Consider the following 72,089-nt stretch of genomic DNA (forward strand, 5'->3'; position numbering starts at 1 on the left):
GTGTTAAGGACGTCACATGACCCCGTAATAAGGACTTGTGTGTTAAGGACATCACGTGTCCCTGTAATAAGGACTTGTGTGTTAAGCACGTCACGTGTCCCTGTTATAAGGACTTGTGTGTTAAGGACGTCACTTGTCCCTGTAATAAGGACATGTGTGTTAAGGACATCACGTGTCCCTGTAATAAGGACGTCACGTCACGTGTCCCTGTAATAAGGACTTGTGTGTTAAGGACGCCACATGTTCCTGTAAGAAGGACTTGTGTGTTAAGGACGCTCACGTTCCTGTAATAAGGACTTGTGTGTTAAGGACGCCACGTGTCCCTGTAATAAGGACTTGTGTGTTAAGGACGCCACGTGTCCCTGTAATAAGGACTTGTGTGTTAAGGACATCAGGTGTCCCTGTACTAAGGACTTGTGTGTTAAGGACGTCACGTGTCCCTGTCATATGGACTTGTGTGTTAAGGACGTCACATGGTGTTAAGGATTCCGTAGTAGGGGAGGTTGATGACTACGATGTTGTCAGCCACAAAGTCCAGTGACTCCTGAAAAAAAACAGGCAAATATAGGTGCGTTTTTTAATAGAAACAACAGCATCCTTAACACCATCAAAGCAACTGGCAAATCACCAACCAGCCAAAAACTACAACTACTGGGAAAGGCTTACCACGTCCCATGCGATTGTGGACAGGCCTATGTATGCGAAACATCAAGACCCCTCAAAACCCGCATCAGACGTCAGTATTAAACCTCCAGATCAGCCCTATCAGATCACATCAAAGACATTACCGACCACAGTATCCAGTGGGACATAGACCCTAAAAGAGGGTGGGTGGTCAGACTCGCTGACTTGGTTGACATGTCATGTCATCGTATCCCAGTTGCGTAGGTCGATGCTCATGCTGTTGATCACCGGATTATTTACAGACCGCCGCCATATAGCTCGAATATTGCTGAGGCGGCGTTAAACAACAAACCAACCAACCAATTATACACGCACGCACGCACGCACGCACGCACGCACGCACGCACGCACGCACGCACGCACGGAATCGAAGCCCGACCCCAACTACCGTCAGCAACACCCGTCATGGTTTTGCTTTTAATACGACCCTCCTACCTGTTTCTTTTTATAGTGTTAGTGAGACTCAATGGTATCTACATCCTTAATAATTTCAGTATTAAAGTTGTTATTTTTACGTCTGCTATCGGTTTTATGAAGCTAAGTCTAATTTCAAAATGGACATTCAAAAGTGTCATTTGTTCTACAATATCATCGCACACTAATTTGCATAAAGCCATGGTCTGCTCCAAATAAGTCTCCTCGGACTTTGAAAAAACCGCATTGCTCATTTCTGCACTAATATCTCCTCAGTAAAATCCTTTTTAACGTGTTCTATCTCCCTACCACTGAGACTGTTGTTAGGCCGAACTTAGTTCAACAGATATTTCACACTTTCACATATCTACTACCTAAATTGTAGATATAAATGGGAAAAACAGGGTTTTTCTATTTCCGACAGTACCTTCAGACTACTCCACGGCACCACCAACACCTGACACCATCACTCTTGTTAATGATGAAGAGCACCTGCTTATGATATGGATATCAACAGCTCTGTTTTAGCAAGGGATCCTGAAAATTTATGGAAATGGTTTGGTGGCTTCTATTTCAAATGATCATAACGTATTCAGCCCCGCCTTCGTTGCGTTAAAGGAGCACTGATTATGATTTTCAGTGTAGAAGAAATATGTGTACATGTGCCGATTTTACGCTAAAATTTTGACAACTATTTTGGCTAAATTTGAAATACTGTGTTTGATATTTCCATTGCTTACGAACACATGCGACCAGTTTCTTCTGATCTGCGACCCCTCTGATCAAACACATGCGACAAGTTGACCAGTTTTCCTCTGACCAATCAATGCATGTGACCATTTGCTCGCCACCGTCTGGAGAAATATGCAGTGTCCTTCCTTGTACCACCCTAGCAAAGAGTGGGTGAATTTAGTTTTACGCCGCACTCCACCAGTATTCATGCGACAAATTGCTTCCCATATGGCGGCGGTCTGTAAATAATGATCAACAGCATGAGCATTGATCTACGCAGTTGGGATACGATGCCATGAGTGGACCAGACAAACCAAGTCAGCGAGCCTGGCCACCCGATCCTGTTAGTCGCCTCTTACGACAAACATGGGTTACTGAAAATCAATTCTAACCCGGATCTTCAGGGGTCTGTGCCACCTTGTAAGTAAGGCATAAACTCCTCATACAATGAGATGATATTACAAGATCCGGGTTAGAAATGGTCTTCAGGAACCCATGCTCGTCGTGGTTGGGCTCGATGGCTTCGTTAATGCATGTATCCCAGTATCCCAGTTGCATAGATCGATGCTTATGACGTCAATCACTGGATTGTATGGTGCACGCTCAGTTATTTACAGACCGCCGTCATATAGCTGGCATATTGCTGAGTGCGGTGTTAAACAGCACATAAACCGTTGTGCCAGTCATTTGATCTTGTACTCGCGTGTTCGAATCGAGCTTCGGTCACATCATAAACTATGATTCATCAGCAAAATACACATTGCCTACCATGGTTCGCCGTCTCCAGTACTCGAGAGAATATTATGAAACAGTTTCCCACCCAAGTCAGTGATGTGGCAAGTATAGACAGCCTCAGCTCTGAAGTTAAGGATTGTTCTGGACTCCATTTGAATTTTACTTTTCATTTTAAAAATCTGAATGATTACGATGACATATAAACTCGATGAAAAGGGTTTCTGGTATGCAGCCCCATTTTGTCTGATATGACAGTCCTCATCAAGAGCTGTTTCATGTGCAGCGGGGCGGTGGGGTAGCCTAGTGGTTAAAACGTTCGCTCGTCACGCCGAAGAGCCGAGTTCGATTCCCCACATGGGTACAATGTGTGAAGCCCATTTCTGACGTCCCCTGACGTGATATTGCTGGAATATTGCTAAAAGCGGCGTAAACCTAAACTAACTCACTCACTCATGTGTAGCGTGCAGCACGGTGGCTGGACATGTCACTATCACACCACGTGTACACAGACAGTTGGAATACCATTGGAGTATACATGAATATCTACAAGGACCTGTTTCACAGAGGTAACACATAATAGATGTACAGGGCCGTAGTTAACTATTTTAATAAAGGGGCACTATCAATGTTAAAAGAGTGTTATATCAATAATTTGATGCATAAAAAGTAATCTGTAAAAATCTAGGGGAAGGGGCAGATATAGCTGCTCGCGTAACGGGGTGTGTTTTGGATGGAGATTGCCTGGGTAGAAGAGTGAGTATGTATGGTTTTACGCCACTTTCAGCGATATTCTAGCAATATCACAACCGAGGAGTCAGAAATAGACTTTACACATCGCATAGCCATGAGAGGAATCGAACCCGTCTTCTTCAGTATCCCTAGCAAACGCTTTAACTGTCAGGCTATATCGCCGCCCCTACGTCATGTGAGGAGGCTCCATTGACTTGTAGGGTTTAACATATTGTCTTCCTTTCTGCCAAGTCTTACCTGTAATGTAAAAGTCCCAAATGAAGCCGATGTAGACTTTACCCAGACTCGCTTGAGCTGCTTTTCAATTTATATAAAGTTATTTGTTTCAATCAAATATATATTCAAAGACTAATCGTTGTGTATTGTTGAGCTGGAACGGGCTGATTGCATTAAAGAACTCATTTACGATGACACGAGTCAACATAAGAGAGAGGGTGTTTTAACAACAATGTGTCACACCGTTAGTCTCTGGACAGGTATTCCTGGTTTGGCGTTGTCCCAGGAGTGAGTGAGTTGAGGATTATGCCGCTTTTAGCAATATTACAGCAATATCACGGTGGGGACACCAGAAATGGGCTTCCATGTGGGGAATCGAACCCGGGTCTTCAGCGTGACGAGCGAACGCTTTAACCACTGCCCAGGAGCCGATAAAGATGCAACTGAATGGGTCGCGTGTTCTGTGTCGATGCGGTGGTTCATGGGGTGTCGTCGTACACAAGCGATGTTGTCTACTCCGACGGCAGTGATCACTGCACAAGTGACAGTTAAAATAGAAGTTGCTTCTTTTCACCCAGCAGTGAATGGGTACCCGGTGGCTTTAGATGCCCAAATGAATGTTTAACCTTCCAGCTTCTCACAACTTTCATTTGAATGTATGGAAAACAGATAGGCTGTGAAACATCACGAAACTGTAGAATTGGGATGATGTTTTCATTTTAGGTGTGTATTTTCAGTGACACATAATTGTTTTATTCAATGTGTACACAGTCTTCTATTTTTCATGTCAAAGAACCAAATCTATTATAGGACCTTATTCATGTTTTACAAATTCTTTCACGTTTTTCTTTTGAAGCTGAGCATGACAGTGTCCCGTCTATCGAAAAACCCATCTGTTTAGAAAAGCGCTTTAAGGTTGTGAAACCTTGTACAACGTATATATGTGCTGAGTTTGCACGTTATAATCAGCAATTATCTTATGTTACACGTGTCGATTTCTCATGTGAATGTCACCAGCTGTCTTCACTGAGTGCAACTCGTGTATGTTAATGTCCTCACTGTCGGTGGTAATACTGCATTATAAAGAGGAATAATTTGGGAGGTTTGGAAGGAGTTACTTCCCTTAGAAGTGCAAAGCTGTGATATTTGGGACGGGGAGCTGACGTGTGATGCAAAATGTTGCGTAATGCATTCGCTTGCACGAGATATGTCAAACCGTATATCAAAAACATATCCAAGACTCGGCTCCTGGCACAAACTGAAAGAAATCCATTGTGCAGATTTTACAGTGGGAGCCACGGAACCGCTCGGCATAGTCTCCGCCTCGGTCCATCGAATCTGCGAGTCATTGGCAGGTGCGCGTTTGTTCTAGTGGGAACATGTATGGGGGTGAAGATGTGGTTGATCAGCGCCGGGTGCGAGGAGGCCGCTCACCCAGACTCTGCACAGACTGAATACAAGGGGGACACATCACAAACGCTGGAAGAGGCAATCGCCAAATCCAGGGATATTCTTCAAAGGGTCAAGGTGCGCTCTCAAGCCAGGATAAGTATCATGAGCCTCTTTATACCGCGTTTAAAGTTATTTTATGTTTCAAATTGATTTTGTTGTTTTTGAGTGAAAAAGTACAAAAGTAAAACAAATAATCTAATATATATTTTCATTTATGAAACACATTGATTTATGTTTATACAGATATATTTGGGAAAGGGGTGGGTGGGGTGGCCTAGTGGTTAAAGCATTCGCTCGTCACGATGAAGTCGTGGGGTTCGATTCCCCACATGGGTACAATCATGTGTGAAGCCCATTTCTGGCGTCCCCTTCATGATATAGCTTCGAATATTGCTAAAAGCAGCGTTAAACTAAACTCACTCACTCACTATTTGGGTAAGCATGATAATATTAATTACCAATTCCACACTTTAAATGAATTCCATTCGCGGTATGCATCAGTTATTAAACCTTCATGTAACTTTAGTTCATTCTGTGAATTCAGGTCAACCAATACAACAGCTGTAGCATTAACCGTGTATGCATGCTATTTTTTACCAATTCCACATTTATTAATTGCACTCCATTACAAATGTGTGTATAATGTTTCAAAGCGTACAACCAGCCAGTATTGTCGATTTGATGCCAGGCTGTTATAGTTTTACACAACAGTAAGTTTGATGACAGTAATGCAGCATAAAGGAAATCACATCTAGAGCGTCACCAACATCAAATATGTCAGCATCAGTCGGTACAAGTTTCATGATGACTTTCCAGTGTTTGTTGATGATGTTACCATGCATACCTGACTGAATATATTGAAAAGCGTATTCATCTTCAATTTTGCAACATTTTTCAACATTTGTATATATACATTTTATTTTGGCCTCTGTATTATATCCCTTCCAGACAAGGCCTAAAAATGTTGTGGTTCGATTACCCTACCAACCCTTGAATTCTTGTGTCAATCCCATTATTTTTATAGGTATGAATAAAATAAGCTTTCAGATGCCATTGTTTTTTCCTACCCGCCGGCCGTATCACATCGGCCATTCTGATAGAAAAGTCAATATTATCGCTACAAGTGTGCAATCTTAAACTTGATTGAATAAAGAATTACACATCGATAAATTTGCTATTAGTTTGTATTGACATTCTGTTGGAGCTAGCCTCATATTGACTAGTATGATCATCCAACAGGCAGTCATACCCCATTTCCCTTAGCCACATGTGTCGTACAGGCCAGGTGTCCTGTCGTGGCTATTGTTTATATCAATCAAAACCGGTTTTCTGTATCATATATTCCAAATGTGTTGGGTATAAATACTGCCCCACTTTGTGTATATATATGTATTTTTATATTTCCCATTGGCCCTTAAACTTAATGTGACTTTCACCTCACCTCAGGTGGGGCCCTATGTAAATCCTCTGATAGGAGGGGTGTGACGATTCTTTTGGGTTATCAAATTAAAAGTAATTTATGTTAATACTCTTTGGGATTGTGTGCTCATATATGCACATATGCTTTTGTACCAATATTGTATTTATTTGTCCTTTAATAATATCGTTTCCCCTAATAAGTATTGTCATCACATCCTATATATCAGTCGGATTATTGTTAATTCTCATAATTGTATCTGTACAATGGCTGTTTCTGCCTGCACTGTCGAGGTGACAACAAGCCATCTTGTTGTTTAGGTTTCACCTGGACTGTGCAGTCGGCACTTGCAACTCTATAACCAAGACTTTTATTTTAATACATATTATTACTGTCTTTTTGTGTTGTGTCATCTTTGACTGGAGCACTTCTCGTAGTAGACACACTTGCCCATCCCTTTTCCCGTGAGACTTAATTGTAGCTAAGATACATAGCGTTCATGTCAGTGAACGCTATGTATCTTAGCTAACGTAACTGTTACGCAACCACAGCAATTACCAAAGTCTTACATCTAGATTTACAAGCACCACTTGTTAAGTGGGTTTTGACTTGCATCACTTCAAGCTTTCCTTCGATATTTGGCTGTCTCAGTGGGACAAACTGGAAGATTGTTTGAAGTGGTTCATCACACAAGATCAGTGAGTGAGGTTCTACACAGCTTTTAGCAATATTCTAGCAATATCACGGCAGGGGGCATCACGGCAGGGGACACCAGAAATGGTCTTCACACATTGTACCCATGTATATCACTGTACCAGGGTCAATGTTAATAGCGGCGTATAGTGGATTGACAAGTGATTTTACATGTGCCATGCTTTAACACCCCTGCGGGTCGAACCAGGGTTTTGGCGAGATGAACGAATGCTTTAACCACTAGGCTACCCCACTGCCCCTTAGGGTTGTTGTATGAATCCTGTGTATCAGTGTTGATCACATGTTTCCTACATTCCAGGATGAGACTGGCAGTCCGGGCATCGTGGTGGGGGTCAGCGTGGATGGGAAGCAGGTGTGGAACCTAGGTGAGTCACGCGTGTCACACAGATCTTAGCCTCAAAACATACTACTCCAAAGTACTAAAGCCAGCATTTAAAATACCTGCCTGCCCGACAGGGGACGGGTTATTTTCAACACGGACTGCCAGATTCTCAAATTCACCTGCCCGACGGTCGGGTTAAAATTTAGACATGTACTAATATATGAAGATATTTTGTGGGCAGGTAAGTTTTGGTCAGGGCTGGCAAGTTTTACATCTAACCAGCCCTGTGGTCTGGCTGAAATGTTTAGGAGTTTCATACCCTGGTAAAGCAAGTTAAAATTTTCATTGTTAATCTAGCAAGGTTTTACAGTATGGTGCAGTTAAAACGGACTCACAGCTCTAATTTTGGTTTGTTAATCTGGCAAGGTTTTACAGTATGGTGCAGTTATAACGGACTCACAGCTCTAATTTTGGTTTGTTAATCTGGCAAGGTTTTACAGTATGGTGCCATTATAACGGACTCACAGCTCTAATTTTGGTTTGTTAATCTAGCAAGGTTTTACAGTATGGTGCAGTTATAACGGACTCACAGCTCTAACTTTGGTTTGTTAATCTAGCAAGGTTTTACAGTATGGTGCAGTTATAACGGACTCACAGCTCTAATTTTGGTTTGTTTAATATGGCAAGGTTTTACAGTATGGTGCAGTTATAGCGGACTCACAGCTCTAACTTTGGTTTGTTAATCTAGCAAGGTTTTACAGTATGGTGCTGTTATAACGGACTCACAGCTCTAACTTTGGTTTGTTAATCTAGCAAGGTTTTACAGTATGGTGCAGTTATAACGGACTCACAGCTCTAACTTTGGTTTGTTAATCTAGCAAGGTTTTACAGTATGGTGCAGTTAAAACGGACTCACAGCTCTAATTTTGGTTTGTTAATCTAGCAAGGTTTTACAGTATGGTGCCATTATAACGGACTCACAGCTCTAATTTTGGTTTGTTAATCTGGCAAGGTTTTACAGTATGGTGCTGTTATAGCGGACTCACAGCTCTAACTTTGGTTTGTTAATCTAGCAAGGTTTTACAGTATGGTGCAGTTATAGCGGACTCACAGCTCTAACTTTGGTTTGTTAATCTAGCAAGGTTTTACAGTATGGTGCAGTTATAAGGACTCACAGCTCTAACTTTGGTTTGTTAATCTAGCAAGGTTTTACAGTATGGTGCAGTTATAACGGACTCACAGCTCTAACTTTGGTTTGTTAATCTAGCAAGGTTTTACAGTATGGTGCCATTATAACGGACTCACAGCTCTAACTTTGGTTTGTTAATCTAGCAAGGTTTTACAGTATGGTGCCATTATAAGCGGACTCACAGCTCTAACTTTGGTTTTGTTAATCTAGCAAGGTTTTACAGTATGGTGCCATTATAGCGGACTCACAGCTCTAACTTTGGTTTGTTAATCTGGCAAGGTTTTACTGGTATGGTGCAGTTAAAGCGGACTCACAGCTCTAACTTTGGTTTGTTAATCTAGCAAGGTTTTACAGTATGGTGCAGTTATAACGGACTCACAGCTCTAACTTTGGTTTGTTAATCTAGCAAGGTTTTACAGTATGGTGCAGTTATAACGGACTCACAGCTCTAACTTTGGTTTGTTAATCTAGCAAGGTTTTACAGTATGGTGCCATTATAGCGGACTCACAGCTCTAACTTTGGTTTGTTAATCTAGCAAGGTTTTACAGTATGGTGCCATTATAGCGGACTCACAGCTCTAACTTTGGTTTGTTAATCTAGCAAGGTTTTACGGTATGGTGCAGTTAAAACGGACTCACAGCCCTAACTTTGGTTTGTTAATCTAGCAAGGTTTTACAGTATGGTGCAGTTAAAACGGACTCACAGCTCTAATTTTGGTTTGTTAATCTAGCAAGGTTTTACAGTATGGTGCCATTATAACGGACTCACAGCTCTAATTTTGGTTTGTTAATCTAGCAAGGTTTTACAGTATGGTGCCATTATAACGGACTCACAGCTCTAACTTTGGTTTGTTAATCTAGCAAGGTTTTACAGTATGGTGCAGTTATAACGGACTCACAGCTCTAATTTTGGTTTGTTTAATATGGCAAGGTTTTACAGTCTGTCGCCATTATAACGGACTCACAGCTCTAATTTGGGTTTGTTAATCTGGCAAGGTTTTACAGTATGGTGCAGTTATAACGGACTCACAGCTCTAAGTTTGGTTTGTTATTGATGGAGCTTGTTTCACGGCTGAAACAATTTGACTCAAAAGGAGACAATTAAGTGTCTGTGACCAAATGCCAGTTAATTGTCTGGTCTGTGATGCCATATGTTGAGTCGCGGCGTTAAACAATACTCAATCGTATTCTTCGACAGTAACAGTCTGTGATGTATGTTAATTACGGTCTGGTGATAGCATGTTGTTGACGTCTAAGTTTCTACGACAGGGTTGTAATTAGGTCTGTGATGTATGTTGACGTCTACGTTTCTTCGACAGGGTTGTAATTAGGTCTGTGATGCATGTTGACGTCTACGTTTCTGCGACAGGGTTGTAATTAGGTCTGTGATGCATGCTAACGTCTACGTTTCTGCGACAGGGCTCGGCTACCAAGATGTAGAGAACCGAGTCGCATGTACTCCAGACACAGTAATGAGGATCGCTAGCATCAGCAAACCCATCACCATGGCGGTTGCCGGCAAACTGAAGGAGATGGGTCTGCTGGATCTGGATAGGCCTGTCCAAGATTACGTCCCATACTTCCCGGAAAAGTTGGTGGATGGACGGAAGGTAAATCCATCAGTATACCAAAATGTGCCTTGGCACTGTTGAAAGTATGGCAACAGAAGTTTTTAGTTGTTCCTACTTAAAGCCTCAGATAATATTTCAGCAATATCAGGGGGACACCAGAAATGCGCTTCAGACATTCTACCCATGTGGGGAATCGAATCTGGGTCTTCGGGCATGACAGGCGAACGCTTTAACCACTAGGCTACCCCACCGTCCTCTTGTTGGATTCCATTTGGGGGTTGTCTTATTCATGGGGTCGGCTTATAGACGGTAATATACGGTATATTGCTTTGTTTGTCAAATGTACCACTGACTGACTGACTGAGTTTGGTTTCTGCCGCTTTTAGCAATATTCCAGCAACATCACGAGGGGACACCAGAAATGGGCTTCACACATTGTGCCCATGTGGGGATTGAACCCTGACCTTCGGTGGCGAGCTAGCGCTTTAACCATTAGGCTACCCCACCGCCCCAAATGTACCACCAAATGTCTGTCTAAAAAATTGTAAAAATTGAAGACAATGCTAAATATGGTCAAGAAAAGACTTCATGCTTGCAGAAAGCAGTTTAGACATTACAGATAATGTTACCAAGAATTGACATTGTGAATAGCTTTAAGGCCAGACCAATTTTTTTTTCTTGTTTTACCGATTTTTGTCCTCAGAAAAACTAAAGGCAGGAGGAAAAAAATAAAAATCACCAGTCAAAGTAATATTCCTTTAAATACTAAAAGTGTTTTACTTTGGCAGTTTGTGAAGTGTATATGGGGCAAGGGTTTAGGGTTTAGGTTAGGGACCTAATCCAATGTAGTAGGTACATGTCCGATTGTATAAACACGAGTAACATTTATTTTTCCTTATCCTGACTCATGCTCTTTTGGATGTCTTCTTTTCTTCTACGAACATAGTGGAACACTTGTATCTCCCTAATTGAAGCTCCCTTCAATGTAAAATCACTAATTAGTACTCACCACGAGTTGCCTCCCTCTTCCTTAGCTGGCGGGGAAAGGAGGGCCACCCTCTGGCCTCATGCTTCACTCTCCTTCTTAAGCCCAGTGAGCAGGATGAGAGAAGCCTGTGTCTCCCACACACTATATCCTTTGATTATTCTTAGTTAGATACCTCTTATAGTTTACTATAGAGGTGTAGCTAGTATCCTTCATCAATATGTATTGATAATTAATCGTATTTCTACTGTTTATTCACGGGACTCCGTGATTGTTCAACTAGTTTACGTTGATGAAAATCTGTACTATTTGTAGATTACGTTTTCTGCTGCTGATCCGCATTTAATATGCCCTAGCTGTACTCGCGCCTTATGCGTTTTCTTCCGCGATTGCAGTTACTGTATTAATCTATCTAATTCTACATTTAATAAATATCGTCTCGTCTTGGGGGCGTGCAGCAGATAGGTCACGCAAACAAGGTTTAGCCATGGCCGATACATCGGACCCTAGCCAGTCAGCTGCTGTCGGACTGACCCCTCCCGTCTGGTGTTCCGCTAGAGTTACCCTCGAGGCGTGGGATGCAGTCCGCCCGTCTCCAAGAAGCGTCCTGCATCCCCAGACATCCCGTCGTCGCCAGCCAAAGACTAAGAGGGCCACCGACATCTACTCGCGCCAGACTCCGTACCCCCAGGGCAGCGTCTACCTCCAAGGGGAAATCAGCGAAGTCTTCCAGAACCTTCTCAGCCGAGATTGTTCCGCCCGCTGAACTGGGCCTGTATGATGATCAGCAGATCATCATACCCGATCTACACAAGAAGCGACCGGTGTCGGCAGCAGTGGCGTCAGCACAGATCGCCATGCAGCCAGATGTGTCTACACTGATGTCTGAGGCGATCTTCCTGAGGGGCCCCGTCGCTACCATCGCAGAGAGGGCACTGACTACATCTTCACAGACCGTCCCAGATGACCTGATGCGGCAGATCATGAAGATGATGGAGGACCGTTACAGACTAGAGAGACAACCAGCCCAGAGCCTGAGCCTTCAAGAAGGCTCCAACTTAAACGACATCCCAGAGGGACCCCGTCACAGCGTAAGCGGCCACGACCCAAGCCACCTCAGCGAAGGAAGTCACAGACCAGCTCGACGAAGGACCCAGATGTACAGCCTTCGCGGAAGGCCTTCGCGAAGGGCTTCTAGATCATCACCTACCTCGGACTCTGATGATCAACACTCACATAAAAGGCTGGAGAAGGAAGATCACCTCATCCCTGGACTCTGACTTCGGACCCCAGACTTCACGAGCGAAGCCTTCGCTAAGGTCAAGTCGCGTGCAGCTCCCCAGGACCCGGACTCAGATGAAGCTTCGCTGAAGAGTCTTCCACGAAGAAGGGCACCAGTTACAGGCTCCAAGTCATCTTCGTCTAGAAGGTCATCCAGGGATTCCACAAGAAGCCCAGCGAAGCTATCAACGTTCACCACATAGATCTCATCGCAGTTGTCAACCTATAGACGCAGCTCGTCAGGCCGTTCACAAGACGATCTCCCTGGCTGTTCTCCATGCCGATCACCTGCTCGTTCACCTGATCCTCTTCGTAGATCACCACGTCAATCTCCTGCGCAGGTCACTGCACAAGTCTTCACGGAAGTCCCAAGTCAGGTCTCCTTTAGCGTCACCCTGTAACAGCGGTAGAAGCATATAGGTCACCATCAGAAGAGCATCAACCTCTTATCAGCGATCCCGTTATAGAAGATGATGGAGGCATCATTTTCTCAGGCGCTGAGATACGCTATTGGATGGTTAACAACCTAGACCTATCTTCACCTTCCAAGAATGGTAATTCGGTGCACACTTACCTGATGAGGGAGGACGATGCAGACACCATCACCCTACCTCCGATCGACCCGATTGCTCACGGTCCCACAGAATCTGGACACAGCCTTCCATAAAGCCACACTTACCGCAGTTTAACGCAAGGAAGTTCTCAACCCATAATATGGACCCTTCCTCAAGGCACAAAGAGATCAATGATAACTACAAAGTGATCAAGCGATGTCAAGAATAAGAACTATAAGATTTTTGGCTTAAGCTGGTTCAGATAGAAACCATGACAAAGGCTTAATGTTCTTCGACCTTAATAGATCTAGAACGATCAATGAGACTCTTATCACCAGATTTCGAGACCCGACATCTGAGGATGATAGAATGATCTACTCGGCCCTACTTATGCAGAAGAAGGACCAGCAGTTCCTAACGGATCATCTCACATCAGTCTCAGCAGCTAACTCTAGCTCGTCGTCAAGGCCTCCCTCGCTTCCTGCAGCTGGGGTGAGCAGTTTACAGCTCCACTCTACACAGCCCGTGGTCTTCACCATCCATCCATAGATAAAGTCTCCAAAGGAAGTCACTAAGGATTCTAGAGTAGTCCTTATGATAAAGTCGATGGACACGCTTAGCCAGCGTCATCGGGCAGACTTCACAAAGATATTCAGGGAAATCTAAATTCACTGGATTACAGAAAGCACGGGATAGGAAGATGGCCAGCTCCAGGGGAAAAGATTCTTTTAAATTCAGCCCATATGGCAACTACAGAGGAGGATCAGAAGAGGCAGGGCACCCAGAGGTTCCCCGCAACTATAAACGATGAAAGACAGGTTGAACAACTGGAGTCTTCCACCCCAGCCGTTCCAGTACAACCGTCCACAAGTGGGTGGACACCTTCAACTGCACTGGGAGAACTGGGGAATGTTACAAGACCCATATGTCTCCAACATTCTTCGCACGGATATCGAATCCAACTACAGGCCATGCCTCCGCTGACAGTCAACCCTCACAAGTTAGGCTTCCAGGCAGCAACAACTACCAAAGTTAAGAGAGGCTGTTACATCTCTCCTAACCAAGCAGGCCATAGAAGTACTAGATCAAGTAAACATCGAGACCAGGCTTCTGCTCCCCAGTTTTCCTAGTGCCCAAGAAAAACTCCAAGGGAGAAATACAGACTCATTTACAACATGAGCACATTCAACAGAGATTATCTATCCAAACCCGTAGCGTTTAGCATGATACATCTACCTCAATTCACGGCACCTAATTCGTCCCCATGGACTACATGGCCAGTATAGATCTGCAAGATGCGTATCTACACATCCCGTTACATCGAATCAGGAAATACCTACTGTTTACACTAGGACGGGCTGTATTACTAATGGAAAGTACTCCCATTTGGAATATCATCGGTCCCCTGGTTATTCATAAGAGTAGCGAAACCTATCGTCACCTACCTACATCGTCTAGGGCTCACGCGAGTGCGTTCTACCTCGACGACGGGATACAAAGTAGATCAAGATCCACAGCGTCTCAAACTACGGTTAAACTTCATCATCAAGCTACTAACACAGCTAGGATGGTTAGTAAATCTACTCAAGTCGGACCCTAGTACCGCACTTAAGATCTGCAATTTCTAGGCATTCGATTTATCCGACTCTGAACCGTATCGTCGTACCAGAAGACCGATGGCTCAAGATCCAACAGACCATTCCACTAGCCCTACTCTCTCCGCTACCACTCACGACATTGGCAGAGTCTGTTAGGTCTCCTCCGTCAGCCCAAGACATGACAGTCAGAGGCAGACTACAGTTACGTCCGTTACAGGTCTTCATCAATGCTCATCTCGGCGACCTACAACCATTCAGTCACGAAACACCTCAGACCTCATCTACTATGGTGGACCAGGAGGTCGAATGTCTCGCGAAGGCATTTATTTAACAGAGCGAATTCAAAACCAATCTCTATGTAGGGCGTAAGCTCCAAGGTTGGGGAGCTCATCTTCGCCAAGCGGACCGGCATCAAGGGTTATGGAATCAGCAAGAAAACAAGCTCCATATAAACATGTTAGAGATGAAAGCAGTAATCAGCGTCATACTTCATTGGAGCACCATTCTACAAAAGCATCTGATGATTCATACCCGACAACTCAACAGTGGCGTTTTATGTGAACAAACAAGGCTCAGCGAGATCACTGAACCTATTGACTTTTTGCTTTCAACTGTTCGATCTAATCGACGATCTCAACCTACATGTCAGAGCATGTCACATTCCCAGGAGCCAAGAATGTACTAGCAGATGCACTCTCTCGGCCACACCTACCGTCACCCGACAGAATCGATGCTCCATACAGAAATCTTTTGCACAGATTATCAAGCAAATAGGAGCTCCAGCTAGTAGATCTATTAAGCCACTTTCGCTTCAACAATCAGCTAACGACATTATTATCACCAGTCCCGGATCAACAAGCCTGGGCAGCGGGCTCTAAGCATATCCTGGGAAGGCCTCAGCGGCGTGCGGCGTTTCGCGCCAGCCAGCTAATCCCTCAAGTGTTACAGGAAAATCAGACAAACACAGAGCCTCAACTGATTTTGGTGCGGCCCATACTGGCCAGCGAAGCGTCGTTTCCCATTCTAATTCAAGAAATCGGACAACCAACACTAGAGCTACCAAAGCAGAATCTACTAATACATCCTCACACCAAACAGGTACGGCGAGCCAAAGCATTCCAACTTCATGTATGGACTGTATTAAAGTGTGTCTAAACAAGAGAGGTTATTCAGCCAGAAGCGGCCAGCAGTCATGCTTGCTTTACGGCTATTCTACCGCGTAACTTGTAATGTACGGCGACAAGTGGCACAGTTTGAAACTTACGCAGCAAAAGGGATTTACAGCGAGAAATGCTACACATCCACAGAAGTGGCTGATTATCTGTGTTACCTACATGCAAAATAAACATTAAAAGGTTAGTTCTGTGATAACTAGGAGAGCGAGTGTCAAGTTAACCAAGGCGCCAGAGTTACTGGCCTTACTACATGCATTCGATTGGAAGATCAGAAACAGAAGTTCCGCACTCCAGCTTGGGATCTAAATATAGTGCTCCAACACCTCACAAGTGAGGCTTATGAACCACTGGAATCAACAACTTTTGAATTTCTCACACAGAAAACATTGTTCCTGTTATCCCTAGCGGCGGCAGCCAGGATGTCAGAAATTCATGCACTAGATTATGAGAGGATACGTTTTGGCGACAATCAAAACACAGTGCACATGGGACTACTGATGGGATTTCATCGCCAAGAATCAATTGCCAGGTCAACCAGACAGATTATTCCATGTTCCTGCACTCTCCTCAATTCTCGGATCTAAAGATCGCTTGACCTATCTCTATGCCCAGTCAGAGTTCTCAAAATCTATCTACGACGTTCCAAAACGCGGTGACGACATCTCAAACGATTATTCATCCCTCTATCGACAGCGACTCAGACCGAAGTCTCTCGCACCACCATATCTATATGGATAAGAACTGTCATGCCAGCCTACAAGGCTGCTGGGACTCGACCCTCCAAGAGCATCTAATCCACATGAGATCAGAGCACTGGCCTCCACACTCGCTCTACATGGTAACTGCTCATTAAATACCATCATGGAGGGCTGCTTTTGGAAATCCGACATGGTGTTTGCTAATCACTATCTGAGAGATATCACCACCGAGGGCGTCTCAGGTATTCACCATTTAGGTCCCATGGTCCTCGCACAGCAGTTGACAGTCAGTTGAGGCGATAAGACATAGTCTTACGAGTTATTAGGCGTATAAGACAGTATCATCTAGCTTACAGCTCTCGGGTTTTGACTATTAGCGAGATTATTATGTATATATCATACCAGTATCATCTAGCTTATAACTCTCACGAGGGTTTTAGGGCTATTTATATACATAGCTTAAGTCTACTTAGTCTTAAGCCCAGTACTGATGTTTATGTACAGTTGGGTAGCTTCTCCATTTTGGAATTAAACTTTTTATACCTTTATTGCTATTATCATAGTATCTATTTATTGTAATACCCATCTATGGCAGCTGATAAACTTATGGTTTATAGTAGCAGGAATCCTAATTCAGTGCCATTATGAAGTTCCGTAAAGGGGTTATTACATATATATATTTAAATCACTAATTATTTAAATCCAAAGTATTCTGGTCTTTCCCACCTCTGTTTCCGTAGTAGGATTCTACAAACAAAGAGCATGAGTCAGGATAAGGAAAAATATGTAATTTTCTGAATAAAATTGATATTTTATACTTATCCTGACTCATGAGGTAAACCCTCCCATCCTCCCACATAACACTTTGGATTTCCCTGTAAATTCAAAGTGTTGGGCTCGCTATATAAGGAGAGAGTGAAGCATGAGGCCAGAGGGTGCAGCCACCTTTCCCGCACTAAGGAAGAGGGAGGCAACTTCGTGGTGAGTACTAATTAGTGATTTTACATTGAAGGGAGCTTCAATTAGGGAGATACAAGTGTTCCACTGTGTTCGTAAGAAGACAAGCAAAAGAGCATGAGTCAGGATAAAGTATAAAATATCATGTTGTTTTTCCTTTTGCAGTTTAATACTTTTTTTCACACAAAAACAGGAAACCAAAAACGTTGAAAGTACACTATGAAATGGTTTAATGTAGAAATTTTGGGCTAATGGAAATTGGCCTGGAATTTGCACTGAAGCCTCTTTCACACGCAACATTTGTTCAGTAATGATTCGAAGGCTAACTCACCCTCGTGCCGTCACTACACATGCTCATGTCTCCCTCGTTCCTTAGTGCGATCCACATTATCCTTACAGTGTTCCCTACATCACTTTTCTGTCACAAAATCTCTGATTTATATAAAAGCGTGTCATTCATGCACGCACCATCAAATCTACATCTGACGCCTGACGTCAACAACCCTTTTCAGTTTGAGGCATATCGGCTCATTCCACTCCACATGTTATCTTGTAGAATATGGAATGGGACGAGTGTGCCAAATGGCATCAGGTCCATTCGGCAATTGTCCGTAGATTAAAATCACGAGACACCAAGTCTACCCGTAACCTTCGTGAATTGTCCGCAGTGACTTATTCTACTCTTTTTCCGATTCATTTCCATTGTGCAACTCACAGGAATGACTTGATAAATTTAGCACATTGTGCAACAGTGTGGACCAGAAATAGCTTAACACATTGTGCCCATGGTTAGCTGTCAACAGTGTAACAGCTCAGTCGGGTAGCTGTCGAGCTAACAATCCGAAGGTCGCGGGTTCGCGTCCGACGGGTTCCCACAAACTGGTTGCTTGTCTTAATGACACGTGACCTACGGCAGAGATCGTCCTCACGAGAAGTTGTGGTGCTGTATTCTAAAGGTGCTCTTAAGAGGCGACTAACGGGATCGGGTGGTCAGGCTCGCTGACTTGGTTGACACATGTCAATGGTTCCCAATTGCGCAGATCGATGCACATGCTGTTGATCACTGGATTGTCTGGTCCAGACTCGATTATATACAGACCGCTGCCATAAAGCTGGAATATTGCTGAGCGTGGCGTAAAACTAAACTCACTCACTCACTCTTGGAACTGTTGGCATTTTATGAGTGCATCAATTTGGCCTATCCTTCAATCATCAGAAATACACTTTCGACATATGCTGCCATACACCCCTCTCTTCTTCGACCTGTGAAGATCTAGGTTAGATTTGATCTTCAGTAACACATGCTTGTCATAAGAGGCGTCTAACGGGATCAGGTGGTCAGACTCACTAACTTGGTTGACACATGTCATCCTATCCCAATTGCGTGGATCGATGCTCATGCTGTTGATGACTGGATTTTTTGGTCCAGACTCGATTATTTACAGACCACCATCATATAGCAGGAATATTGCTGAGTGCGGCATAAAACTAAACTCACACACTCACTGACCTCTCCTCTTCAAGAGATGAAAGCTTGATCACTGTGAAAACTTTCTTCAGAATTGAAAATGACTGCAATGTCACCAACACCAATGTCACGTACATCAGTTGCCAGGTGAAATTGTGTCTCAATCTGGTGCTTGCAAGACTAGATTCATGTATATAGTGATTAAGGATGTCACAATACAGGTCCTCACGATACACTACGTATCTCGATACTGAGGTCACGATACGATACGTATCAGGACACTACAATTCTGTCATTTTGTGAGCACCACGCATCCATTACTGCATGGATGGCAAGCTCATATCATAGTTCACCAGTTAAACTGTTTCGTCGAGATTACCAGAGAAGGGAAGACTGAGTATCAGCCAAGTATCCATCAACCAATCCATCCAAGTCTAGTCACTTCTGATGTTCTGTATAACAAGATTACCAGAGAAGGGAAGACTGAGTATCAGCCAAGTATCCATCAACCAATCCATCCAAGTCTAGTCACTTCTGATGTTCTGTATAACAAGATTACCAGAGAAGGGAAGACTAAGTATCAGCCAAGTATCCATCAACCAATCCATCCAAGTCTAGTCATTTCTGATGTTCTGTATAACAAGATTACCAGAGAAGGGAAGACTGAGTATCAGCCAAGTATCCATCAACCAATCCATCCAAGTCTAGTCATTTCTGATGTTCTGTATAACAAGATTACCAGAGAAGGGAAGACAAGTATCAGCCAAGTATCCATCAACCAATCCATCCAAGTCTAGTCATTTCTGATGTTCTGTATAACAAGATTACCAAGAGAAGGGAAGACAAGTATCAGCCAAGTATCCATCAACCAATCCATCCAAGTCTAGTCATTTCTGATGTTCTGTATAACAAGATTACCAGAGAAGGGAAGACAAGTATCAGCCAAGTATCCATCAACCAATCCATCCAAGTCTAGTCATTTCTGATGTTCTGTATAACAAGATTACCAGAGAAGGGAAGACAAGTATCAGCCAAGTATCCATCAACCAATCCATCCAAGTCTAGTCATTTCTGATGTTCTGTATAACAAGATTACCAGAGAAGGAAGACAAGTATCAGCCAAGTATCCATCAACCAATCCATCCAAGTCTAGTCATTTCTGATGTTCTGTATAACAAGATTACCAGAGAAGGAAGACAAGTATCAGCCAAGTATCCATCAACCAATCCATCCAAGTCTAGTCATTTCTGATGTTCTGTATAACAAGATTACCAGAGAAGGGAAGACTGAGTATCAAGCCAAGTATCCATCAACCAATCCATCCAAGTCTAGTCATTTCTGATGTTCTGTATAACAAGATTACCAGAGAAGGGAAGACAAGTATCAGCCAAGTATCCATCAACCAATCCATCCAAGTCTAGTCATTTCTGATGTTCTGTATAACAAGATTACCAGAGAAGGGAAGACAAGTATCAGCCAAGTATCCATCAACCAATCCATCCAAGTCTAGTCATTTCTGATGTTCTGTATAACAAGATTACCAGAGAAGGGAAGACAAGTATCAGCCAAGTATCCATCAACCAATCCATCCAAGTCTAGTCATTTCTGATGTTCTGTATAACAAGATTACCAGAGAAGGGAAGACAAGTATCAGCCAAGTATCCATCAACCAATCCATCCAAGTCTAGTCATTTCTGATGTTCTGTATAACAAGATTACCAGAGAAGGGAAGACAAGTATCAGCCAAGTATCCATCAACCAATCCATCCAAGTCTAGTCATTTCTGATGTTCTGTATAACAAGATTACCAGAGAAGGGAAGACTGAGTATCAGCCAAGTATCCATCAACCAATCCATCCAAGTCTAGTCATTTCTGATGTTCTGTATAACAAGATTACCAGAGAAGGGAAGACAAGTATCAGCCAAGTATCCATCAACCAATCCATCCAAGTCTAGTCATTTCTGATGTTCTGTATAACAAGATTACCAGAGAAGGGAAGACAAGTATCAGCCAAGTATCCATCAACCAATCCATCCAAGTCTAGTCATTTCTGATGTTCTGTATAACAAGATTACCAGAGAAGGGAAGACAAGTATCAGCCAAGTATCCATCAACCAATCCATCCAAGTCTAGTCATTTCTGATGTTCTGTATAACAAGATTACAAGAGAAGGGAAGACTGAGTATCAGCCAAGTATCCATCAACCAATCCATCCAAGTCTAGTCATTTCTGATGTTCTGTATAACAAGATTACCAGAGAAGGGAAGACAAGTATCAGCCAAGTATCCATCAACCAATCCATCCAAGTCTAGTCATTTCTGATGTTCTGTATAACAAGATTACCAGAGAAGGGAAGACTGAGTATCAGCCAAGTATCCATCAACCAATCCATCCAAGTCTAGTCATTTCTGATGTTCTGTATAACAAGATTACCAGAGAAGGGAAGACAAGTATCAGCCAAGTATCCATCAACCAATCCATCCAAGTCTAGTCATTTCTGATGTTCTGTATAACAAGATTACCAGAGAAGGGAAGACAAGTATCAGCCAAGTATCCATCAACCAATCCATCCAGTCTAGTCTAGTCATTTCTGATGTTCTGTATAACAAGATTACCAGAGAAGGGAAGACAAGTATCAGCCAAGTATCCATCAACCAATCCATCCAAGTCTAGTCATTTCTGATGTTCTGTATAACAAGATTACCAGAGAAGGGAAGACAAGTATCAGCCAAGTATCCATCAACCAATCCATCCAAGTCTAGTCATTTCTGATGTTCTGTATAACAAGATTACCAGAGAAGGGAAGACAAGTATCAGCCAAGTATCCATCAACCAATCCATCCAAGTCTAGTCATTTCTGATGTTCTGTATAACAAGATTACCAGAGAAGGGAAGACAAGTATCAGCCAAGTATCCATCAACCAATCCATCCAAGTCTAGTCATTTCTGATGTTCTGTATAACAAGATTACCAGAGAAGGGAAGACAAGTATCAGCCAAGTATCCATCAACCAATCCATCCAAGTCTAGTCATTTCTGATGTTCTGTATAACAAGATTACCAGAGAAGGGAAGACAAGTATCAGCCAAGTATCCATCAACCAATCCATCCAAGTCTAGTCATTTCTGATGTTCTGTATAACAAGATTACCAGAGAAGGGAAGACAAGTATCAGCCAAGTATCCATCAACCAATCCATCCAAGTCTAGTCATTTCTGATGTTCTGTATAACAAGATTACCAGAGAAGGGAAGACAAGTATCAGCCAAGTATCCATCAACCAATCCATCCAAGTCTAGTCATTTCTGATGTTCTGTATAACAAGATTACCAGAGAAGGGAAGACTGAGTATCAGCCAAGTATCCATCAACCAATCCATCCAAGTCTAGTCATTTCTGATGTTCTGTATAACAAGATTACCAGAGAAGGGAAGACAAGTATCAGCCAAGTATCCATCAACCAATCCATCCAAGTCTAGTCATTTCTGATGTTCTGTATAACAAGATTACCAGAGAAGGGAAGACAAGTATCAGCCAAGTATCCATCAACCAATCCATCCAAGTCTAGTCATTTCTGATGTTCTGTATAACAAGATTACCAGAGAAGGGAAGACAAGTATCAGCCAAGTATCCATCAACCAATCCATCCAAGTCTAGTCATTTCTGATGTTCTGTATAACAAGATTACCAGAGAAGGGAAGACAAGTATCAGCCAAGTATCCATCAACCAATCCATCCAAGTCTAGTCATTTCTGATGTTCTGTATAACAAGATTACCAGAGAAGGGAAGACAAGTATCAGCCAAGTATCCATCAACCAATCCATCCAAGTCTAGTCATTTCTGATGTTCTGTATAACAAGATTACCAGAGAAGGGAAGACAAGTATCAGCCAAGTATCCATCAACCAATCCATCCAAGTCTAGTCATTTCTGATGTTCTGTATAACAAGATTACCAGAGAAGGGAAGACAAGTATCAGCCAAGTATCCATCAACCAATCCATCCAAGTCTAGTCATTTCTGATGTTCTGTATAACAAGATTACCAGAGAAGGGAAGACAAGTATCAGCCAAGTATCCATCAACCAATCCATCCAAGTCTAGTCATTTCTGATGTTCTGTATAACAAGATTACCAGAGAAGGGAAGACAAGTATCAGCCAAGTATCCATCAACCAATCCATCCAAGTCTAGTCATTTCTGATGTTCTGTATAACAAGATTACCAGAGAAGGGAAGACAAGTATCAGCCAAGTATCCATCAACCAATCCATCCAAGTCTAGTCATTTCTGATGTTCTGTATAACAAGATTACCAGAGAAGGGAAGACAAGTATCAGCCAAGTATCCATCAACCAATCCATCCAAGTCTAGTCATTTCTGATGTTCTGTATAACAAGATTACCAGAGAAGGGAAGACAAGTATCAGCCAAGTATCCATCAACCAATCCATCCAAGTCTAGTCATTTCTGATGTTCTGTATAACAAGATTACCAGAGAAGGGAAGACAAGTATCAGCCAAGTATCCATCAACCAATCCATCCAAGTCTAGTCATTTCTGATGTTCTGTATAACAAGATTACCAGAGAAGGGAAGACAAGTATCAGCCAAGTATCCATCAACCAATCCATCCAAGTCTAGTCATTTCTGATGTTCTGTATAACAAGATTACCAGAGAAGGGAAGACAAGTATCAGCCAAGTATCCATCAACCAATCCATCCAAGTCTAGTCATTTCTGATGTTCTGTATAACAAGATTACCAGAGAAGGGAAGACAAGTATCAGCCAAGTATCCATCAACCAATCCATCCAAGTCTAGTCATTTCTGATGTTCTGTATAACAAGATTACCAGAGAAGGGAAGACAAGTATCAGCCAAGTATCCATCAACCAATCCATCCAAGTCTAGTCATTTCTGATGTTCTGTATAACAAGATTACCAGAGAAGGAAGAAGACAAGTATCAGCCAAGCATCCATCAACCAATCCATCCAAGTCTAGTCATTTCTGATGTTCTGTATAACAAGATTACCAGAGAAGGGAAGACAAGTATCAGCCAAGTATCCATCAACCAATCCATCCAAGTCTAGTCATTTCTGATGTTCTGTATAACAAGATTACCAGAGAAGGGAAGACTGAGTATCAGCCAAGTATCCATCAACCAATCCATCCAAGTCTAGTCATTTCTGATGTTCTGTATAACAAGATTACCAGAGAAGGGAAGGAAGACAGCCAAGTAGTCCATCACCAATCCATCCAAGTATCCATCAACTGAGTATCAGCCAAGTATCAATCCATCCAAGTCTAGTCATTTCTGATGTTCTGTATAACAAGATTACCAGAGAAGGGAAGACAAGTATCAGCCAAGTATCCATCAACCAATCCATCCAAGTCTAGTCATTTCTGATGTTCTGTATAACAAGATTACCAGAGAAGGGAAGACAAGTATCAGCCAAGTATCCATCAACCAATCCATCCAAGTCTAGTCATTTCTGATGTTCTGTATAACAAGATTACCAGAGAAGGGAAGACAAGTATCAGCCAAGTATCCATCAACCAATCCATCCAAGTCTAGTCATTTCTGATGTTCTGTATAACAAGATTACCAGAGAAGGGAAGACAAGTATCAGCCAAGTATCCATCAACCAAATCCAGTCCAAGTCTATGTGTCATGTCGATTTCGATGATGTTCTGTCAAAATGTGAATAGATATATGTCAAAATGTGAATCGATATGTCAAAATGTGAATCGATTTATGTCAAAATGTGAATCGATATTTCAAAATGTGAATCGATACTAAAACAAATGAGTTGTGTGTCGTATTGTACACAAATTACCTGCGATGCTCCGATGCATCAATGACATTAATTACAGTGATACTCTGCCTGACATTAGTTGTCCTAAAGGAAGTTTTGTTTGGTCACTAAGTTAATGAGTTACTCCATTGCATCAGAACTATTCTGACCAAATTGTCTTTAGCAACATTCCAAATGTGACTGACAATTGTTTTGTGTACATGTCTTCGTGACATGCCATGTCTCACACAATATTATGATTTCCCCTTTATATATAGTTCTCTTGTTGACTGGAATATTACCGACAACAATCACTCACTCACTCACATGGTTGTTTCAGGTTACCATAACAACAAGACAGCTGCTCTCCCACCTGGGAGGAATCAGGCATTATGGCAAGGAATACATGAAGGTCAGGGCCACACTCACTCACTCATACAACCACACCCACTCATCCAACCACACCCACTCCAACCACACCCACTCATCCAACCACACCCACTCAACCAACCACACCCACTCATCCAACTACACCCACTCATCCAACCCACTCATCCAACCACACCCACTCATCCAACCACACCTACTGATCCAACCACACCCACTCATCCAACCACACCCTCTCACTCATCCAACCACACCTACTCATCCAACCACACCCACTCATCCAACCACACCCACTCATCATTCCAACACCAACCCACTCATCCAACCACACCACCTACTCATCCAACCACACCCACTCATCCAACCCACTCATCCAACCACACCTACTCATCCAACCACACCTTTACTCATCCAACCACACCCACTCATCCAACCACACCTACTCACATCCAACCACACCTACTCATCCAACCACCCACTCATCCACATCCAACCACACCTACTCATCCAACCACACCCACTCATCCAACCACACCCACTCATCCAACCACACAACCACTCACTCATCCAACCACACCTACTCATCCAACCATCCAACCCACTCATCCAACCACACCCACTCATCATCCAACCACACCCACTCATCCAACCACACCCACTCATACAACCAACCACACCACTCTCACTCATCCAACCACCACCCACTCATCCAACCACACCCACTCATCCAACCACACCCACTCATCCAACCACACCCACTCATCCAACCACACCCACTCATCCAACCACACCCTCTCATCCAACCACACCCACTCATCCAACCACACCCACTCATCCAACCACACCCACTCATCCACACCCACTCATCCAACCACACCCACTCATACAACCACACCCACTCATACAACCACACCCACTCATACACCAACTCATCCAACCACACCCACTCATCCAACCACACCCACTCATCCAACACACCCACTCATCCAACCACACCCACTCATCCAACCACACCCACTCCCTCACCCATCCAACCACACCCACTCATACAACCACCCACCCACTCCAACCACACCCACTCATCCAACCACACCCACTCATACAACCCACTCATACAACCACACCCACTCATACAACCACACCCACTCATACAACCACACCCACTCATACACCAACTCATCCAACCATACCCACTCATACAACCACACCCAGTCATCCAACCACACCCACTCATCCAACCACACCCACTCATCCAACCACACCCACTCATCCAACCACACCCACTCATCCAACCACACCAACCACACCCACTCATCCAACCAACTCATCCAACCACACCCACTCATCCAACCACACCCACCCATCCAACCACACCCACTCATCCAACCACACCAACTCATCCAACCACACCCTCTCATCCAACCACACCCACTCATCCAACCACACCCACTCATCCAACCACACCCACTCATCCAACCACACCCACTCATCCAACCACACCCTCTCATCCAACCACACCCTCTCTGAAAAAAAACCCCACACCCACTCACTACACCACTTAAATGTTTGTTATAGAATATAGTTTTAATTTATTGAGTTAAAAGCCTACGCTATAACAAACATATATGTCCTCTGAGACCCACCAGTCTGCCACACCAACCAGAACACACGACTCGCCCAAAAGTATATACCCATTCCAAACGCACAATACCCAGCACAAAACACCACTCACCCAAACACTCACTCACCCAAACACTCTCACTCACTCACTCACTCACTCACCCACCCACTTAATCCCCTCAGTCACTGAGAATGTTAACTTGTGTGTGGCAGGACAAGGACAAAGCTGACAAGACGTCAATTGAGAACGCCTCCCCGGAGAAAGCGGAGATGGAACACCTGGAATATTACCTGAAGAAACACTTCAAATCTGTCAAGTCGAGCCTGGAGCTGTTCAAAGATGACCCTCTTGTCCACAAACCAGGTCAGCTTCCAGTGCTTCAGTTTAAATGGCTATGTAACATAGCTATGACTCCTTGTTGGATCTTACTATAGGTTGAACTTGCAAAATTGGGATAATTGTAGCCCATGATCTATATGGTACAGCTGAATTTGATCTTGTGAGAGTCTCTTCAGAGAATGGAAGGAGGGTGGATTAATCATCAGCCTGGTGATACACACAGCTGTTAACATGGAACTTCTTTAGCCCTCAGTGGTGTGGAGCAAACCTACACCAAACATGCGCACAGCACACATGCACATGCACACACCACACATGCTCCATACACACACTCCACACATGCGTGCGCTGCACATGCACGCAAACACACACACACACACACACACACACACGCACTCCACACATGCACACACACACACACACACACACACACACACACAGCCATTAAAATAGTACTTGTCTGTACCTCTCAGTGGTCTGGCGCACACACACACACACACACACACACACACACACACACACACACACACACACACACACACACACAAATTGCATGCACATATGCGCACGCACACACACTGGAGAGCCATCACACACATACCACACAATACACACACCACATGGGCACTTCACATGCACACTACACACAGTGTTGCCAAACAAGTATTTGTTACTTTAGAACAAGTGACATTATTTGGGGCTTCAATATTTTTAGGATGCCGCCAAACCTGTAAGCCAGGTTGCACTCGGTGCAGGTACTGAAAAAAACATGAAATCGCACCGTGAAAGTATTTCCGATTTGATCGCCACATCAGTCATTTAATTCTGAAGCAGAAGCAACTATTTCACTCAGCAACTCTTTCCTCAGCAACTATTTCACAGCAACTCACTCAGCAACTATTTCACTCAGCAACTATTTCACTCAACTATTTCACAACTATTTCACTCAGCAACTATTTCACTCAGCAACTATTTCACTCAGCAACTATTTCACTCAGCAACTATTTCACTCAGCAACTATTTCACTCAGCAACTATTTCACTCAGCAACTATTTCACTCAGCAACTATTTCACTCAGCAAGCTATTTTCAGCAACTATTTCAGCAACTATTTATTTCACTCAGCAACTATTTCACTCAGCAACTGTTTCAGCAGCTATTTCAATCAGCAACTATTTCACTCAGCAACTATTTCACTCAGCAACTATTTCACTCACTATTTCACTCAACTATTTCACTCAGCAACTATTTCACTCAGCAACTATTTCACTCAGCAACTATTTCACTCAGCAACTATTTCACTCAGCAACTATTTCACTCAGCAACTATTTCACTCAGCAACTATTTCACTCAGCAACTATTTCACTCAGCAACTATTTCACTCAGCAACTATTTCACTCAGCAACTATTTCACTCAGCAACTATTTCACTCAGTAACTTTCTATTTCACTCAGCAACTATTTCACTCAGCAACTATTTCACTCTGCAACTCTTTCACTCAGCTATTTCACTCAGCAACTATTTCACTCAGCAACTCTTTCACTCAGCAACTATTTCACTCAGCAACTATTTCACTCAGCAACTATTTCACTCAGCAACTATTTCACTCAGCAACTATTTCACTCAGCAACTCTTTCTTTCACTCAGCAACTATTTCACTCAGCAACTATTTCACTCAGCAACTGTTTCACTCAGCAACTATTTCACTCAGCAACTATTTCACTCAGCAACTATTTACTATTTCACTCAGCAACTATTTCACTCAGCAACTATTTCACTCAGCAACTATTTCACTCAGCAACTATTTCACTCAGCAGCTACTCAGCAGCTTTCACTCAGCAACTATTTCACTCAGCAACTATTTCACTCAGCAACTATTTCACTCAGCACTCTTTCACTCAGCAACTATTTCACTCAGCAACTCTTTCACTCAGCAACTGTTTCACTCAGCAACTATTTCACTCTGCAACTATTTCACTCAGCAACTATTTCACTCAGCAACTATTTCACTCAGCAACTATTTCACTCAGCAACTATTTCACTCAGCAACTATTTCACTCAGCAGCTATTTCACTCAGCAACTATTTCACTCAGCAACTATTTCACTCAGCAACTATTTCACTCAGCAACTATTTCACTCAGCAACTATTTCACTCAGCAACTATTTCACTCAGCAACTATTTCACTCAGCAACTATTTCACTCAGCAACTATTTCACTCAGCAACTATTTCACTCAGCAACTATTTCACTCAGCAACTATTTCACTCAGCAACTATTTCACTCTCAGCAACTATTTCACTCAGCAACTATTTCACTCAGCAACTATTTCACTCAGCAACTATTTCACTCAGCAACTATTTCACTCAGCAACTATTTCACTCAGCAACTATTTCACTCAGCAACTATTACACTCAGCAACTATTTCACTCAGCAACTATTTCACTCAGCAACTATTTCACTCAGCAACTATTTCACTCAGCAACTATTTCACTCAGCAACTATTCACTCAGCAACTATTTCACTCAGCAACTATTTCACTCAGCAACTATTTCACTCAGCAACTATTACACTCAGCAACTATTTCACTCTGTAACTATTTCACTCAGGAACTACATTGTATTTCACTCAGCAACTATTACACTCAGCAACTATTTCACATCGAACTACCGATAGATTGCAATTGTTGAGTCCCTGATAGCAATTAATTGATGGTGGAAACAAAAGCCTATCATTGCATTGAAAGTATGTGTCACTATCGATAGTTCAGTAATAAATGCGAAGCGCAAAATACAGGATGATAGGGTGCAGACTTACAGCTTCATGGAGTTTATGTTTTAACTGTTTACTTGATCTGGGTTTCAAGTTTCTTGTCAGTTATTAGACTGACTGACTGACTGAGTTTAGTTTTACGCCGCTTTTAGCAATATTCCAGCAATATCACGGAGGGGGACACCAGAAATGGGCTTAACACATTGTGCCCATGTGGGGAATCGGACCCGGGTCTTCGGCGTGACGAGCCAACGCTTTAACCACTAGGCTACCCCACCGCCCCATATGCTATTAGAAGAGACTGAAACTACTTCAACTTGTTTTTATTTCATATAAACTGTACATTCATTTGGGAAAAGGATTCAAATGAGACAATTCAAGGAGAGAAATACTATTGCAATAGTTAATAGTATGATTAAGATGAAGTTGTGTTTTACAAGTGAGTGAAATGTTACATGGTAGTTCATGTGTTTACCAGGCCGTGTGTGAAATGCTGCTTCTACAGCAACCTGTAATATCTCTGTCCTGTTAGTCACCATTTCTCTTCCATAGTGTGGTGATCCATGAAGATGCGGGTTAGAATGAATCTTCAGTAACCCATGCTTGTCGTAAGAGGGACTAACGGGATCGGGTGGTCAGGCTCACTGGCTTGGTTGACACATGTTTTCGGTTCCCTAATTGCGCAGATCGATGCTCATGCTGTTGACCACTGGATTGTCTGGTCCAGACTCGATTATTTACAGACCGCCGCCATATAGCTGGAATTGCTGAGTGTGGCGTAAAACTAAATTCACTTACTCGCTCCATAGTTTCAGGTCAATCAATTAGCCCTTTAGCAAGCACATAATGAGAAAAATATAAAATATTTATAGAAATTCATAGTTATTTTAGTATTGCATTTAATGCTGTCTCGCTTAGGAACAGGTCTCACGTGGTATAAATGTAATATTGCTGAACGTAACCAACAAACAATTCTCCAGTTTCCAATGACAAGATAACACCTGCACTGTGCTGGTCAAGATAACACCTGTGCTGTGCTGGTCAAGATAACACCTGCACTGTGCTGGTCAAGATAACACCTGTGCTGTGCTGGTCAAGATAACACCTGTGCTGTGCTGGTCAAGATAAGATAACACCTGGCAAGATAACACCTGCGCTGTGCTGGTCAAGATAACACCTGCGCTGTGCTGGTCAAGATAACACCTGCGCTGTGCTGGTCAAGATAACACCTGCGCTGTGCTGGTCAAGATAACACCTGCGCTGTGCTGGTCAAGATAACACCTGCGCTGTGCTGGTCAAGATAACACCTGCGCTGTGCTGGTCAAGATAACACCTGCACTGTGCTGGTCAAGATAACACCTGCGCTGTGCTGGTCAAGATAACACCTGCGCTGTGCTGGTCAAGATAACACCTGGCTGTGCTGGTCAAGATAACACCTGTGCGCTGTGCTGGTGATAACACCTGGTCAAGATACCTGCGCTGTGCTGGTCAAGATAACACCTGCTGTGCTGGTCAAGATAACACCTGCGCTCAAGATAACACCTGCTGTGCTGGTCAAGATAACACCTGCGCTGTGCTGGTCAAGATAACACCTGCGCTGTGCTGGTCAAGATAACACCTGTGCTGTGCTGGTCAAGATAACACCTGCGCTGTGCTGGTCAAGATAACACCTGCGCTGTGCTGGTATTGAAATACTGTTACTTGCTATGTGAAACCAGTGACCAAATAATAAAATGCTGTAAAAATATAATTATATAGTCTTTATATAGCTGCCATCATTGACCACGAACTTTATTTTCTAGGCAGCAAGTTCCTGTATACTACTCACGGTTACACGCTGGTCAGTGCTGTCCTAGAGGGCGCTAGTAAGAAGACGTTCAGGGAACTTCTTCTGGGACTTTTCAAAGACCTTGGACTGAAGCATACATATCTGGATGAAAATACTCCAGTTATCTATAATAGGTCAAGGTGAGTTTTGTAGGTCAAGGTCATTTCTTTGGATTTGTATTTTATGGGATGAAACATGTGTTTGAGTGACAATCAGAGGACAGATCAAGGTATTTTTTGTTCAAATCCCAAATTTTATAATTAATGCCAGAGTCATCCAAACAGAATGTCAAGTCATTGTCAGTCTCTGATAAAAACATGACTGTTCACTGAGAAATATATCTGTGGTGAATGAAATTGTATCTTTCTGACCAACAGATCTGAACAATATTGTTCCGTTCTGATATTTGTAAAACAAACAGATCTAAACAATATTGTTCCATACTGATATTTGTAAAACCAACAGATCTGAACAATATTGTTCCGTACTGATATTTGTAAAACCAACAAATCTAAACAATATTGTTCCGTACTGATATTTGTAAAACCAACAAATCTAAACAATATTGTTCTGTTCTGATATTTGTAAAACCAGCAAATCTAAACAGATATTGATATTTTAAAACCAAAACTAAACAATATTGTTTTCGTAAACAATATTTCTGATATTTTGTAAAACAATATTGAACAATATTGTTCCGTATTGATATTTGTAAAACCAACAGATCTGAACAATATTGTTCCGTACTGATATTTGTAAAACCAACAGATCTAAACAATATTGTTCCGTACTGATATTTGTAAAACCAACAAATCTAAACAATATTGTTCCGTTCTGATATTTGTAAAACCAACAGATCTAAACAATATTGTTCTGTTCTGATATTTGTAAAACCAACAAATCTAAACAATATTGTTCCGTACTGATATTTGTAAAACCAACAGATCTAAACAATATTGTAAAACCAACAAATCTCGTATTGTTCTGATATTTGTAAAACCAACAAATCTAAACAATATTGTTCCGTACTGATATTTGTAAAACCAACAGATCTAAACAATATTGTTCCGTACTGATATTTGTAAAACCAACAAATCTAAACAATATTGTTCCGTTCTGATATTTGTAAAACCAACAGATCTAAACAATATTGTTCCGTACTGATATTTGTAAAACCAACAGATCTAAACAATATTGTTCTGTTCTGATATTTGTAAAACCAACAAATCTAAACAATATTGTTCCGTACTGATATTTGTAAAACCAACAGATCTAAACAATATTGTTCCGTACTGATATTTGTAAAACCAACAGATCTAAACAATATTGTTCCGTACTGATATTTGTAAAACCAACAGATCTAAACAATATTGTTCTGTTCTGATATTTGTAAAACCAACAAATCTAAACAATATTGTTCAGATCTGAACAATATTGTTGATATTTGTAAACCAACAAATCTGATATTTGTAAAACCAACAGATCTAAACAATGTTCTGTACTGATATTGATATCTTAAAACCAACAGATCTAAACAATATTGTTCCGTATTGATATTTGTAAAACCAACAGATCTAAACAATATTGTTTCATGTATTGATATTTGTAAAACCAACAGATCTAAACAATATTGTTCTGTACTGATATTTGTAAAACCAACAGATCTAAACAATATTTGATATTTTAAAACCAACAGATCTAAACAATATTGTTCCGTATTGATATTTGTAAAACCAACAAATCTAAACAATATTGTTCCGTATTGATATTTGTAAAACCAACAGATCTAAACAATATTGTTCCGTATTGATATTTGTAAAACCAACAGATCTAAACAATATTGTTCCGTATTGATATTTGTAAAACCAACAAATCTAAACAATATTGTTCCGTATTGATATTATTCTTAAAACCAACAGATCTAAACAATATTGTTCTGTTATTGATATTTGTAAAACCAACAAATCTAAACAATATTGTTCCGTATTGATATTGTAAAACCAACAGATCTGAACAATATTGTTCCGTATCTGATATTTTTAAAACCAACAGATCTAAAACAATATTGTTCCAGATTGATATTTGTAAAACCAACAAATCTAAACAATATTGTTCCGTATTGATATTTGTAAAACCAACAAATCTAAACAATATTGTTCCGTACTGATATTTGTAAAACCAACAGATCTAAACAATATTGTTCCGTATTGATATTTGTAAAACCAACAGATCTAAACAATATTGTTCGTATTGATATTTGTAAAACCAACAGATCTAAACAATATTGTTCCGTACTGATATTTGTAAAACCAACAGATCTAAACAATATTGTTCCGTATTGATATTTGTAAAACCAACAGATCTAAACAATATTGTTCCGTATTGATATTTGTAAAACCAACAGATCTAAACAATATTGTTCCGTACTGATATTTGTAAAACCAACAAATCTAAACAATATTGTTCCGTACTGATATTTGTAAAACCAACAGATCTAAACAATATTGTTCCGTATTGATATTTGTAAAACCAACAAATCTAAACAATATTGTTCCGTATTGATATTTGTAAAACCAACAAATCTGTACAATATTGTTCCGTACTGATATTTGTAAAACCAACAGATCTAAACAATATTGTTCTGTTATTGATATTTTAAAACCAACAGATCTAAACAATATTGTTCCGTATTGATATTTGTAAAACCAACAAATCTAAACAATATTGTTCGTATTGATATTTTGTAAAACCAACAGATCTAAACAATATTGTTCCGTATTGATATTTGTAAAACCAACAAATCTAAACAATATTGTTCCGTATTGATATTTGTAAAACCAACAGATCTAAACAATATTGTTCCGTATTGATATTTGTAAAACCAACAGATCTAAACAATATTGTTCCGTATTGATATTTGTAAAACCAACAAATCTAAACAATATTGTTCTGTACTGATATTTGTAAAACCAACAGATCTGAACAATATTGTTCCGTATTGATATTTGTAAAAAAACCAACAAATCTAAACAATATTGTTCAATATTGTTCCGTATTGATATTTGTAAAACCAACAAATCTAAACAATATTGTTCCGTATTGATATTTGTAAAACCAACAGATCTAAACAATATTGTTCCGTATTGATATTTGTAAAACCAACAAATCTAAACAATATTGTTCCGTATTGATATTTGTAAAACCAACAAATCTAAACAATATTGTTCGTATTGATATTTGTAAAACCAACAGATCTAAACAATATTGTTCTGTATTGATATTTGTAAAACCAACAAATCTCTGAAAACAATATTGTTCGTATTGATATTTGTAAAACCAACAGATCTAAACAATATTGTTCTGTACTGATATTTGTAAAACCAACAGATCTAAACAATATTGTTCCGTACTGATATTTGTTAAAACCAACAGATCTAAACAATATTGTTCCGTACTGATATTTGTAAAACCAACAAATCTAAACAATATTGTTCCAACAGATCTGATATTGTTGTAAATATTTGTAAAACCACAAATCTAAACAATATTGTTCCGTACTGATATTTGTAAAACCAACAGATCTAAACAATATTGTTCCGTATTGATATTTGTAAAACCAACAGATCTAAACAATATTGTTCCGCATTGATATTTGTAAAACCAACAGATCTAAACAATATTGTTCCGTACTGATATTTGTAAAACCAACAGATCTAAACAATATTGTTCCGTATTGATATTTGTAAAACCAACAAATCTAAACAATATTGATATTTGTAAAACCAACAGATCTAAACAATATTGTTCCGTACTGATATTTGTAAAACCAACAAATCTAAACAATATTGTTCCGTACTGATATTTGTAAAACCAACAGATCTAAACAATATTGTTCCGTTCTGATATTTGTAAAACCAACAGATCTAAACAATATTGTTCTGTACTGATATTTGTAAAACCAACAGATCTAAACAATACTATTGATATTTGTAAAACAACAAATCTAAACAATATTGTTCTGTTCTGATATTTGTAAAACCAACAGATCTGAACAATATTGTTCCGTACTGATATTTGTTAAACCAACAAATCTAAACAATATTGTTCCGTATTGATATTTGTAAAACCAACAAATCTAAACAATATTGTTCCGTATTGATATTTGTAAAACCAACAAATCTAAACAATATTGTTCCGTACTGATATTTGTAAAACCAACAGATCTAAACAATATTGTTCCGTATTGATATTTGTAAAACCAACAAATCTAAACAATATTGTTCCGCATTGATATTTGTAAAACCAACAAATCTAAACAATATTGTTCCGTACTGATATTTGTAAAACCAACAGATCTAAACAATATTGTTCCGTACTGATATTTGTAAAACCAACAGATCTAAACAATATTGTTCTGTTCTGATATTTGTAAAACCAACAAATCTAAACAATATTGTTCCGTACTGATATTTGTAAAACCAACAGATCTAAACAATATTGTTCTGTACTGATATTTGTAAAACCAACAAATCTAAACAATATTGTTCCATTGATATTTGTAAAACCAACAAATCAAAACAATATTGTTCCGTATTGATATTTGTAAAACCAACAAATCTAAACAATATTGTTCCGTTACTGATATTTGTAAAACCAACAGATCTAAACAATATTGTTCCGTACTGATATTTGTAAAACCAACAGATCTAAACAATATTGTTCTGTTCTGATATTTGTAAAACCAACAAATCTAAACAATATTGTTCCGTACTGATATTTGTAAAACCAACAAATCTAAACAATATTGTTCCGTATTGATATTTGTAAAACCAACAAATCTAAACAATATTGTTCGTACTGATATTTGTAAAACCAACAAATCTAAACAATATTGTTCTGTTCTGATATTTGTAAAACCAACAGATCTAAACAATATTGTTCCGTACTGATATTTGTAAAACCAACAGATCTAAACAATATTGTTCTGTTCTGATATTTGTTAAACCAACAGATCTGAACAATATTGTTCCGTACTGATATTTGTTAAACCAACAGATCTAAACAATATTGTTCTGTTCTGATATTTGTTAAACCAACAGATCTAAACAATATTGTTCCATATCCATGCCATGAGATAACTGAGATGTGCTGTCTGAAGAGGAGACCTAGGTGGGGACACAAGAAATGAACTCCACACATTGTACCCATGTGGGGAATCAAACCCGGGTCTTCGGCGGGGACGGGGACGGGGACGCTTTAACCACTAGGCTACCCCACCGCCCCAGTGAGTGAGAGTAGTGAGTGAGTGAGTTTAGAAATCTGCTTCATACATAGTACCCATGTGCGGAACTGAACATGGGTCTTCAGAGTGACAAGCGAACGCTTTAACCATTAAGCTACCCCACCACCAAGTGAGTGGGAGTACTTGGTTTTTATACTGAGTATGGTTTAACACCACTTTCAGCAATATTTCAGCAATATCATATCAGGGGGACCAGAAATGGGCTTCACACATTGTACCCATGTGGAGAATCGAACCCGGATCTAACAAACACTTTGACCATGAGGCTACTGACTGCTCCCCATAGTTGAGAGATACCTACAATAAGGTTTATCCAGGAGTTGGAACTGAGAAGCCCTGGCGTTCAAAACGGGGAAAATCATTTTGGTCAAATTCAGGATTTTTGTAAAGTTCATATTTTTCTAATTTCTGAGGTGTTTTTAGGTCTCTTCTTCTATTGGTCCCTTTATTAGTGATACACAAGTCACATTTGAAAAAATCATGACATTTGTCAAACTTTATTAACATGAACTGGGAAATGTAAAATTACAAATTGTGAATTTAACTGACCGCTGCTACAGGCTTTGGGGAGAATATATCAAAGTATTTTGCCTTCGGTTTGGTATACCGTAATGCAATCCAAAAATTCATTTTTTTTTGTTTTCGTACCGTTATTTTCTCAACCTTTTTAAACCTTTCTAAAATGTCTAGAAATGGAATCATTTTGTCAAAATCTATGCATTCTATGCTAGATGACTGCTATTTTTACGGAAGTAAGTTCTCATGTACCGAACCGAAGGCCTTGTACCGTACTGTACCGTACCATGGTAAGAGCGTACTCTTTCACCCGATAATGAAATTATTGTCTCACTTGGCAGATATTACGTGAAGAACAACAAAGGTCGGCTGATCAACGCCCCATATGTTGACAACTCGTACAAATGGGCCGGAGGTGGTCTTCTGTCGACCGTGGCCGACCTGTGTAAGTTCGGCAATGTCATGCTGTACAGTTATCAACATCAGCTGCCGGAGAAGTCAGTTGTTGAAGACACCGACCCTAGATCTCAGTCAGACCTGGATACTTCTGCAAATGGGAAGCAAACTGAAGGCTCTGAGAAAAGATATTTGAATGGCTATCTGAAGCGAGAGACCGTCGGGGAAATGTGGCAACCTGTGGACAACACTGAGTGCTCCTGGGACAAAGATGGTGGATACGCGCTCGGCTGGGCCATCATTCCGGAGAAGCTGGATCACGGATGTTGTAGACACCAGAGACACTACGTTACTCACACAGGGGGCGCTATCGGAGCCAGTAGTGTGTTGGTGGTGGTGCCTCGGTCAGGGGTTGACAACCCACCTTCAGGGGTTGTCGTGGCAATCATGGTCAACATGATATCAATAGGGTTAAACAAGACCGCACTTTCAATTGCAGAAGAGTTTGAAAAAGTTGGGAAACTGAGGAGATGACGGTGACACCAAGCCATTTTGCTGTGCTCAAGGGAGGTAATCTGCTCAACAGAGAGACACTGTGAATCAGGGGAGGTAATACACTCCTTGGGGAGTAGACGCGCCAACAATATGTCAATGTACATGAAGGACATTGTTAGGATATTAATTTTTAAACTTTTTAAATATTTGGGGCAGTTATGTTCTACATTTGCTACAGTTGTTAGACTTGCTGTGAAAAATGCCCTGTTGAGTTTATATATCATGTATCGTAATATATATATCACAGTGTATGTTATGATAATGAATGCAGAATGTGGTATGTTCCTGTGTTAGAGTAGGTCCCCAACAAATCATGCTCATTGAGAGAGGCTACTGAGTGAAAAAAATTCTGGTGACAAGCGTGTCCTCGTACCCATTATTCTGACGGTATTGAGCACTGGATTGTCTGGTCCGCCTTCACCGAGTGATGCCAAACTAAAGTCTTTTCTCTACCCATCCATGTGCTCACTGTTGTAAGTCTAGGAAATCCTGCTTGCCCCTTTCGTGGTCTACAGGGTGGTGGAGTGGCTAGTAGTTAAGACGTTGTCTTGTAACGCTGAAGACAGGGGTTCGATTTCCCACATTGGTACAGTGTGTGAAGCCCATTTCTGGTCTACCCCGTCGTGACATTGCTGGAATATTGCTAAAAGTGGTGTAAAACTCACTCTTGGTCTGCACTGCACTTGGTCTCTGAATATATATAATTTTGATTTGATTCCATTGAAAAGGAGCCCCAGTTAGATGGCAAAACTCTAGACTTGCTTCATTTAGGGCTTCTGCATTGCAAGAGGGCTAGGCAGTCGGGGGAAAAATGTGGTTCAGGGACTGTGGGGACTAAAATGGGTGAAACAAAATAAATTAACTTGTTCAGGGACTGTGTGACAGACTATGCAAATGGGTGAACCCTTTGTTGTATTAACTTGTTATACACCAACCCTTTGTATCATTGGTAATGATATTAACTTGTTATACACCAACCCTTTGTTGTATTAACTTGTTATACACCAACCCTTTGTATCATTGGTATCATGAGTATTGTATTAACTTGTTATACACCAACCCTTTGTTGTATTAACTTGTTATACACCAACCCTTTGTATCATTGGTATCATGAGTATTGTATTTTGTATCATTGGTATCATGAGTATTGTATTAATCATGAGTATTGTATTTGTTATACACCAACCCTTTGTTGTATTAACTTGTTATACACCAACCCTTTGTATCATTGGTATCATGAGTATTGTATTAACTTGTTATACACCAACCCTTTGTTGTATTAACTTGTTATACACCAACCCTTTGTATCATTGGTATCATGAGTATTGTATTAACTTGTTATACACCAACCCTTTGTTGTATTAACTTGTTATACACCAACCCTTTGTATCATTGGTATCATGAGTATTGTATTAACTTGTTAGACACCAACCCTTTGTTCTAAAACAATGAAACACCAACCCTTTGTTGATACCCTTGTTGATACCCTAAAACAATGAAATATGAACAAGGGTTTCTTTGATCTAGTGCTTAGTGGTTGCTATATTCTGATTGGCTTGTCAAGTTTGCACACGTGACATTGAGTGATTGACAAGAGAGATGAGTCTGCTTGCAGGTAATGGAACTATGGAGTGACTAGTCTATATGAGCTATTTTATCACTTATGGTTTCTTAAAAATGAATCTAAGAAGTTTTGTGAAAAGAATTTTGCTTCTGGCTTTACCAACATAAAAAAATGTTCAACTGACATGCTGCATTTCTTGAAAAGAATTGTATGTTCTCCAAAGTCTTTGTAATACCATCTTACTGTGTATACTGTGATGTCAAACTGAGTGTCATACTGTGATGTCCTGAAGTGTGTATACTGATATTCTGATGGCACACAGTGTATGCTGTGATGTCATACAGTGTATATTGTGATGTCATACAGTGTATATTGTGATGTCTCACAGTGTATATTGTGATGTCATGCATTATATTGTGATGTCTCACAGTGTATATTGTGATGTCATGCATTATTATATTGTGATGTCTCACAGTGTATATTATGATGTCTCACAGTGTATATTGTGATGTCATGCATTATTATATTGTGATGTCTCACAGTGTATATTGTGATTTATTACTCACCCGTTGAAGATATCACTGTTTAATAATTTTACAATGTTACATTGTGTAATAACATCACGTGGTGCCATACGTATGACGTAAAACTGGTTTACAGTTATGACGTCACAATGCTAATACCTCTGCACAATAGTATTAGACCTTGCTTGACTCGCGGAAAGCTGAGAGTCATCACACTCGTTGAATTCTTTGGAAAGAAGTACTTTGCTCGATATTATTTTGCTAATGTTGGGTGAGTAATAAATAAAATACTAAACTATGTCCTGTGTAATACCATATTTATGAAACTCGTGAATGGTACTGGTATCTAACTCGCTTTCACTCATTAGATACCAAATCATTCACTCGTTTCATAAATATGGTATTACACGGGACATCGTTTAGTATTCTCTATGTCTCACAGTGTATATTGTGATGTCTCACAAGGTATATTGTGAGATCATGCAGTGTAAATTGTGATGTCACACAGTGTATATTATGATGTCCTATAGTGTATATTGTGATGTCATACATTATTATATTGTGATGTCTCAGTGTATATTCTGATGTCACACAGTGTATATTGTGATGTCTCACAAGGTATATTGTGATGTCATGCAGTGTATATTGTGATGTCATACAGTGTATATTGTGATGTCTCACAGTGTATATTGTAATGTCACACAGTGTATTTTATGATGTCCTATAGTGTATATTGTGATGTCATACAGTGTATACTGTGATGTCTCCCAGGGTATATTGTGATGTCATGCAGGGTATATTGTGATGTCTCACAGGGTATATTGTGATGTCATACGTTTTATATTGTGATGTCATACATTGTATATTGTGATGTAATACTCTGTATATTGTGATGTCATACAGTGTATATTGTGATGTCATACAGTGTATATTGTGATATGTTGTGGTAAACACTATTACAGAATCTTTGTAATACTACAGTAAAACTAGCCCAGAGTATGTGTGCTACTAGTCCAGAATATGTATACTGCTACAGTAAAACTACTTCAGAATATATACACTGCTACAGTAGCTAAAATGCAATACTACAGTAAAACAACCCAGAATTTATGTAGTACTACAGTCAAACGAGTCCAGAATATATATACTGCTACAGTAAAACTAGTCCAGAATATGTATACTGCTACAGTAAAACTACTTCAGAATATATACACTACTATAGTAGCTACTCCAGAATTTATGCAATACTACAGTAAAACAATCCAGAATTTATGTAGTAGTCAAACGTGTCCAGAATATATATACTGCTACAGTAAAACTAGTCCAGAATATATATACTACTACAGTAAAACTACTTCAGAATGTGTGTAGTACCACAAGGCAGGTATTCCATCACTTGATTGCCATGTCTAGACTTGATTACTTGTACACCAACTTCCTACCATATATATTTTGATAATGATTAAATATGCTAATCACATTAAATATTTGTCTGTCCTCTTTGCATACACCTGTACGAACACAGGAGCAGTTGAATACATGAAGGTTTATGGATAACAACTTTTATATTCTTTGCACAACGTTTCAAAGCTAATTCTTGCTCCTTCATCAGGTGAATGATGAGTCAGTACAAAGAGTGTTTGGCAGCTTGACTCCGGAGAGTTTCTAGGACTTGAGTCCTGCCCCACAACGAAGCACATGTGACACATGTGGTCTCACCTTAGGCAAGTGAGTTTGTTCAAAATTGTCTCTGTTCACCCAGCAGAAAATGGGTACCCGGTGGAAAAAAGTCATATGACTATAACCTTCTAGCGCCTAACAGGCAGCTTGGGTTATCCGGGGTAATAATGGCCTTGATTGTTAGCGCTATGAGCATACCTAGTGTGGAGTTTGGCGCTATATAAATGGACACATTATTATTATTATTATTATTAATATATATATAGATAGAAACATGTTTAGACAATGCATGGAGGGAGAATGTACAAAGATAACAATATAATTACGAAGCCAATTAGATAAAATTAAAGGGTAAAGCCATGAGATGTAAGACAAAGCCGACGAATATAGGACAATAGAGAAAACACTGGGAAGGTGAATGCCTTGGTCTTGGTTAATGGCTGTCTTCTTTCTGTGGATCTCCATGCTTTCATGGAGTTTCCTCTTTTTCCATTAGTTGGTGTGTAGGATCTTGGTTTGTTGCCAGAGAATATGGTGTTCGGTGTATTTGATGAGGTGTTCCGATAGGTCAGATTTTCATGTCAGATTTTTCTACAGAGGTCTTATATTGTTTTGTCCTCTGTTTTATCTGTGCCCGGGTGTCGTTGTATATAAGCCCGTTGTTTCGAACTGGGACGTGTCTAATTCTTTGTCGGGGCGCAGCAGTTGTTTCCTGCATTTATCACCATAACAGCAAAGTCGACACTGTTGTATGAAACGTGATGTTATATTCGTTTAATTATCAAGTTTTATACAAAGCCTAAGACTACTTGTATATTCTTTGGCGACTGGTTGTCATGACAACATATACATTATCTGGGGTGTCGTAAATGTGTTGAGGCCACCGAGAAGATCTCTGTTGGAATTGATTTGCCAACTCCTGGATCCGCCCCTGTATTTACCGACGTGTGTGATGTCTGTCATCGCAGTACAGCAGTTGCCTAGGTCCATGCTCATGATGTCAATCACTGGATTAATGACAAGACGCGGGACTGCCAGGGTGTCGTTGTACAAAACGATCTTAGTGCTAAGGTGACAGTAACTCCCTGGACTGATGACCGTGGCAGGGCTGTGGCGACTAAGTACGAGGCAGTGTGCCAAATAGTTTCCAAATTTTGCTAGCCAGTCGGGCAAGCTATGTATGAAAGTTACTAACCCAGAAGAAAATTCACTAACAAGAAATTTGAATGTAGAAACAAAGCATAAAATTACGAAAATAGATGACAATAAGATATTGTCGGCATGACACGGGTTTCATCATTAAGCTGCTAATATGATGAACATTTTTATCAGGCCATAATCTCACATGATTTAAAGTATATTATAACTTAACAAGTCGAAGAGAGTGATATATTTACAACATGACCGCATTAAATTTCACAAGCCAATCGGGCCAGTGACTGGAGATTTACTGGCCCGACTGGACTATTTCGCATACTGGTACGAGGGTATCCTGACTGCTGTGTGGTAACGTGAACGCCGTTCATGTTGTTTATGGAAGGGTCACAGGACAACAATACGGATAGAACATCCTGGGGCCAATAACTGTAGCAGGTGCGCGTCATTCTGGTCTACCTTTTGCCCTTCAAGATGATATCCCGCGCAGATCGATGCTGCTGATGTTGATCACGGGATTGTCTGGTCCAGACTAGAATAACTGACCGCCGACGTATAGCTGGATTATTGCGGAGTGCGGCGTTAAGAGAAGAGAACGCGCGTGTCCGTCGTACACGTGTCGTGGAGAACGTCACCATCTTGCCGTGGCTCGCCGTGTCCTGGCGTTTCCCCTACTGAGCATTTCTAGAACCTGATTCCATGGGGTCAAGGGCTACCTGCTACGTCTGCCGAACACGGCCAGCTGCTGCAGGAGTGGAAAGACTCTCTCACACTTTCACTGGGAGATCAATTCGGACCATGCCACGCCGTATAAATGAAAATTTGACTAATCTCAAACGTCAACCTTTTATCTTTGTTTGCACACTTACAATACACCGACAACAGTGAACGAGTGCCTGCTAATATAAGTTCAAACAATCGCTTAAACGTACAATGAGAGAGAGAGAGAGAGTATTTTGACATATACTAGTCACATAAAGAAACTGTGCTCACAGAAAATTCCTTCAGAATTGGAACACAACACAGAAAAGACGAAATGATGTAGACACTTTATAAGCTGAAGTATCGGGCCACAACAACATGAACAATATCCGTAACGATGACGTCAGAAGTTCAAAATTGAGTTGGGGGTCACACGACGAAGTCACAAAGTCAATAACGGGTATGAACCATCATGCGCGTGAAGCACAGCAGTGCATCGACGACACATATAGGCTACCAAATGAGCATTGAAGGCCTGGGGAATGGTTTGGGACGTGGTCACTGCCGTCTGGAACCTGTGACAGATTATTCACCCGAATCCATCTGTCCTGTCTTGGCGTCGTTACTCGGGGACGTCATTACTGTTTCCATAACAACTGACCAATGCAGATATCGTTTTACGATGGCATTGGAAATGTGCTGCCACCTGTTGTTGGCTCATGCCTGCTCGAACCATTCCAATGGTTTCGTGACGTTGAGCAGATGTTAATTTTGGCATGATGTGCATGTGAATTCTCATGTGAATTCGTGAACGTTTGAATGACTAAAGATCAAGCTTTCGACAGTGACAGCAAATTTCTGAGTTTCACATGTGTGCAGCTGCACAGGCTGCACGTGCAGTAACACATTGCAAGTCCATAGGCTACCATCAATGACGTCACGTCGCCTGGCACCTGCATAAGCGTTTGATTGTCTCCAATACTTGCTATGTTCACACCTTTATTTATGTATAAAGACACTGTCTATCTTTATATTTTCTGTGTGCAGTTTCTTTATGTGGCCAGTATATTTTCGTAGCTCATCGGTTCTTTAGTCTGGCATTTAGTCCCAGAAATATAGTTCTATTATTCAAAGAAAAATCCAAATAGATCCCAGAACTATCGATTACGACATTCGAGAATTGCCCAACATGCTAGACTTTGGTTAGACTCCTTTTGTTAATTCATTCTCTAAGGTCGGAGGGACGGACTGGCGTTTCATAGAGGTTGGGGTAGAAATAATTTAAAGTTATACCACGACTCGATTGTTTGGACCCGTAGTATAACCAATCAAAATGTTGATTAAACTACATCCCGGAATCAGCCGGGACTACTTTCCGTTAACCCTTGTCATGACAAGATTAAGAACAGTGTAATAATCGTGCAAAAACCGGGTCTGTTGAAAAACACCAAACATTGAAGAAACAACTTTTATTTCAGTTTTACGTTTTGGATGCTTTAACGGTTACAGTAAATTCAACGGCATTATCTGGAGCCTTGTCGTCGTTTGATGCAGTCGTTGCAGCCTGAAGACGTCGCTTTGTACCGCCCTGAATGATATTGCTAACCATTTCCTCCTGACCTTCACTGACATGTTTGTAGTCTCTGATAGCGTTGCTTCTGTGACCCGTTGTCCTTGCAATTAACTGCTCGTCGACACCACTGTTGAAGAGACGAGTGGCACATGTAGCCCGCAGAGAGTGGTTGGTGTAGAAACCTGCAATGAAAACAAATGATGTAATGACTTAAGTTTCACTTCCTGTAACATCGAATCCGAGCGATGGGAAATTACCCTGTGCATAAAGCTTAAATGTTTGGTGCCATATCATATTTTCGCATGAAGATGTAATGTCTCATGATCATAGATTATGGGTCTGGTTTCGTTTTTAGGTCATAATTTAATGGCCGCTTGAGTTGCTTGAAAGCGACGCTTGAAGTTTGTCATACTTTACCTTTGTTTTGCGATGAAAATTTTACCAGATTTTCTAGTTTGAAGAATATATAGTTTCAACTTGGCTTTAAATCCAGCCCTATCACAGAGTTTCTTGATAGTCCTCGAAAGTGTGTGCTGTCCAGTCGGTGAAGAACTATACCAACACTGGTCTCTTGGGGCATTGTGTGGACGAAGACTGCGGCATACTTTGAACTTGCATACTTCAGAGAAACTAGACATCTTTGTGGATTCGAACTTCTGTTTGCACGGACGTGTTTCGGTGTAACTCTTAAATCTTTGAGGCCCCCTTGGTTGTTTTTGCTAGTCTTTTCTGTATATTGCAAATATTCTCCATCAGAAGTAGTTTTCACAACAAACTGGGAAATTGTGAGACTTCGGTGTTCCTCCCCACTGCGAAGAGAGAAATTGAGTCCAATTAAATAAACCATAGTGTCTAAGCAGACTTTGGGTGCCAAGTAACTCCAGTGCCCACAATTTATCTTCCTGGTCAAAGGTAATAACTTCAGCCTTTTTATGTGGTAAAGCAAGACCAGAAGTGGCACCAGCTCTCATACAGTTGTCCAACGTATTCCTCCCCTCTCTAAACATGTCACTAAGAAAGTTAAGGTTTCGACCTTTGTTGTTCAAATACATTTGAATTAGCGACACTAATTGTCGCATGGTTTTTGGTGGGTACTGTGTACCATCCGTTTTCCTCACTTCACTAACGAATCGACATAGACAAAAATTCAGTTCATCATCATGGAGGTCTTCAAGCTTAATGTCGATGATGCTCAGCCTTTGTCCCTGGAATTCTCCGTTTCGTATTCTCCTGTTACGGTCTTCCCTCCACTCTTCCAACAAACGACACGCCCATCTGATAGCTTTCTCCGTATTTAGGGGAATACTCGTCTGTCCAAGACAAACAATTTCTTCATCCGTTTTTGGATCTGCAAAACGACCTGCAACGAGTTTAAATTTTAAACTGAATCATTTATAATACTGGTGTACGTCTACTGATCGTTAAAATAAACAATACTTTCACTGACGTAAACACAACGATATTGTTGCTTATTATGTACATTAAACTCGTTATCGAAGCAAACATTTCTGCAACTTGTGATAACAGGTAAGTTAATTGGAGAAATCTCACTTCAAATCATGTGACTATACATTAGCAGAGGGAAAATCAAATGACGTAACAAACAATCTGGACTTAATTTTTCGTTAAATAACATACACAAATTTTGAATATTGTTCTACATGTTACAAATTTATGTGAATTGTACAATATTTTACCAAATAATAGCCAGCGGATAGCTTGATTCCATCTGAAGGAAGTACAGATAGTGGTGTTTCTATGGTTATGATTTATCACAAAATATAAAAAAACAGAGCTTCAAGACCACTAGCTAAGATACATAGCGTCACTGACATGTCAGTGAACGCTATGTATCTTAGCTACACGAACACACAAACGTAATTGCGCCGACAATAGGGTTATCCCGATAAAAGGGGCATTAACCACACTAACTTTGACTGCGATACGTTGAATAAATTTTCAGTTGGTTGCAAAAATATATAGTACTGACAGTAACTTTCCTGCTAAATAAGATATTTCAATAACCAAATTTTAATCTGTAATAAAGTATATCTTAACGGGGATCTTTGTTTCGGTTGACGCATTTTCAAAACTTTTTTCTGCTTCAGTGCACGAACTGACAAGAATGTTATCTTCATCGGAAGAAAACGCAGCAAAACCGTCGTTGGGAAGTTGAGAAGAGCATATCAAATCGTTGTCATCCAACAAAGTTTCAAGAGAAATGTCTTCACCTTCCATTGTGTCAGTGACAATGTCGCCTTCTCCAGTGGGCTTGTGCACTTGACTGAGAGAGTTTTCTTCGTGTAGTGCGAGTGCAATACATGCCGCACGCGCTCTACAAGCTACTGCCTACCGTAGTTTCTGTCTTTGATGCTACTCAATTCGCTTTTCTAAAAGACGGAAAGGCCTTTGTCGATTAGGGACGTTTATTACAGCAAATTTGGTAGCTTATGAGAGCGTTATGGGGCTTAGTGTACGGCCAAGACAACATATTTGCCGCCTTTTTTACATTTTACTTGTTGTTTTGCTCAAATATCTATTGTTTATACATTTATGTCTTAGTAGTCATGGTATAAGTAAGTTATACCACTCGTATGTGCAGTTTAATCCACGAACTGGTTGATTATACAACTCGCGGCTCGTAGTATAACCAACCAGTTCGTGGATTAAACTACACATACGAGTCGTATAACTTATACGTAACAGCCTTTTTATACTGGATTGTCTGGTCCATACTCGATTATTTTCTCGATTATTTACATATATAAATAACATTGCTGAGTACAACGATAAACAAACAAACGGAATAACAAACAAAGAAAACAACAACAAATCTTATAGATCCTTATAATTTAGTCATGTAAAACTTCATGCAAACTTTCAGTACTCCATGCAAACTTTCGATCATGTCGAAATTCCTATCTAAGACTGTTTGTGTACGTTCAACCAGGGATACTCTACAAATAGAGTCTCCCTGGTTCAAATATAATTTATGTAGGCAGTGCTGTGTTTAGTGCGAGTTTTGCTTATGTTAGGAACTGCTGAGTTCGGCTCTTTCTACTACACGAAGGAACGTACACAAAGCAGATGTTATCCATGTCACAGCTGTATGTAACCGTGAGCTAACACAAAACATTATGTCACAATGGATTCGTATTCTTATGTAAAACGCTGCACATCTCATAATACACAGCTTGCATGACTGGACACAACCGACGACCTCAAAAGGTGGCAGAGAGGTATGCGCATGCTCGCCTGAGAAGGGACATAACTCTGTTAGGCTTAGCTGTGGCTGGGCTGGGCTGTTGTACCAGCTGTCATGATGCCAATTTTAAGCTTCGAATTGCTTACGACGTTCATAGTGTAATATACCATCACAGATAATGCAGAAACAGCATGATGGAAGGCTTTAGACCGACGTCCATTATCACATGACTGTTCCAGTGAAATCCCGTTGCCACATTAACAATGACACAACCAAATGTATTACACGAAAACATTTTGCTCTGTATTAAATGACTTCTGTATTAAATGAATCTCTGACGTTGAAAAGCGTTCGCTTCCCGCCACGGCTCTTTCTGTTACTCAGAATTTGAAGTTCGTACGATACTACATAAAATAGAAATTTACAAGATAATGATACATACATGCATCATCTATTGTCCATTAGATCCTTGACCCCTCGAACAAGTGTTGAATGTAAAATGAGCGTTAAATATAAAGGTGAGCGTTGAATATAAAAGTGAGCGTTGAATATAAAGGTGAGCGTTGAATATAAAGGTGAGCGTTGAATATAAAAGTGAGCGTTGAATATAAAGGTGAGCGTTGAATATAAAAGTGAGCGTTGAATATAAAGGTGAGCGTTGAATATAAAGGTGAGCGTTGAATATAAAAGTGAGCGTTGAATATAAAGGTGAGCGTTGAATATAAAGGTGAGCGTTGAATATAAAAGTGAGCGTTGAATATAAAAGTGAGCGTTGAATATAAGGTGAGCGTTGAATATAAGGTGAGCTGTAGATATTGAATTAGGAGATACACGTTATATTTTCAGATTTGCGGGTGTTATTGAGTATTTAATGCCAGGTTTTGTTATTGGTCACTGTAGAATTTTGACTGGAGGAGAAATAAAGCAAAGTCTTGTGTCCATGGTGGCAGTGTGGCATTGTCCAAAGCACCGGTCAATATGGCATCAGGTCAGAGTTTACAGTGAACAATAAACTATCATATGGAAAATATGAATGTTTATTGACCGCTGTTTGACGTCAGGTGGAACGTACGTTATTCTCCGGTTGATTAAAGATACGACGTGACTTTAACACACTCACTAACTCACCCACCGAGGGCTCATTCTAGATATTTGCGTGGTTTGTGGGAAAAGTTCTTTTCCTATATATTTGTATTAAGCGGTAGTTACGTCATTTGTAGAACGGGATTTGGTTTGGTTATTGCATAACGCCGCACTCAGCAATATTCCAGCTATATATGGCGGCGGTCTGTAAAAATCGAGTCTGGGCCAGACAATTCAGTGATCAACAGCATGACGGGAATGTCCTGGTGGCGTCTCAGCTTTTAGTTTAGATCTTCAAGCCCTTGGCTATCGGTCGATGATTTCCTTTAAACTCAAGATCGCAATAAGAGCGTTGCGTCTGAATGCGCATTCGACGAGGAGACTGGAAAGAGGTTGGTTTTGATGTAGCTTATTTACACAGTATTACCGTCGAAGATGTCGCAATAGGATGTGTCCTTCCGTACTCCAAAACGCCTCTGACAATCTGTGGTTTTCCCCCAACGTTAAACTGTTCTTTGTCCCAAATATGATGGAATTTCGCTACAAAAGGTGTGAAGTATTATACACTTACACAAACACTCACCCATCCACTCGCTCACTTTTAAAAAAATAGCACGGAGGCTTTTGCATTTTGAACAGTCATAAATGTTTCGCATTTATCAAATATTCAAGCTGAAATTATGACCTATGAAACTTGTAGAACTTGCAAAACTTTGGTAGGGTGTCAATCCTGCAAATTATTGTTCTTAAGGCAGAATGTAGAAATATGACGATTTGCTATAACTGCCGTAATGCTAATGGGCAAAAATATTATAGAATGATTGTGGTCAGTTCATATTTCATCTAGTTCATTGTAAAAGTGGTTCAAAGTTGTTGTTTTCTCTCCGGAGCCGTCGTCTTTAATGATTGAAATATAGCTGTCTTCTTTCGTTTTACTGCGCAGGAGTTCGTATTGATTTTAAATGTTCCCAGCATCAGCGCTATAAATAGACCAGCTCCTTACAGCGATATCTCGTTCCCGGAGCTCGTCACTGCTTCGGTGGCAATCACAGCTCACAAATACATTTACGACAGCAATAAATTGTGTTGATTTTCAAATGTCAATACTTTTATTAATTGATTCATATTGATAACTATAATTTGATGATATCTGAACGTATTTTTGAACATCAAAAATGCGAATTTGGATAAGAATATCAAGGATGACATCTTCAGATAGTTTTGTTACAAAGATAATACCATATTCCGAATGTTAAAATATTGATTATTGTTATCTTGAACTAGATAATAAAACGAAGTCTGATAAAATGGCGTTGGCGTAGGCCAGGGTAATCTTTTTTTGAGTAGCGGAGGTGGGGTTAGCCTAGAGGTTAAAGCGTTCGCTCATGGGTACAATGTGTGAAGCCCATTTCTGGTGTCCCCAGCGGTGACGTTGCTGGAATATTGAAAAGTGGCGTAAAACTAAACTCACTCACTCACTTGTTGAGTTGGTGTTGCTCACCAAATCAGAAAAGTGACAGTCGGAATGCGTATTCTGATCATGCAATCTCGGATGGTTCAAGAAAGAATATTCCGAGCGACAGTTCCGAGAAGTAAGACTGATTCCGTTAAATGTATATCCTACCTCTCGCGTGAGTGGGAAAACCTTTGATACCTGAAGAGACCTTCCTCAGCCCGTGAGAAGTACAACGTACAATCTGAAATATATATCTGTTAGACATTCCAGAATGTATCGGGGCGGTGGGGTAGCCTAGTGGTTAAAGCGTCCGCACGTCACGCCGAAGACCTGGGTTCGATTTTCCACATAAATACAATGTGTGAAGCCCATTTTTGGTGTCCCCCGCCGTGATGTTGCTGAAATATTGACGAGCGAACGCTTTAACCAACGGGCGACCTCACCGCCCCCGTCACAAACAGGAGCAGAGGCAGTTGTTCACCTAATTGCATCCGACTTATTTGTTTTCACCGATGCGTCAGCTTTTGAAATATCCTTCACGTGTCTCCCAGAAAACTGTGTTACCCGAGGCCTTGAATGTTATAACGTTTCGGGCAATAGTCGTATGACGGGTGTCGTCCCCTGTCGAAGTCCAAAACTGGGTACGACGTCGAGTCCTATACTGGGTACGTCGTCGTAGTCCCATGCTGGGTACGTCGTCGTAGTCTCATACTGGGTACGTCGTCGTAGTCCCATACTGAGTACGTCATCGTAGTCCCATAATAGGTACGTCGTCGTAGTCCCATAATGGGTACGTCGTCGTAGTCCCATAATGGGTACGTCGTCGTAGTCCCATACTGAGTACGTCGTCGTAGTCCTATACTGGGTACGTCGTCTTAGTCCCATACTGAGTACGTCGTAGTCCTATACTGGGTACGTCGTCGTAGTCCCATACTGAGCACGTCGTAGACCTATACTGGGTACGTCGAAGTCCCATACTGGGTACGTCGTCGAGTCCTATACCGAGTACGTCGAAGTCCCATACTGGGTACGTCGTCGTAGTCCCAAGCTGGGTCCGTCGTAGTCCCATACTGGGTACGTCGTGGTAGTCCCATACTGGGTACGTCGTCGTAGTCCCATACTGAGTATGTCGTCGTAGTCCCATACTGGGTACGTCGTCGTAGTCCCATACTGTGTATGTCGTCGTAGTCCCATACGGGGTACGTCGTAGTCCCATACTGGGTACATCGTCGTAGTCCCATACTGAGTATGTCGTCGTAGTCCCATACTGGGTACGTCGTCGTAGTCCCATACTGTGTATGTCGTCGTAGTCCCATACTGGGTACGTCGTAGTCCCATACTGGGTACGTCGTCGTAGTCCCATGCTGGGTACGTCGTCGTAGTCCCATGCTGGGTACGTCCCATACTAAGAATTTCGTATGTCCTGTTCTAGACGAAAGACGTCGCCGTATGTTCTTGTTTTGACGATTTAACTTTACTTAGACAAAAATCTTTGGAAATGTACGAATGTTTTATACACATAAACCTATACCATTCAAAAATTCAAAAATGCAGGGTATATTCCATTTTTCGAGCATACCACTAGCCAATGCCAATGCATATGAGAAAAAAATATATATATCCATACAGATGAAATATTTCCAAAGGAATAGAATACATTGTCTCATTTTCCCTTAATTTCTCTTTATCATCTGTTTCCTCCTTGGCTTCATCATTTGCATTTTATCAATCTTGTAAATCCAATGTCCCTACTATTTTGAAAGGTATATATAATCCTTCGTTCACGCGGTCAAGGGCGGTACTTCAAGTCTCATGGGGAATAGACCATTCTTAATGAGGCCTCATGAATATTCATATCTGTACCAAAACGAGGCTAAATGGGGCAAGGACACAATCGCATAATGGCGACAAATCTCAATGTATACTTCCTGGTTTCAAATTTCCCTTGAACGGTACATTACGAAACTGTCCAGTAGTTCAGGGAAATCGAAGAGAAATGGGAAAGGGCTACACAAATGTTTCTGTAGCATATCAACGGATTGAAGGGTGAATAATTACTGTACATCACGACACATCACGATAAGTCATATGACCTAGATATCTAGGTAACGTTTACCATGTTGCGCAGCATTTATGAAGGGAAGCTACTCTAAAGTCACAATAGTGGAAATATTACCAAGGGAAGTCAATTACGTTTACTTTATCAACATATGAACAAAGCAAAGACTCAACGTATTTCCTGACCTGGATTCAAATCATCCACTTCCACATGGGAGTAGTGTTGTTAATTCTTGAGCTGGATAATCGAGATTATAAGTAATATATGTAGATCAAGATAGCTCTCCTCGAGTGGATCTGGACCAAACAAATTTTTGTATTATTCATGTGATGAAATTATTTGTTTGGTATTTCTTCTGTTTAAAATGTTTTGTCCTATCGACTCTGTTTTATAGATATAGGGTATTTATTCACGCATTTATTTTCAGTTGTACAGGACTAGTGGTGATGGGGATGTGCGCGTAGCTGCATGTTACAATCGCAGAGGAAAAACGAATCGCCACATCATCGTGTAGAAACTATTTATTTCAATCAACATGAGTGGGACCAGAGCTGGTGGGACACAATGTGCAAGATAAAACTGGATGATTTTTTTCAAGTTCTTTCTTGACTGATTTGGAGGTGAATAATTAATTTACCTAAATTGACAAGTGGTACCAGCATGGGGAATATTTGAACTATTTTTCAATACTGTGTTACTATACCATAAAATTGATTTATTGTAGATCAGGTGTACTTATTCTGTACCACTGTAACTGAAGACATTTTTAAGGAGAAAATATTATCAGATTAACATAACAGGATTCACACTACAGGATTCACACTACAGCAAACAATTAACCCAAATAAATAACGAGCACCTGGAGTGCAGTTAATAAAAAATTATTTTGAAATTGTGTCTTAAAAGTCCAATTACAATAGACACATTCACAATAGCTTCCAACTGTAATACTGATGAATAACAATCAACTTTTCAGAGGATGCAAATTGAAAATATATTGGGTGCAATATTTATGTTGATAGAAATATCTTTTTAGATTAGTCTGACATGAATGGCAACAATTACAGCTGGATCAATGCATAATTTATCATAGTTTTCTCCCCTTACACATTATCATAATCTCTTACCTATGAATGATGTTGTTTTTTCTGATTCCCAACTAACTCTTTTCAAACAGGATGAAATACATTCTTTTTCATCAATTATTAATTAAACAGCAGCAAATGAGTTACATCTACAACTATGCCATTATGAAAGACCTTTCTATTATTCAGTTAAATCCATCAATGTGTATGTATTACAGCTGTCTCTTTTTTCATCCATCATTTACACAACAAAAAAGCACCAAACAATTTCATTTACATTCATGTCTGTCAATTTTTGTGCTGTTTGGGCAAGCTACATCACAAAACTTGGGAAGATATTCAACAAATGAAAAAGTTCCAGCTAATCAGTGCCAATGTTTGAAATGATGGAATACTGTAAAATGTTCAATCAATTTTTATCATCATACATGAATTTACTAACTCCAAACTTTTCAAGTTCAAGTTTTCTGTTCAATTTTTCTATTTTGTCAACCTTTTCCTTGAGTTGCCTCTCCTGTTCATGTAAGTTTTGCTGGAGTTGTTCTATGTAGGACTGGGGCCAGTGGCTGCTGTATCCCTCTCTGCTTCTCTGTAATATAAGCATTGTAAAGCATCAGTATTATCTCTTCGACCACACAAACAATAAATATATCTCTGGAATTACAAATATACATCAAGGAATAGAGGCTAACATCATTTCATATTTTAGACAGTATGGGCAATCAATATTTTTATATGTAAATAACATAGCATATAGGTCAAAGTTCAGTTGTATTAAATTTTTTAAAACCATGTCAGTTGGCAAAATTAACTTAATACGATCTGACATTCTTACTGTATCTGAGATGGTGACTGTGGTAGATTCCTTATGGGAGGTTCCTGAGCTGGTGACATGCTCTCTGACTCTTAATTAGCAGCATCTGAAATGGATATTTAAACACTAAATATATTTCAGTTGGTGTAATTAGATTGTCCAGTAATATGTCCTGTATCCCTGAAGTACTGGTCAGTATGCAGTAATTTGAAAGTAGATACATATTTAAGATTTTTAACAGCATGTGTATGTCCTGCATATATATGTACTTGAAATGTTACTTTGATTTGCAGCCAATCTAATTTCACTGATACAGAATATTTGCAAATAAAATTCCCTTGCCATCATGACAAGAGTGTCTGCACATGTCCATATGCTTAAATTTTTTAATATATTGGACCATTCATAATTTATGACTAGGGGTGATGATGATTTTAGGTGCGGTGTTTTGTGGGGTTGGGGTGTCTCCCAGTTTGTTTTGGGGAGGCAGGGTGAGGGCCATGTGTACATATGAACTAGGGGTGATCACTGATTTTGAACATGACAATGTGTGTGTGTGTGGGGGGTGGGGTGGGGGTGGGGTGGGGTTTGAATGTGTCTCTGTGTGTGTGACATTCACATTGTACATGTGCCCCTAATATTAAAACCTTGCATAGTGAACAGTTTGTATATTACACGGCAGATCTAGACTATGCCATGTGCCGTAATTATTTTGTACTTACTATGAATCATTTTCCAGGATCTCTCCGTATTTTCGTCAACCACTGCCTTCTTCTGATCTTATTCTTGGGAATATGGTGAAAAGATACCGTAAACTCCTTACGGGCATCACTCCAACGCAAAGGCACACAGCAGTAATCTTTCCTTTTCGAGGTCGACATTTTCAAGGTTGGGTCAACCTATTTAAGCCTCGCTTTCGATTTGACCTCGAGGTCATGCATATTGGCTAAGAATGGTCTATATATATCCATATATATTGTAAACAATCTGCTTCATGACGGGGTAGAGGGGGTAAAACATGTCCTTCCAAGACAGTAAACAATGACATAGATACTGTAAATAACTTATCGTGGGCTCCCCTGATTATAGTGAGTGAGTTTAGTTTGCTGCTTTTAGCAATGTGACATACCTATGTGGGGAATCGAACCTTGGCCTTCGACGTGACGAGCAAACACTTTAACCACTAGGCTACCGCCCCTCCATGATTATAGGGTAAATAACTTCCCATGATTATAGTGTAAACAGCTTCCCATGATTATAGGGTAAATACCTCCCCATGATTATAAGGTAAATCTGTTCCCATGATTATATGGTAAATACCTTCCCATGATTATAGGGTAAATACCTCCCCATGATTATAGGGTAAATACCTCCCCATGATTATAGGGTAAATACCTCCCCATGATTATAGGGTAAATACCTCCCCATGATTATATGGTAAATACCTTCCCATGATTATAGGGTAAATACCTCCCCATGAATATAGGTAAATCTGTTCCCATGATTATAGGGTAAATACCTCCCCATGATTTTAGGGTCAATACCTCCCCATGATTATAGGGTAAATACCTCCCCATGATTATATGGTAAATACCTTCCCATGATTATAGGGTAAATACCTCCCCATGAATATAGGTAAATCTGTTCCCATGATTATAGGGTAAATACCTCCCCATGATTATAGTGTAAACAGCTTCCCATGATTATAGGGTAAATCTGTTCCCCTGATCATCGGGTAAATACCTCCCCATGATTATAGGGTAAATACCTCCCCATGATTATAGGGTAAATACCTCCCCATGATTATATGGTAAATACCTTCCCATGATTATAGGGTAAATACCTCCCCATGAATATAGGTAAATCTGTTCCCATGATTATAGGGTAAATACCTCCCCATGATTTTAGGGTAAATACCTCCCCATGATTATAGGGTAAATACCTCCCCATGATTATAGGGTAAATACCTCCCAGATGATTATAGGGTAAATCTGTTCCCATGATTATAGGGCAAATACCCTATAAGGTGGAAAATCTGTTCCCATGATTATAGGGTAAATACCTCCCCATGATTAGGGGTAAATAACTTCCCCTGATTATAGGGTAAATCTGTTCCCATGATTATAGGGTAAATCTGTTCCCATGATTATAGGGTAAATCTGTTCCCCTGATCATCGGGTAAATACCTCCCCATGATTAGGGGTAAATAACTTCCCCTGATTATAGGGTAAATACCTCCCCATGATTAGGGGTAAATAACTTCCCCTGATTATAGGGTAAATCTGTTCCCATGATTATAGGGTAAATCTGTTCCCATGATTATAAGGTAAATCTGTTCCCCTGATCATCGGGTAAATACCTCCCCATGATTATAGGGTAAATACCTCCCCATGATTATAGGGTAAATACCTCCCCATGATTATATGGTAAATACCTTCCCATGATTATAGGGTAAATACCTCCCCATGAATATAGGTAAATCTGTTCCCATGATTATAGGGTAAATACCTCCCCATGATACTAGGGTAAATACCTCACCATGATTATAGGGTAAATACCTCCCCATGATTATAGGGTAAATACCTCCAGATGATTATAGGGTAAATCTGTTCCCATGATTATAGGGCAAATACCCTATAAGGTAAATCTGTTCCCATGATTATAGGGTAAATACCTCCCCATGATTAGGGGTAAATAACTTCCCCTGATTATAGGGTAAATCTGTTCCCATGATTATAGGGTAAATCTGTTCCCATGATTATAGGGTAAATCTGTTCCCATGATTATAGGGTAAATACCTCCCCATGATTAGGGGTAAATAACTTCCCCTGATTATAGGGTAAATAACTTACCATGATTATAGGGTAAATATCTTCCCATGATTAAAGGGTAAATACCTCCCCATGATTATAGGGTAAATCTCTTCCCCTGATTATAGGGTAAATACCTCCCCATGATTATAGGGTAAATACCTCCCCATGATTATTGGGTATATCTCTTCCGATGATTATAGGGTAAATCTCTTTCCATGATTATAGGGTAAAATAACTTCCCATGATTACAGGGTAAATACCTCCCCATGATTATTGGGTATATCTCTTCCGATGATTATAGGGTAAATCTCTTTCCATGATTATAGGGTAAATACCTCCCCATGATTATAGGGTAAATACCTCCCCATGATTATTGGGTATATCTCTTCCGATGATTATAGGGTAAATCTCTTTCCATGATTATAGGGTAAAATAACTTCCCATGATTACAGGGTAAATACCTCCCCATGATTATAGGGTAAATGATGCCATACAGAGGGGGAATAATGCCCAGCGAAAGGTAACACGATGCAGATCATGTGGCATATCATTGTTGATCACATGTTATATATCATTGCAGATCACATGATATATATCATTGCAGATCACATGCTATATATCATTGCTGATTACATGCTATATACCATTGCTGATCACATGCTATACATCAAGGCAGATCACATGCTATATATCATTGCTGATCACATGCTATATATCATTGCAGATCACATGCTATAAATCATTGCTGATCACATGCTATATATCATTGCAGATCACATGCTATATATCATTGCAGATCACATGCTATAAATCATGGCTGATCACATGCTATATATCATTGCTGATCACATGCTATATATCATTGCTGATCACATGTTTATATCATTGCTGATCACATGCTATATACCATTGTTGATTACATGCTATATATCATTGCAGATCACATGTTATATTTCATTGCTGATCACATGTTTATATCATTGCTGATCACATGCTATACATCATTGCTGATCACATGCTATATATTATTGCAGATCACATGTTTATATCATTGCTGATCACATGCTATATATCATTGTTGATTACATGCTATATATCATTGCAAATCACATGTTTGTATCATTGCTGATCACATGCTATACATCATGGCAGATCACATGCTATATATCATTGCTGATCACATGCTATACATCATGGCAGATCACATGCTATATATCATTGCTGATCACATGCTATACATCATGGCAGATCACATGCTATATATCATTGCTGATTACATGCTATACAGCAGGGCTCGATTTAAGAGATGTTAACCTACTTGCACCAGGTGCAACCTAAGATAAAGACCTAGTTGCACCAGCCAAATTCAAGTTGCAACGTAGTGTGTTAAAATGTTTCGGTGCACATAAACCTTAATCAGTGATGTAGTACCCATGAAACCATAGCAACACTCAGACACAGCTGATCCCTGTTTACAAGAGCTGACATAGCCGAGACGTGTTTATGAATAGCAATGTGTCATTGCCATAGCTATTCAAAGTTTAGAAGAAACATGGGCTGCATATGTTAGATTTATTGTTGATTTATTTCTCAACAATTCACTTACACCTTGTGCAAGATAGACTCATAGCTAGGTTGTATTTTGTAATATTGGGTTGCACCAGTGCAAGTAACAAAGCACTAAATCGAGCCCTGTATACATCATGGCAGATCACATGCTATACATCATGGCAGATCACATGCTATATATCATTGCTGATCACATGCTATATATCATTACAGATGAAAATGTACTATTCATATTTATAACTAAATGTAACATTCTATACGGAATTTCTTCAATTGTCAGGGATGTGTAATAATTACAAATTGGCGATAAAGGTCGTCCAGGGGATACAGGTCCGTTGGTTGGAGGAGGTGTATCTCCGATTCTTTTTACATTGAGGTCGGTGGTAGTATGAGAACTATTTGTTAAATTTGAATGCGGCCATATTTTCATATCTCCAGTCTCTATTGCTAAGTTAAAATTTCCACATCTGAATTTTAAAAGGGCAGATCTCAAATTTAAACAAATGTTACAATTTAAGTATTTTCTACATCTAATAAGGTTTTATACTGACAATAATAAAAAGTTTTGTGTTAATTTTCAATGGAAGTATACTAGGATTTCTCTAAATCATCCGTCAGTCTTTGTTTAAAAAGAAACATGAAATGCTCAACATTTCCAATATCCTGACTGACCTATGCATAACCAAAATCATAAGTAAATAAAATATTTTTAACATTAGTTGCCCAAGTCACACGTCTAACATCATCTTATGATTTCAGCATTTCGAGAGTCTATTTGGGGGTGGATACAATAAATGACGCCAGTATTCGATAACCTTAGTCATATATACAATTTGTAAAGGGAGTCTACCACATTCCCTAAATCTTAGTACGACATTATTACAAGTTGATTTACCGACTTTTAAAAGATATTTACAAAATTTAATTTGTACATACTCTATGAGTTTACAATAACTGGTGCCCCATAACATAATATAGGTGAGACCATACAATCAAATATGTTAAACAAATCTTTACAATTGACACTACCCATTTTTCTCTGAAAGGTATTTACAGAAAATAATGCCTTATTGACCCGAGAAACAAGACATGTCTGGGCTTTACTCCATACAAGTTTTGGTGTAATTACAAATCCTAAATATTTATAAAAAGATACAGATTCAATTTGTTTACCATCATAATACAATTTTTCATAATCTCTTAGAGGCCCACCATTTCAAAAAACAAGAATCTTAGTCTTTTTAAAATTAACTGACATACCAGTAGATTTACAAAACTTCTCAAGAACACGAATCTTTTTCTGTAAGTGGTTGCATGTATCAGACAAACATAAGTGAACATACATTATTAAAATCTGATGAAACTGATACACTTGAACCACCCTCAGTTCCATTAAAAGTACATAACTTGTTAATGAAGATAATAAATAATTGTGGGCTTAAAACACTACCCTGACGGGTACCAATATTACAAGAAAAACATTTAGACAAACCATTTGAAGTTCTAACACAAGTTGATAAATTCTGATACATTGTTATTATAACATTTAAAAATTTACCACATATACCAAGTTCAGAGAGAGATTGAAGTAAAACATCATGTTTAATAGTGTCAAAGGCTTTGGACAAATCAACAAAGACAATACAACCTACCCTTCTTTTTACAAGAATATTTCTGAATTAAAGCCTGGAGGGAAAATAATGATCAATTGTAGAATAATTAGCACTAAAACCTGCTTGGGACTCACTAATAATTTCATTAATATCACACCATTTCTGAAGACGTTGATTCAACATAGAAGAGAATATGTTACAAACAGAGTCAATGAATATATGTCTCTATAATTATTAGGGTCATCTTTACAGCCAGATTTAAATAAAGGGCATATTATACTCTTACTCCATCTTCTAGGGAAGTTACCACTGTCAAATATTTCATTAAATATGGACGTAAGAAAGGGTACAATATAATTACTAGAAGCTTTAAAAATTCTCCAGCCACACCATCAAGTCCTGGTGACTTATTAGTTGGAATATTCATAACATGGAACAAAACTTCCTGTTGAGTAATTGCTGCATTAAGTACATGTAATGACAAATTATACAGCTGCAACTGAGACATATCACAATTGGAATAAGAGTCACCAACATTTATAGCTAAATTACATGGAATTATCATGAAATGGCCCTCCATTATCAGGAAATTTGCGGGCCGCTGCAAATGATATTGGACCGCTCAACCTTTACGACGGGCCACGATCAGTTCTGTTGTCAAGTGACGTCATAGTGGGTGCGTGGGCTTACGGTTCATTCGACAGTGGCTTTCGACTGGCAGATATTCTGGGTCAAACAAGTCAAAGCAACCCGAATTCCCGCTTTAAATAGCGGTAATATTGGCTTTCTAGCTGGTGCTTACCTTAACAATTGCACTATTAAGGCTGTTGATGGACCAAAGCCGAACACTGACATAGTTTGACATGTTGCAGGCTATGGTCTTGTCAAAGGCCAAGGTCGAATATCGTCACTTTCTCTTGTGACGTCACTTGGATGTTCGATGACGTAATCACATTCGGGCAGTCAACCCGTCAGAAGTTAATTTGGGTAAACTTGGTCAAATTCCTTCATTGTTTCCTTTTTCTTTTCAACACAAATTCCATGTATTTTAGCAATAATAACGGTAATGCTGCTATTTTGAGGGGCATTATCATTTGCAGAAAGCCCTCGGTCTTTGTCAACTGCCCTCCTTCGTCGGGCGGTTAATGGAAGACCTCGAGGCTTCTGCAAATGATAATGCCCTCCTGCTCTATTACCTATATTATAACTGTCGACTGACTGACAACACAACGTAAGGATCAAAAGTGATTAAACCACTTTTGACAAGAAATAGAGGCAGATATATTACAAGACTTTTATACTGTTTGATTAATTTCCAGAACTGTTTAGGATTATTGCTTGCTTCAACAATCCCCTGTCTCTGTATATGCCAGTAATTATCTCTCTTAATACTGAATGTCTTCTTGAACAAATTACGAAGATGTCTAAATAGATCCAGATATTGGTTATTGTCTTTATGAGCTCAAAGTGCAGAATACTTATTATGCTTTAATTGTTCCAACTCTGCATCCCACCCTGGAGGTTGAGATTTCTCGCTAGAACTGATGTTGTGTGTGTTGTGATACATGGTCCTATTATGACTGACTGACTGACTGATTTTTGGTTTCACGCCGCTTTCAGCAATATTCCAGCAACATCACGGCGGGGGACACCAGAAATGGGCTTCACACATTGTACCCATGTGGGGATTCGAACCCGGGTCATCGGCGTGACGAGCCAACGCTTTAACCACTAGGCTACCCCACCGGCCCGGTCCTATTATGAAGAGGCGCTTCCTGATATACACTGACAAATAGATTCACTGCTTCATTTATGTCTGTATATACAAGTTCATTCAGTTTATCAAGGGAATCCATGAATGATTGGGTTAAATTGTTCAACAATTGTTTGTAGGAGTCCTTAGAAAACACATATTTAACCCAGTTACCATCTTCTTTATTCTGTTGTGTATCACTCTGTTGTGCAGAGATGGTAGGTTGAGCGTGGAACAGAGTAGATGGAATATTGAGGCTGCAGTACAGAGGGAAATGACACGAAAGGTCCAGACTTCCGATTCCGAAGTCAGTCACACGAGGACGTAGTGATGAGTTTGCTAACATATACTCAACAACGCTTGAGCCGTTATGAGTGACACATGTAACTTCACCAGACTTATCATGATGCATTCGTCCATTTAATGTATGGATTCAAATGTTCGACATAACTCGGACGGTTTTATACCATACTTGTTGTGAGTCTGAGAGTCTTTAGTGGATCTAGGAGTATCAAAATCATCACTAGGATAGTCATCAGCATCATACACACAGTCTATGTTGTCATCTGGGCCCCGTTCCTCAAAGCGATCGTAGCGCTACGACAGTCGTAAGTCTATGTTAAAGTATGGGAGTTACGATCACCTTAGCGCTACGATCGCTTTGAGGAGGGAATCAAAACTCTAGACATTTTCGAAGCTCTCTTAGCGCCAAGATAGTCGTAAGTTAATGTTAATGTATGGTACTTACGACTATCTTAGCGCGCTAAGAGAGCTTCGGAAAATCAAACCCTAATATATAATCTAGAAGCGGCTTCATCCTGGCATTAAAATCACCTGACAGGGAGAACATGCTCCCTCTGGATAATCCGATCTGATAGTGGAAATATACTCTTCCAGGATTGATATACCATCATTGTGACTTTCATCATAGATAGGTGAATTCTCTGGTGATACATACTTGAATGTCAGTATAGTGTCCCTGTCCCGTGCTACCCGCGTGACAGGAGAACGAGTCAAGCAAACGTGTCGTACAAACGATGAATGATTATATAAGTGGTATGTAGATCAAGATAGCTCTCCTCGAGTGGATCTGGACCAAACAAATTTTTGTATTATTCATGTGATGAAATTATTTGTTTGGTATTTTTCTGTTTAAAATGTTTTGTCCTATCGACTCTGTTTTATAGATATAGGGTATTTATTCACGCATTTATTTTCAGTTGTACAGGACTAGTGGTGATGGGGATGTGCGCGTAGCTGCATTTTACAATCGCAGAGGAAAAACGAATCGCCACATCATCGTGTAGAAACTATTTATTTCAATCAACATGAGTGGGACCAGAGCTGGTGGGACACAATGTGCAAAGATAAAACTGGATGATTTTTTTTTTCTCAAGTTCTTTCGTGACTGATTTGGAGGTGAATAATTAATTTACCTAAATTTGACAGAAAGTGGTACCAGCATGGAGAATATTTGAACTATTTTTCAATACTGTGTTACTATACCATAAAATTGATTTATTGTAGATCAGGTGTACTTATTCTGTACCACTGTAACTGAAGACATTTTTAAGGAGAAAATATTATCAGATTAACATAACAGGATTCACACTACAGGATTCACACTACAGCAAACAATTAACCCAAATAAATAACGAGCACCTGGAGTGCAGTTAATAAAAATTTATTTTGAAATTGTGTCTTAAAAGTCCAATTACAATAGACACATTCACAATAGCTTCCAACTGTAATACTGATGAATAACAATAAAATTTTCAGAGGATCCAAATTGAAAATATATTGGGTGCAATATTTATGTTGATAGAAATATCTTTTTAGATTAGTCTGACATGAATGGCAACAATTACAGCTGGATCAATGCATAATTTATCATAGTTTTCTCCCCTTACACATTATCATAATCTCTTACCTATGAATGATGTTGTTTTTTCTGATTCCCAACTAACTCTTTTCAAACAGGATGAAATACATTCTTTTTCATCAATTATTAATTAAACAGCAAGCAAATGAGTTACATCTACAACTATGCCATTATGAAAGACCTTTCTATTTTCAGTTAAATCCATCAATGTGTATGTATTACAGCTGTCTCTTTTTCATCCATCATTTACACAACACAAAAGCGCAAACAATTTCATTTACATTCATGTCTGTCAATTTTTGTGCTGTTTGAACTGGTACTTCACCAAACCTGGGAAGATATCAACAAATGAAAAAGTTCCAGCTAATCAGTGCCAATGTTTGAAATGATGGAATGCTGTAAAATGTTCAATCAATTTTATCATCAAACATGAATTTACAAACTCCAAACTTTTCAAGTTCAAGTTTTCTGTTCAATTTTTTTCTATTTTGTCAACCTTTTCCTTGAGGTTGCCTCTCCTGTTCATGTAAGTTTTGCTGGAGTTGTTCTATGTGGGACTGGGGTCAGTGGCTGCTGTATCCTCTCTGCTTCACTGTAATATAAGCATTGTAAAGCATCACTATTATCTCTTCCACCACAAACAATAAATATATCTCTGGAATTACAAATATACATCAATGAATGAGGCTAACATCATTTCATATTTTAGACAGTATGGGAAATCAATATTTTTATATGTAAATAACATAGCATGTAGGTCAAAGTTCAGTTGTATTAAATTCTTTAAAACCATGTCAGTTGGCAAAATTAACTTAATACGATCTGACATTCTTACTGTATCTGAGATGGTGACTGTGGTAGATTCCTTATGGGAGGTTCCTGAGCTGGTGACATGCTCTCTGACTCTTAATTAGCAGCATCTGAAATGGATATTTAAACACTAAATATATTTCAGTTGGTGTAATTAGATTTGATCCAGTAATATATGTCCTGTATCCCTGGAAGTACTGGTCAGTGTGCAGTAATTTTGAAAGTAGACACATATTTAAGATTTTTGAACAGCATGTGTATGTCCTGCATATATATATGTACTTGAAATGTTACTTTGATTTGCAGCCAATCTAATTTCACTGATACAGAGAATTTGCAAATAGAATTCCCTTTGCCATCATGACAAGAGCGTCTGCACATGTCCATATGCTTAATTTTTTTAATATATTGGACCGTTCATAATTTATGACTAGGGGGTGATGATGATTTTAGGTGCGGTGTTTGTGGGGGTTGGGGTGTCTCCCAGTTTGTTTTTGGGAGGCAGGGGAGGGGCCAATTATGTACATATGAACTAGGGGTGATCACTGATTTTGAACATGACAATGTGTGTGTGTGGGGTGGGGTGGGGGTTGGGTTTGAATGTGTCTCTGTGTGTGTGACATTCACATTGTACATGTGCCCCTAATATTAAAACCTTGCATAGTGAACAGTTTGTACATTACACGGCAGATCTAGACTATGCCATGTGCCGTAATTATTTTGTACTTACTATGAATCATTTTCCAGGATCTCTCCGTATTTTCATCAACCACTGCCTTCTTCTGATCTTATTCTTGGGAATATGGTGAAAAGACACCGTAAAATCCTTACGGGCATCACTCCAACGCAAAGGCACACAGCAGTAATCTTTCCTTTTCGAGGTCGCCATTTTCAAGGTTGGGTCAACCTATTTAAGCCTCGCTTTCGATTTGACCTCGAGGTCATGCATATTGGCTAAGAATGGTCTATTCTGATCATGCAATCTCGAATGGTTGAAGAAGGAATATTCAGAGCGACAGTTCCGAGCAGTAAGACTGATTCCGTTAAAAGTATACTACAAGTACTGTCGGAAATGCTAGAAAAATGCTTTTTGACTTATATTTAAAATTCAGAGGTATTACAGTTACTTAAATAACAAATATCACTTCAAGAAACATCTACCTAATGTAGACCGGGGGAATAAATTTAGAGACATGCTCTAAACTGTGTTTTTACTGATGAAAATACCAAAACTTAGAAAAATAAGGGGTAGTTGGACGTTATTTGAAACAAACATTAACTGCCTGTGTTACGTCATCAGCATGCACGGTATCGACAGGTGAAATTGACACCTGAGCACACGCTCGGGCGAGGGGTCATCTCAATAGATGTTTTCTGCAAAATGTTGTATATGTGTACGTATAGTATACGCATCAGTTATCTAAGGGATCATTTGTGTATGTGTGTTTGTTGTGACATAAACATACGAATTACTGTACATTGGAAAGAATCCTATCACTTGTGGTATCTTATCGATTGATTGTAGAAATGTGCAACGTTTTAATAAATGTTTTGCATGTCAACAGTATAGTTCATTGAAAAAATATGGATGTAATTCGGTCAGTTTAATCTAGTTGTGAACATTGGCCAAAGATATATTATATATATTTTTCTTCTCATAAGTTTGTAGACCGTCCGTCTAAGCACTCCCTTGTCAAAGTTGTCAAAGGATGGTTTTACGTCTCGGTTTTGCATATGAGACGGTCCCTATCTTGTATGATTTGTTTACAATATTGTAAACTTGTTGGTAAGACATGCCAACAGCTCTACAAGTTCTGTAATAAACCCTCTCTACACTAATGAAAGGTTTACCTCTGTCTTTTTTAAGCAGAAAAAACTATAAACCTTTGCAACAATCGACTGCAAATCGTTGGCCATAGTGCACGCTGTGATAAAGATGTGCATGCATGACGGGAAACCTATTTATCAAGACTTAACATTTATATTAATATTTCTTCAATAAAGAAAAACGATAATTAAGTAAAAGTAACACAAACATTCAACATTTTATTTGTTTAGGAAAAACGTTAATTCATATTTTACACCACCTGTATTATTAGCATAAATGTAAAGACTATTTCAGATTTCTGTTGTTGAACTCTGAACAAATCTTAAGTTGCTGTTTTGGTACCAAATTCTCTCCTGTAAACTGCCCTTTAAATGCATGGGGATGTTAAATCGATTGAAAGTAAAATTAGGTAGACAATAGGCGAGTTGATATATTGACAACATAGTACATTTATCACCTTTATAAAGATACTAAGGCTAAAAAGCATTTTTCTAGCATTTCCGACAGTACTATAGTATCCTACCTTTCGCGCGAGTAGGAAAACCTTTGACACGGAAGCGACTTTCGTCGGCCTGTGAGTGAGTGAAATTGGTTTTACGCCGCTTTTTGCAATATTCCAGCAATATCATGGCGGGGGACATCAGATATAGGCTTCACACATTGTACCCATGTGGGGAATCGAACCCAGGCCTTTTGCGTGACGAGCGAACGCTTTAACCCCTAGGCTACCCCACCGCCTCCTCGGTCCATGAGAAGTACAACCATCTTGCAGCCTGAAGTGCCTGTTACACATTCCAGAATGTATCTGTTTAATATTTTGAATCGGGAAGTTTGTCAGTCTGTTTATCAAAACGTTGTCTTGATAGGACGTCGCAAGTTTGAAACTGACGCTGTACGGCTGTTTTCTGATTGGCTGAAATCGTCTTCTTGTTAGTCATATCCATGGTCGATGAAAGTTCGCGAGAGGTAGTTCTGGCGTGACCTGTCGTGCGATGTTTTCAGAAGCTTGTTCGGCGAAAATGAAGATCTGATTGTAATGAGAATGAAAGTGGAGACATATCATATTAGGTGAGGAGTGAGTGAGTGACTGACTGAGTTTGGTTTTACGCCGCTTTTAGTAATATTCCAGCAACATCACGGCGGGGGACACCAGAAATGGGCTTCACACATTGTGCCCATTGCGGGATTCGAACCCGGGTCGTCGGCGTGACGAGCCAACGCTTTAACCATTAGGCTACCCCACCGCCCCAGGTCAGGAGTGAGTGAGGTTAGTTTTTCGCCCCAATATTCCAACTCTATGGCGGCGGCTAAAGCAGTGATCAACAGCTTGGTATACGATGACATGACATTGTGCCAACCACCCGATCCTGTTAGTCGCCTCTTACGACAAACATGGGTTACTAAATACCAACTCTAACCCGCATCTTCACGGGTCTATTATATATTATAAGTGAGCAAGACAGACAGTCGTTAATTATCTGTTTTATGCCTGGGTTGTATTCCCAAAGTTACCCATATTCATTTTATTGGAGAAAAGCGTAGAAAATGTGGCTTCCTTATTTCAAGTGACGACATCCATTCGGCTGTATAAGGTTGGAACGACGTCTCATTAATCATATGTGACGTCATGAACAATGCGTTCATGTTTACACAATGCTCATATACCGTAAATACAAATATCACGCACTACATGATATCTTCCAGATATATCATACAGTAAATACAAATATCACGCCCTACATGATATGTACTAGATATATCATACCGTAAATACAAATATTGCGCCCTACATGATATGTACCAGATATATCATACAGTAAATACAAATATCACGCCCTACATGATATGTACTAGATATATCATACCCTAAATACAAACATCGTGCACTACATGATATATCACGCCCTACATATGATATATAATAAACTAGATATATCATACCCTAAATACAAACATCGTGCCCTACATGATATATCACGCCCTACCTATGATATATCATGAACTAGATATATCATACCCTAAATACAAACATCGTGCCCTACATGATATATCACGCCCTACATGACATATCACGTCCTACATATATCATGAACTAGATATATCATACCCTAAATACAAACATCGTGCCCTACATGATATATCACGCCCAACATATGATATATCATGAACTAGGTATATCACACCTTCAATACAAATTTCACGCCGTACACAGGAGTACCGCTTCAACATTGGAGATAACAGTGTAGCACTCTACAGAATAGACAAAATGTATATTAACTATCTACAAAAGAAGATAACAGTGTAGTACTCTACATAATAGACAAAGTGTATATTAACTACCTACAAAGGAGATAACAGTGTAGTACTCTACATAATAGACAACGTGTATATAAACTACCTACAAAGGAGATAAAAGTGTAGTACTCTACATAATAGACACAGTGTATATTAACTACCTACAAAGGAGATAAAAGTGTAGCAGTCTACGTAATAGACAAAGTGTATATTAACTACCTACAAAGGAGATAACAGTGTAGCACTCTACGTAATAGACACAGTGTATATTAACTACCTACAAAATTCATAACAGTGTAGCACTCTACATAATAGACACAGTGTATATTAACTACCTAGAAAGGAGATAAAAGTGTAGCACTCTACGTAATGGACAAAGTGTATATTAACTACCTACAAAGGAGATAACAGTGTAGCACTCTACGTAATAGACACAGTGTATATTAACTACCTACAAAGGAGATAAAAGTGTAGCACTCTACGTAATAGACACAGTGTATATTAAGTACCTACAAAGGAGATAAAAGTGTAGCACTCTACGTAATAGACACAGTGTATATTAACTACCTACAAAGGAGATAAAAGTGTAGCACTCTACGTAATAGACACAGTGTATATTAAGTACCTACAAAGGAGATAAAAGTGTAGCACTCTCACGTAATAGACACAGTGTATATTAACTACCTACAAAGGAGATAAAAGTGTAGCACTCTACATAATAGACACAGTGTATATTAACTACCTACAAAGGAGATAACAGTGTAGCACTCTACGTAATAGACACAGTGTATATTAACTACCTACAAAGGAGATAAAAGTGTAGCACTCTACATAATAGACACAGTGTATATTAACTACCTACAAAGGAGATAACAGTGTAGCACTCTACATAATAGACACAGTGTATATTAACTACCTACAAAGGAGATAAAAGTGTAGTACTCTACGTAATAGACACAGTGTATATTAAGTACCTACAAAGGAGATAAAAGTGTAGCACTCTACGTAAAAGACACAGTGTATATTAAGTGTATTACCTACAAAGGAGATAAAAGTGTAGCACAGCACTCTACGTAATAGACACAGTGTATATTAAGTACCTACAAAGGAGATAAAAGTGTAGCACTCTACGTAATAGACACAGTGTATATTAAGTACCTACAAAGGAGATAAAAGTGTAGCACTCTACGTAATAGACACAGTGTATATTAACTACCTACAAAGGAGATAAAAGTGTAGCACTCTACGTAATAGACAAAGTGTATATTAACTACGTACAAAGGAGATAACAGTGCAGTACTCTACATAATAGACACAGTGTATATTAAGTACCTACAAAGGAGATAAATGTGTAGTACTCTACGTAATAGACACAGTGTGTATTAACTACCTACAAAGGAGACATCAGTGTAGTACTCTACATAATAGACACAGTGTATATTAAGTACCTACAAAGGAGATAAAAGTGTAGCACTCTACGTAATAGACACAGTGTATATTAAGTACCTACAAAGGAGATAAAAGTGTAGCACTCTACGTAATAGACACAGTGTATATTAAGTACCTACAAAGGAGATAAAAGTGTAGCACTCTACGTAATAGACACAGTGTGTATTAACTACCTACAAAGGAGACATCAGTGTAGTACTCTACGTAATAGACACAGTGTATATTAAATACCTACAAAGGAGATAAAAGTGTAGTACTCTACGTAATAGACACAGTGTGTATTAACTACCTACAAAGGAGACATCAGTGTAGTACTCTACGTAATAGACACAGTGTATATTAAGTACCTACAAAGGAGATAAAAGTGTAGCACTCTACGTAATAGACACAGTGTATATTAAGTACCTACAAAGGAGATAAAAGTGTAGCACTCTACGTAATAGACACAGTGTGTATTAAGTACCTACAAAGGAGACATCAGTGTAGTACTCTACGTAATAGACACAGTGTATATTAAGTACCTACAAAGGAGATAAAAGTGTAGCACTCTACGTAATAGACACAGTGTATATTAAGTACCTACAAAGGAGATAAAAGTGTAGCACTCTACGTAATAGACACAGTGTATATTAAGTACCTACAAAGGAGATAAAAGTGTAGCACTCTACGTAATAGACACAGTGTATATTAAGTACCTACAAAGGAGATAAAAAGTGTAGCACTCTACGTAATAGACACAGTGTATATTAAAAGTGTACCTACAAAGG

The 72,089-nt window shown here is 39.7% G+C and overlaps 1 protein-coding gene and 2 long non-coding RNA genes across 3 annotated transcripts; 2 read left to right on the top strand and 1 right to left on the bottom strand.

Annotated features, from left to right (window-relative positions):
* Positions 1–4,593: 4,593 nt before the first annotated feature.
* LOC124253939 (serine beta-lactamase-like protein LACTB, mitochondrial) lies at positions 4,594–39,272 on the top strand. The gene is made up of 7 exons (XM_046687784.1): positions 4,594–5,058; positions 7,413–7,479; positions 10,045–10,235; positions 25,038–25,109; positions 26,918–27,068; positions 31,616–31,781; positions 37,801–39,272. The coding sequence occupies exons 1-7, from the start codon at positions 4,708–4,710 to the stop codon at positions 38,387–38,389; spliced, it is 1,587 nt and encodes a 528-aa protein (XP_046543740.1). The 5' UTR covers positions 4,594–4,707; the 3' UTR covers positions 38,390–39,272.
* Positions 39,273–40,843: 1,571 nt separating this feature from the next.
* On the top strand, positions 40,844–41,983 carry LOC124253931. Its single transcript, XR_006892345.1, has 2 exons — positions 40,844–41,533; positions 41,636–41,983. It is a non-coding gene; the product is annotated as an uncharacterized LOC124253931 (long non-coding RNA).
* Positions 41,984–54,983: 13,000 nt separating this feature from the next.
* LOC124253936 lies at positions 54,984–55,383 on the bottom strand. The gene is made up of 2 exons (XR_006892348.1): positions 55,332–55,383; positions 54,984–55,085 (listed from the first exon to the last, which is right to left on the bottom strand). It is a non-coding gene; the product is annotated as an uncharacterized LOC124253936 (long non-coding RNA).
* Between the last annotated feature and the right edge of the window lie 16,706 nt (positions 55,384–72,089).

This window comes from Haliotis rubra, unplaced genomic scaffold (genome assembly GCF_003918875.1).
Source record: "Haliotis rubra isolate DU_JTF1 unplaced genomic scaffold, ASM391887v1 Scf559, whole genome shotgun sequence".
NCBI lineage: Eukaryota > Metazoa > Mollusca > Gastropoda > Lepetellida > Haliotidae > Haliotis > Haliotis rubra.

Coding starts and splice junctions, on each gene's coding strand:
- LOC124253939 (XM_046687784.1), top strand. CDS start 4,708: ATGTTGCGTAATGCATTCGCTTGCACGAGATATGTCAAACCGTATATC. Junction 25,110..26,917: donor ATGGCAAGGAATACATGAAG/GTCAGGGCCACA, acceptor TGTGTGTGGCAG/GACAAGGACAAAGCTGACAA. Junction 27,069..31,615: donor CCCTCTTGTCCACAAACCAG/GTCAGCTTCCAG, acceptor TTTATTTTCTAG/GCAGCAAGTTCCTGTATACT.